The sequence below is a fragment of the Zingiber officinale genome, chromosome 2A (genome assembly GCF_018446385.1).
Source record: "Zingiber officinale cultivar Zhangliang chromosome 2A, Zo_v1.1, whole genome shotgun sequence".
Lineage (NCBI taxonomy): Eukaryota > Viridiplantae > Streptophyta > Magnoliopsida > Zingiberales > Zingiberaceae > Zingiber > Zingiber officinale.
Genome location: NC_055988.1, coordinates 154,228,594 through 154,289,541, shown reverse-complemented (window position 1 = coordinate 154,289,541; position 60,948 = coordinate 154,228,594). Strand labels below are relative to the sequence as shown.

General features: G+C 37.1%; 1 protein-coding gene across 1 annotated transcript; it reads right to left on the bottom strand.

The window, feature by feature from the left end:
• Positions 1-1,667: 1,667 nt before the first annotated feature.
• Positions 1,668-36,738, bottom strand: LOC122042831 (fimbrin-2-like). Its single transcript, XM_042603154.1, has 14 exons — positions 36,414-36,738; positions 36,136-36,318; positions 35,806-36,032; positions 35,548-35,719; positions 33,928-33,966; positions 33,727-33,795; positions 33,506-33,622; positions 32,505-32,719; positions 31,393-31,545; positions 31,089-31,288; positions 30,745-30,902; positions 29,908-30,004; positions 2,236-2,327; positions 1,668-2,134 (listed from the first exon to the last, which is right to left on the bottom strand). The coding sequence occupies exons 1-14, from the start codon at positions 36,498-36,500 to the stop codon at positions 1,949-1,951; spliced, it is 1,995 nt and encodes a 664-aa protein (XP_042459088.1). The 5' UTR covers positions 36,501-36,738; the 3' UTR covers positions 1,668-1,948.
• Positions 36,739-60,948: the final 24,210 nt, after the last annotated feature.

The following is a 60,948-nucleotide window of genomic DNA, read 5'->3' as shown; positions in this document are numbered from 1 at the left end:
AGTGTTCTGCCAGATCAACTCATTTGTTCTTCTATCCGTTGTTTGGTCCTTCTGATCCACTAAGACTCCCTTACCTAGTATTCAGTCCTCCTGACCCATTAAGACTTTCGATGTCTAATGTTTGGACTTCCTAACCTATTAGGACTTTTCACATTAAATGATATGCACACTTAACTCTCATATTGACACATAATGTCTAAACCCTTTGTCAGACATCAAAATATAAGTTTGATTATTAATGTTGTCTACACTAATAATTATGATCTTTTTAGTCATATATAAATGAAGTTAATGGGATCAGATTGTTTATAGAGGATTGTATACTCATAAAGTTCAGCATTGTTGTTAACGTCAACTCAGGTTTAATCGTATATCATATATAAATCACATATAGTCCAAGTGAAAAATTGTTAAAATCCCGTTTGGTGGGCGCACGTGCGATTTGTGACATGCGGATCTATGTCTTATAGAACCAAACCCATTATATGATCTAACTTATATTTATTAAGGGTTTGAGTTATTTGATATGAGCTTTATATGTGTAGAACCCATAACTTGTACCGTTATAATCTATGAGTTGATAACGGATGCGGGTCCACCGTATATATAGCGTTTGGTCCATGTTTGATTAGGTATTTTTGATAGATCCCTTCACTCTCCATGTGTAAAGAGACTACGATATCGTCAACCTAACTCTTTTGAAGACCAGATCCTCGTTCTTCTTCCTCTATAAGATTTCTAGATTTGGGGGTGACGCTTTCTGAGACGATGTCGACTCCCCTGCATTCAGGTTCTTTGTCTCAGTTTTAGTTATTTAATTTATGTTGTGCCATGATTTTCGATGTTACTATATCCTTGTTTTATTTTATTTTCATATAGACGGGTCCTTGGGATGCATCTTCTCTCAGACTTATGATTTTGATCACTCCTGCATTGAATATTTCAATTCAAACTACTCCCTAAGCACTGACGATGAATAAGAATAAAAACCTTTCATCTTCTAAGACTAGAGGCTGAAATGCTCTCTTACCTTCTAGGTAAGGGCAAAGGTTCACTTTCAAGGATACAGGCCACAGAAATCCTCCTACCCTTTTGAGGTAAGGACAACCACAAACCTGGACAATTGGGTAGTCCCCGACGCCAAGGATAATAGTTCAAAAATTTACTAGTTCTTTTCTGAGTCATTAAGCATTCCTTTCTTCTACTGCTTCAGCATTTGAGTGTCCGTGTTGGGATTCTTTGGTGTTAATTTTGCGGTCAAGGAGCCTTTCAGATTCGATGCTGAAACCGCTATCTCCACAGGAGAAAGCGCAATTCATCTGTTCCCGCTTCTCCATCGTGCCACTGAGGCGACTTGATTAAATTAGAACGCTCTCTTAAACATGAACATTAACAATTTCTAAATGTTGGATATGCCAAAATGCTGTTTTTATTTCTTTTCATTCATTTATATCATGCATTGAAAAATGTAGACCAGAAGTGATCTGGAAAATGAGAAAGTTGTGCTCTTGAATACGGTTAATTCGATCCTATCTGTACAGGCACTGTCCCAACCTCTCACATTGGGATGGTAGGACCCACACTTAAGTAGTGGGTTCCACCATCTCATTGTGAGAGGTTAGGGCAGTGCCTGTACAGGCAGGGTGAAATTTACCCTTGAATACCTGTTATAACAACTCCATTCATATCAGATACCGATAAAATACACATCTTACAACATAAGAAAAAAAAATCACCATCTCACAGGATAACTGATGCTTTAGGTTAGCCTATAATGCAATTTTATCATCTAAACTTCTCAATTGACATGAGAAATGAAACCAAGAAGAAAAAAAAAACCCAACTCTTCAAGCAAAACTACAAAACTCCCAATATCTGATGAATAAATTGAGGTAAAAATCAAAAACAAAAAAAACAATTATCACCATTATCAGATTTTGGCCACAAGTTATCCACAACTAGTGTCATCCATTGAAGATTCTGATGCTGAGTCATCTGAAGATGAGCTGGATGTACTGTCTGATGAAATCCCATTTTCACCATCCAAAGAGACAGAAGTATCTTTGATGATTGGTCTCTTCAAATACCAGTGCATGATACTAGCTGTGAGAGTAAGCATCATCTTTTGATTCACCTGATGGAAGCAAAACATTAAGGTTTAAAAGCAAAACATTAATGTTGAGCAATGATGTTTTCTTTGAGATTAGTTTTGGTATTCATCCTTATCAAAGTTACCTCTAGTATGTCTTCTGGAAGTAAAAACACTGAGCAACCAAGCTTCCTTGCCACTGAGATAATGTATGATGCATTCATTTTCTTTTCTTCATCTGCATTTGTTCCATAAATTAGAAAATCAAGGATGGCAAAAATATGTTTGCTTAATGTGATGTACATATACTCTTTTTTAAGATCCACCTGGTGAAAATATATAATTGAACAAAAAAAACGGATAAATAATGTGTCAATGCACTGTAAAGACCATGCTATCCCATTGGTTTCTTGTTTCCCTTTAGTCTCACATCTAAAAATAAAAAAGAAATAACCACTTACATATCCCTAGTAGATAATTTACATGATATATGCATGCATAGATTTACATGACACAGCGTGAGCACAAATAATCAAGCTAGTTACTCAATTCAAAAACAAACAAGATTTTTGTTTGCAAAATAGAACAAGCCTTTATCCTCTAAGTGGGTCAACTATATGGACTCTTATACATTATTGGGCTCAATCCCCTACTATATCATTATCCATTGCCAAATAAATTTTATCCTGTCATATCATTGCTAATCAAATTTTTTTGATCTCCCTCTTCCTCGATTAATGTGTCAATCTTATATCACCTAACTAGAGAATTTATTGAATTTGTCCATGCCATCTTAAACACGTCATTAAGAGTCTTCCCTCAATAAATGCAAATTAACTTTCTCTAATGTTTTCATTTCTTATCTATCCTCATATACCCGGACATCTACCTTAACATCCTCATCTTTGTGACTCTCATCTTCCACTCGTGTGCTTGATTCATAACCCAAGATTTAGCTCCATATAACATAATATATCTAATTGTCATTTTATAAAACTTCCTTTTAAGCTTTACATGCACCTTATAGTCACAGAGAACGTCTGATGCTCTCCTCTATTTTAACCATCCAACTTGTATCTCCATCCTTTTACCAAAATAACCTATATTCTTATAACTATCAATTACAAGTAATTTGTCATCCTCTCTATCTTTATAATTGTCTTGCTACGTCTATTACTACTAAACTTAAATATCATATATTTTATCTTTACTTTATTAAATCTAAAAACTTTTGTTTTCATTTCTTGTTTTTTTTTTTTTGCCAAGATTAGAACTTAGCATTTAATCTATCATGTGTCTCATTGACCAAAACAATGTTATTCATAAACAACATGCACCATGGTAATATGTCTTGGATGCGTTCAATGAATTCATTTATGACTAGTGTAAAAAGATATGCCCTAAAAATTGATTCTTGATGCAACAGTATTTTTATAGGAAACACTTTAGTTAATCCACCTATAGTCTTCACTTTTGTCATGACATCCTTATACATATCCCTAAATATTTATGTGCTACACTAACACTTTCCTTTTGTAGATTTCTCCACATAATTTCCCTCGAGACTCTATCAGAAGCATTTTAGAAGTCAATAGATATCGTATGTAAGTCTTACTAAGTCTCACTATTTTTCAATCAAATATCTAAGATGTAGAACTTCTATCACCAACTTTCATATATGAATCCAAATTGATTTTCAATCACCTTAGTCTCTTTCTTAATCTTTTTTCTATTACTTTTTCTTAAAATTTCATAGTATGACTCATTAGCTTAACACTCCTATAATTCGCATAATTTTATATCTCCTTTATTTTTATACAATAAGATTAGAGTACTTTCCTTTTATTAATGAGACATTTTCTTCATTTTCAATATCAGATTGAATAAATTCGTAAGTGATTCAATACCATACTTCACCTTAGTCTCTTCCATTTTACATCCCATTTATAAATATTTTACTTTTAAAATTTGAATTCTCCAATAAAAATTTAAATTTTTTACTCATTTGACTTGATTTTCTTAAGCTAAGTGGATCACCTAAAGAAAGAGAGCCTTGGCGCAATAGTAATGTTGTTGTCATGTGACCTAGAGGTCACATATTCGAGTCTCGAAAATAATCTCTTGCAAAGCAGAGTAAGGTTGCGTATAATAGACCCTTCCTCAAGACCCCGCATTTGCGGGAGTTTCGTGCATCAAACTACCCTTTTAAGTTGATCACCTAAACTTTTATTAAAAAACTAATGAAAATGTGTCTTCCTTCACTCCTTTATTTCCTCATCATTCATGAATATCTTATTGGATTTATTAAATTTAATGTATCTTATTTGAGTAAGAACCCTTATTTTTCTATATCTCGCTTTAGCTATTTTATAAATGTCTCTTTCTTCTTCTTTTGTATCGAGCAATTAATACAAACATTCGAAACTTTTATTCTTAGCTTCAACTATGTTTTCTTATCCTCTCTTTTTTACTATTTCATTTTTTTTCTTCATTCTTACAAATGTACAATAACTTATAGGTTCTTTATTTTTATATTACTTTCTCCTATATTTTCTCATTCCACCACTAAGATTCTTTATTTGGTAGTGTCCATCCTCTTGACTCACTGATTAGGCTCTTGACCATTGTTTTCAAATTTAATATCACCTTATGCCATATTGTATTTGATTCACAGTATATTTCTCCTAATAATTGTGCTCCTACCCTCTCCTTTAAGATACTTTGTTTCTCATCCTTTAACTTCTATTACTTTCTTCTGTATTTTTTCATTCCACCACTAATATTCTTTGTTTGGCAGTATCCATCCTCTTAACTCACTGAATAGGCTCTTGACCACCATTTTCAAATTTCATGTCACCTTCTCCCGTATTGTATTTAATTCACCATATATTTCTCCTAATGCTCCTACCCTCTCTTTTAAGATACTTTGTTTCTCATCTTTTAACTTCTATTACTTTGTATTTTCTCATTCCACCACTAATATTCTTTATTTGGTAGTGTCCATCCTCTTAACTCACTGAATAGGCTCATTGCCACCGTTTTCAAATTTAATGTCACCTTACCATTTGATCCTAGGAGTAATGCATGTTTTCCTTCTACTAATATTATGTTTGAAGTGTGTATCTAACACTACTAATCTGTGTCAGGTGGTTATATTTTCTTCAAGAAAACTTACAATATTTACACATTTTTCTATCCCTCTTCCTTACTACAAAAAATCAATTTGCGGCTTATTATTTTAACTTTTGAACATAACCAAGTATTCTCTCTTCTTGAAAAACATATTAGCTACTGTAAGTTCATATGCTATTGCGAAATCCAATATAATTTTTTCTTTATTTCTTGTTCCAAAACCATAGCCCCTTGCAATCAATCAAATTCTTAATTTCTTACTCGACATGTCCATTTAAATTGTCTCCTACTAAAATCATCTCATTTGTTCAGGATTTTTTGAACTACTTCATTTAGGTCTTTCCAAAACTTATGTTTGGTATCTTCATTTAATTCTTCTTGAGGTGTATATATACTAATTATAATAATAGTCTCTTTTGCTACTATAATCTTGAGAGTTATAATTGTATCTCCCTTCCTAGATATTCCTACTAGTATTTCTCGTTTTACTTTTTACTGTATACCAAAACCTAAAATAATTTATTATTCATCTAAAATGATTTTTAATTATCTTTATTTGAAAAAGTTAATAACTTATGGAAATGGTCTTTTTTTAAAGAAAAAACTTTTTTATTAGACCTATTTTTACATGAATTGATTTATGAACAAGTGCAACCCTAATATTTGAGGTTTTCTAAAGGGTCTTTTAAGTTTTTGACAAATAATCCCTTTTGCGCTAATAAAAGTTTTCAAAAAAAAGTTTTTTTCCTCGTCATCAAAAGTTCATTTTATTTTATGTGTTGAAGTTTGCCCATGCAAAATGAGTTGGTTGTCACATCTTGAAGAGGGTTTATAGAATGCGGTTAGTGGGTAGCATTATTTTCTCTAAAGAGAATCATTTGGAGCCTTGGCGCAACGGTAAAGTTGTTGCTTTATGACCAAAAGGTCACGGATTCAAATCTTGGAAACAACCTCTTGTAAAAAACAAGGTGAGGCTGCTGCATACAATGGATCCTTCCTCGGGACCCCGTATAGCGGGAGCTTCATGTACCGGACTGCTTATTTTTTTTTAAAGAATCATTTGGAGACACTTCAACCAAATAACAAATTTTAACTCTCTTTCTTTCCTATGTTTGCACTTTTCAAGTTTAAGTTCATTATTTCTTTCTATTTATATTTTAGGTCATTTGGTTATAAATAACTCCTAGTCAATTTTTTTAAACTCCATGATTTTATCTATTTTAGAGAGAGTATTTGAGTATTTTGAGTTTAACAACGTTGTTCATAGTATTTAAAGTGTCAAGTCGTGCCGCCTGAAACCGACGGAATTTACCATTTCGGTATGGAACAAAATCAGCACCACACGCGAATAAATTTCGCGTGCGTCATCTGCACACGATCGATAATCGCAGGACGCCTCCGCGCTGCCAGAAGCGTCGCGGGACACTTCTGGGCGTAGCCGGAAGCGTTGCGGGATGCCTCCACCAACACCGGAAGCGTCGCGCGACACCTCCGCGAGCGCTGAAAACATCGTGTGACGCCTCCGCCGTCGCCGGAAGCATTGTGGGACACTTCTAGCGCCGCCTCGCACTAGTCACGCAATGGTGCACCGAAATAAAAAAAAAAATTAATTAATTTAAACAATTCCCAACTGAGGTGTGATATTTTGAAAAAGCTTTCATAAACCCTAATTAAATTTTATCCCTATAAAATAAATAAAAATATATATTTAATATTAAAAAAATACTAATTGATATTATAAAAATTCTTTTTTTAGTGTTTTAAATTTTATTTAAAAATTCTAAAAAAATCTAATAAATCATATTTATATTCTAATAATTTGTTATTATTATTTTGTATTTTTTACTATTTTAAATATCTATTATTTAAACTAATAATTAATTAAATGAATAAATAATTAATTTATATAATTATGATGTATCAATTTTAATTCGAGTTATTAATACATCTTTAAATAAAATTATATTTAATTATTTTTTCTAACCATATTAAGTTATTCAAATAACTTATATAAAATCAATATACGACATATTTTTAAATTATATACAATAAATATATTTATCTAATAATTACTATATATAAATAAAAAAAATATCGAAATTGTATCGGTATAGCAGATACAATACCGAAATTGTATCGTTCTAATCTAAGACCGAAACCTCAGCACGGGTCGAGATTTTAAACCTTAGTTGTTCGCCCAAATTATGTCCATTAAGAGGCTAATGTCATACCCAAAAGATTTTTGGGCCAGAGTTTCAAATGTTAGCAACAACAGATGAAATCTTGGTTGACAACTTAATGTTATTTTCAATTATTGAAACTATTGTCCAATTTCTCTATTTAATTAGAAACCTACAGTCTTAAAGAATCCATCTAATAAGGATAAGTCTAAACAAAACAATGGCAAATCTAAGTTTAAATCAAAACCCAAACTCTAAAAGAAAAGACAAATGGTACTATGCATGTGGAAAGATGAAAGGCTCCATGAAATTCTTCCTCAAGAGGCAAGATGCAGAGTGTGAATAAAGTGACCAATTCAAATGCACAATCCAATATCCTAATCCAAATGCACAACTCAATATGGTAAGTCTTGTTGTTGGCCAAGATGATATCTTGTTTAAATCTGAACTTCTTTTGATTTATAAATATAATGAATGATTGTAAATAAGAGTGGCAATATTCAATTCTGTATTAATCATTTCGATTTACTTACCTATTAGATTGCATAACCACATATCATCACAGCTGAGAAGTTTATTTTAAATGTTATGGATGGAATAAGTAGACTAAAATTTCCTTTAAGGTTATATCACTGCACAAGGAGCATCATGTTCCTTCAGAGTAGAAGAATTCAATTATATTATCTCCTATTAGTGAAATTGGGTTACAGTGGTATTTTAAAATTAATTAAAAGTTATAGTTTTACATTTATTCTGTTTTTTTTGGAAAGGATTGTGGTCTTCTATATTGCACATAGAAATTATTTTTTTTAGTAATGTAAATGAAACTTTTGGTGTTTATTTTAGAACATGGTTGTGGAATCTCATGACATTTGACATGATGTAAATTTCAATGTAATTAAAAGCATAATGAATCTCGAATTAAAAATTGACAAATTTGTATTGTGTAAAGAACCTAGAAAATATTTAAATTTAATTTTTTTATCTGGGAGGGAGATAAATCATGGGGGCTTCGCCCAATAACAACACATGCAAGAAGGGGTTGAGGCAGCAAGAGGAGTATTCCGCACCCGAGAATCAATATCAGGCCTATTGGCAATAACACTATGAACCAACTGAGCCAACTCGTGGGGGCTAATACTAATTGTTGTGAATTTACTGAGTATAATTATAGTAAATCTTTTGTTACTTTTATGAATGATACATCTCAAATCTCAATGTTATAATGTTTATATGTTAAAAACTAGGGATGCGACTTTTTAATAAATTTGCTTAAAAACAAACAAATAAAATAATTAAAAAATTAAGGTATGATAGGGGAAGAAAATTTTCTTTGAATATTTTTTAAAAAATTATTTAGAGCTTTAGAATAATGAATGCTCCTTGTAGTACTCAATCGATAAGATTGTATAATGTAAGATACACTTCGACATGGTCAATTTGACATTAGGAAGTTCACAGTTTCCTAACTTTTGTATGGGAGAAACTTCATATAAAACATGTTAAATACTGAACAAGTTCCAAAAAAAAAGGATAAAGACTCGTACAAATTTAGAAAAGGAAGAGACACTAGTTTGAAAGCGTTTAAGTGTGAGGATGTCTTGCAAATGTCTAGCATGAGAACGAAAAAAATATCTTAAGATCATTACAAGTTATGCATACTTAAGACATGCAAATACTATTTTTGAGTTAAATGATGCAAAATTCTTTGCTCTCTCGTCTAAACACCATAAGGGTCGCTATTTCCACAATTTACTCTACAGCATTATAGTATGAAGAATGTATAGGAGAGAAAAGATCAACAGACTAAGAGTATCAAAATACTTTTAAACCAGAATTTATCTCTCACATTAAGGGTGATCTTATCCGCTATAGAGGTGCTATAGCTTCCCTTGAAACAAAGAAGATGAAAAACCAGTAAAAGTAAAATGCATTTCATTATCTCTAATGGCACTTGAGAGTTGGCAGGCCTACTGCCTGGATGAACCACTCACTATGGGTTGAAAATGTGGGTTTTCAGAATAAAGTTTAAATTTGATGGATTGATAGATAAATTTAAAGCAAAGATAGTGATGCAGGAAGATAAAGGAGAACAACCAGTTCGTGGCCTCTTAGCACGGGCATGCTTCATTCAAAGTCTTGGCGAGGCGAAATCAAATCTTCCAGCAGCAAACACGGCCAACCCGTGCTCCCCGGCACGGGCATGCTTCATTCGGCGCCTTGGCGAGGCGAAAACATAATCTTCCAGCAACAAACACAGCCAACCTGTGCTCCCCAGCATGGGCGTGCTTCATTCGGTGCCTTGGCGAGGCGAAACAGAATCTTTCAGCGACCAACACGACTAGGCTTTGTCCCGACACAGTTGTGTTAGCTTCTATCTCTTAACACCGCGAATGCCATGATCCAACAAGGAACATGACCCAACTGTGTTCCCTGGCATGATCGTGCTCTAGGGCACGACCAAACTGTGTCAGCTAGCACGACCGTGTGGCGCTACCGCAGTTCAAGCGAACCAGGTCGCAAACGACCTAGACTTTATCTTTTAGAGTTTGTTTTGTTAGTTTCTTTTTTTAGATTGTTTTAGGCTATTTAAACATTGGTTGAGTTTGATGCAAGGTCATCTTGTTTTGGTTTTATAAAGTTTGTTTTGTTTAAACCTAGAGGCGGCTCCTCTTCATTTATTGAATTTGCTTCCTTCTATTTCTTTCTCTACAGACCCTTTGAGCAAACTTCAGACGAAGGATAATCGTTACCCCGCTCTACATCAGGTGGTATCAGAGCCCTTAGATCTCATGGACGGTCATCGTGGTCGTGGTTGTGAGAGGCAGATGCCCGCTAAGAAAGCTCCCCACTGTGATAGTAGCACACAAGACGAGACTTGAAAATCTACAGACACAAGCCGCGAAATTGACTCAGTGTCTAGCGGCGCGAGATTGTGAAGATCATAAGTCCTGATCTTGATTCTAATTCTGTCTTCAAAAACCCAAATCACCATCGCGAACATTGGTCGCAAGGAGTGATACAAAGACCTCAATTTTCAAGTTAAATTATTCGAATTTTCTAGTACATTACAAGCAGAAGGATTCGTTGATTGGCTCAACAAAGTGGAGAGAATTTTTGACAATAAAGAGGTGTCAATCGTGTGAAAGTGAAGTTGGTTGCCATCAAATTCAAGGGTTGAGCATCCGTGTGGTGGGAACAATTGCGACGCTCACAAGAGAAACAGAGCAAGGCCAAAATCACTTATTGGGAGAAGATGAAGACGATGAAAGGTCACTTTCATCCCTTTGGATATACTCAATCTCTATTTTAGTGACTTCATACATTAAGACAAGGTGCAAGATCAGTCAACGAATATACCGAGGAATTTTACCAATTGATTGCCCGAAATGATATGGACGAAACAAGAACAGTTGATGGCACGATATTTGGGAGGTTTGCGCCAATCTTTTCAAGATATTTTCGACCTTCATTCATTGCGAACTGTTTCAGAGGCTTATCAGCAGGTGTTGCCAGTTTAAAAATAGCAAAATCGAAAACCAACGATTCGAGGCGACCAAAATAGTCGACCAACTCGCCCCCAAGATTCACATCCTATCTAATAGACATTATAGTTTACTCCTAAAACTCCCATCAACTATTTTAGTTGTGGTGAATCTAGGCATAAGGCCACCGAGTGCAAGAAATTCACTAGCCAAAGGGCAAGAATTTATTGATTAAGGGTGATGCGGATGACAAGGCCAAAGTGGTCGACGATCAAGTTTATGACGGTGAAGAGATTGACGAGGTACTCTATGGTGATGACCGCAAGACATTAGCCATTCACAAGAGCCTACTAACTCCTAAGGACGATGCAAGGGATGATTGGTTTAGGATTAATATTTTTCACACGACCTGCATAGTAGCGAATAAAGTTTGCAAGATAATCATTGGCAATGGCTGTGAGAATGTAGTGTCTGAGGAAGCTGTCCAGAAATTATTGAAGACAAATTGTTATCCTAAACTGTACAAGTTATCATGGTTGAATAAAGGAAGTGAGATAACAATAGATAGGAGATGCCTCATGTCTTTTTCTATTGACAACAAATACCAAGATGATGCTTGGTGTGATATCGTGGAGATGGATACATGTCACATATTATTGGGACAACCTTGGCAGTATGATCGTAGTGTCATTCTGATAGGTGGAAAAACAAATACACTGTTTACAGCAAGGGAAAGAAGATCGTGCTAGCAACCCGACGAGAGGGCACCACTTCTATCCTGGTAACCTCTAACATAAACCTCCTTTCTACATCCAGACTTTTAGTTGAGATGATACAAGGAGACATTGTCTATGCCTAACTACCTGGCAAGAACAGTGTGATAGCTATGGGTCCTGATTTACAAGCAGAGGTGCAATTTCTAGAATTTGCAAAATTGATGCCAGAATATCTTCCTCTTAGACTACCGCCTATGAGAGATATCCGACACCAGATTGATCTTGCACCATGATCGAGTTTGCCTAATTGACGAGTATATCAACTCAGTCCTAAGGAGGCCGAAGAATTGCAGCGACAGGTAGTGGAGTTGTTAGGCAAGATTTATATTCGTGAGAGCATGAGCTCATGTGCAACCCAAGCTTGACTTGTTCTGAAGAAGGATGGTTCGTGGCATATTTGTGTTGACAGTCAAGCTATCAACAAGATCACTATAAAGTACTAGTTTTTGATTCCCCGTTTGGATGACATGTTGGATCAACTATCCAGTTCTAGGGTTTTCTCCAAAATTGACCTTAGAAGTGAAATACCACGGGATCAGAATAACGCCTGGCTATAAATGGAAAACGGCATTCAAAACGCAACACAACTTATATGAATGGATGGTCATGTTTTTTTGGCTCTCAAATGCGCCCAACACCACTAGATTTATGAATAAGATATTACGGCCTTTCATAGGGAAGTTCATTGTGGTCCACTTTGATGATATCCTTGTATATAGTCCGACGTGGACTTTGCACTTTGATCAACTCCATGTAGTTTTTGAAAGACTAAGATAGAGTGTTTGTTTGTCAATTGGAAAAATTGTTCTTTCCCCACCACATCCATAAGCTTTCTTGGTTTCATTGTGTCCACGGGGGTGTTCATTCAGACCAATGAAAGATTGACGCTATCTTGGAGTGGTCAAAGCCAAAGACCTTACATGATATCATGAGTTTCCATGGGTTGGTTTCTTTTTATTCGGAATTTCAGCACTTTGGTTGCTCCTATCAGCGAGTGTCTCAAAGGGTGTGACTTCAAAAGGTTAAAAGAAGTAGAGGCTAGTTTTCAGTTTGTTAAGCAAAAGATGATCGAGGCATCGGTTCTAGCACTCCCTGATTTTGACAAGGCATTTGAGGTCAATTGTAATGCATCTAGCATTAGTATTAGTGGAGTTTTCATTTAGTCTGGATGTCCCGTTACCTTTTTCAGTGAGAAGCTATAGGATTCCAAGAAGAACAACTCTACCTATGATTTAAAGTTCTGTCAAAATTCAGTCCTTGAAACATTAGCGACATTACTTTATACAAAGGAAGTTCATTCTATTTACTGATCACGAGACCCTAAAATACATCATGTAATATACTTAAAAATATAGATAAAGATCAAAATAATTAAAAGGTGGCATAATTAAATTTTATTAAGAAATATAAATATGTTTTAGTGGATAATTTATCAGGAAATAAGTTTATATGAATTTATGAAATTTACTGAAATTTTTTCGGATTTTAAAGAAACCATTTTAGGTTTTAAGGGATATAAATGGGTAAGAAAAAACCTATTTAGGAATACTCATTTAAATTGGGAGTTGCTAATATCAATTACCCTAAACTTAGATTACAAAATCTAAGTTCGCATCGTGAACATTAGCAGCAGCTATTGTTCATCTCTTCACTCGACACCCCGACGCGCGATGAGAATGCGCTGCTTGCTTCTTGCGCATCGATCGTCAGTGTCGTTCCCCTCCACATCGCTCCTGCACCCACCCGCTCATGGTGGTGTTCCGCCACAAGCGCAACGCGGACAGCCGGCGCCATCCTTCGCCCGAAGTTGTCGCCACTCCTTCGCCAATGCGATCAACCGACGTTGGCATCGCGTCCATGTCCCTTCCCGACCACCGGTGTCAATCCTTTGCCCATGCAACTAGCCGACGCGATGCAACGGCATTCGTCTCTTCTCCGCATTGTGCACACGGTGTGTTTCCGGCGAGGACAATTACGCAGCCCGGCGTCTCTCCGCCCTGTCGACGTCGATTGTAGCCGATGGTCACCCAGTCGAAGCCAACTGAACATCGGGATAGCTCTACCCACGCGCACGCAGTGTTTCTGCTACCAGAAAGATCAGCGCCACCCAACTGCTGCCACTGTCCCGCCTAAATCATCGCCACCTCTGCCGGTGAAACCACGCGTATGCCAACCATCTATTGCTGTCGTCGTTTCATACCACAGCAACAACAATCCATCGCCGGGAGTCGCCGTCGGCGACGAAGACGCTTTACATGGTTTAATTAGATTAATCATTAGTTAATTAATCAAAATTGGTTGATTAATTAAATGATATTCAATTAATTGATGTCCACGTAGGGATGATTAGGTTTTGGATTATTGATAATACTATAATTAATAAGTTAATTAATTATAACTATGAGTTAATTAATTAACAGATTTATTAGTTAATTAAACACCAATGAAATATAATCACACTATTTGATTTATGAATAACTGGATGAATAAGATCACTATTAGATTGATAAATGAATTGGAGATCAATTAGTATTCATAATTAATTTAGGTAAATTAATTAGATGATCAAGAGTTAGGTAGTAATGGATTAATTCAATAAATCAGTTGATTAAATGATTTATAGATCCTTAGATCGGCTTTGTATCATATACTTATAGGACTTGAGCTCGAGACAGACTTTGGACTTGAAGACGATTTGGACACTCTACATTAAAGGTGGGTAGATTTTGCTTGTCTTTTGTAAACTTTGATTATAGTGCATGATTATTTACTGTCATGTTTTGATGAGGTCGTAGATGGTCCTGGCTGCTAGTCCCGCTCGAGTTAGGTTTTCGTTGAGTTGTTTTATATTATTGTTCCTGTTGTTTATGGTTGCAGTTTCTTTCTGTATCGGATTTTGAGTATGTTCACATGCGCATGCATACATACACGCATTATCATCATTGCTATTGTGACTTGGTGTTATTATATTTCATTGGTGTTTTATGTTTTCCATGAATTGGTTTGATATCGTATTTCCTATATTGTCACTAGAGGGTACCATCCAGTTTGGCAGACAAGTATACCCTCGGGGCATGACATATCAACGACCAACAAAAGTTGAGCAGACGACATACCAAATGGGTAGCCTACTTGCAAGAGTCCACCTTTACAATGAGGCACCGAGCGGGGAATTTAAATCGTGTCGCGGATGCCCTAAGTAGACGTTCTTCCATACTACCAGGAACACCAAGGTTACAGGCTTCAAGGTTTTTACCAACAGGTATGCATCCAACCCTTCCTTTGGAAGGATATTTCAGAGGTAACAAAAGATCATCACCATGATTTTGTTCTGCATAACGATTTTCTTTTTCGTGGATTACGGTTGTGTATTTCGGATTGTTCATTACGGCATCAGATTGTGAGAGAGCTTGATAATAAAGGCCACTTTGGCCGAGACAAGACATTGACCTTCATCTCTTCTAATTTTTATTGGCCCGAGTTATCTAGTGATACAGCTCATTTTGTGAATCAATGTCACGTGTGCAAGCGATCTAGGGGACCCCTCACCAATGCAAGCTTATACACTCCTTTACCTGTTCCTAAAGCTCCGTGGGTTGATATCAACATGGATTTTGTATTGGGTTTACCCCGCACCCAACGATCCTCTGATTCCATCCTAGTCGTGGTTGACAGATTTTTAAAGCTTACCGGAAGACTATGGATGTCGTACAAATCACCCGCCTTTATTTCAAGGAAATTGTATGTTTACACGGTGTTCCTCAATCCATCACTTTAAATCGTGATATCAAATTCATCAGTCAATTTTGGAAGAGCCTATGGGAAAAATTGGGGACACGAATGAATTTTAGTAGCGCCTACCACCCTTAGACAAATGGTCAGACCGAGGTGGTAAATCGGAGTTTGGGTAACCTATTGAGATGTTTGCCAAGGTCTAAGCCGAAGTAGTGAGATTTAGCATTGCCTCAAACAAAAGTTTCCTATAATCGATCAAATAACAGAACCACATGTTTAAGCCCTTTTGATGTTGTCTATGAACGGAACCCATCCATGGTATTAAGACACTTTAATCCTAAAGCAGATGAGATAGCATAGCATCTTCAGGGTATTCATGAACAAGTGAAATAGGTTATCCATGAGAACAACACAAATACAAGGAGCGAGTTGACGATCATCGTCGTCAGGTACTTTTTGATGTTGGTGATTTTGTTTGGGATGTATTAACCCAATATCGCTCCCCTATTAGTGAGTATAATAACAAGCTCAAGGAACGGAAGATTAGACCATGTGAGATTTTGTAGAAAATCAATGATAATGCCTATAGGTTGCGCCTCCCTAATCCCTTAAAGACTTCTAACGGATTTAATGTGAAGTACTTAAGTCCTTAGGCTACGATTGTTGATGACCCTATCCTAGACTCGAGTACGAGTTCTCTTCAACCCAGAGCGATTAATGCAGGAAGATCAAGGAGAACAACCAGTTTGTGGCCCCTTAGCACGGGCATGCTTCATTCTAAGTCTTGGCAAAGCAAAATCAAATCTCCCAGCAACAAACATGGCCAGCCCGTGCTCCCCAACACGGGTGTGCTTCATTCGGTGACTTGACGAGGAGAAATTGAATCTTCCAACAACAAACACGGCCAACCCGTCCTCCCTGCATGGGTGTGCTTCATTCGGCGCCTTGGCGAGGCGAAATTGAATCTTCCAGTGGTCAACACTGCCAGGCAGTGTCCCCTGACACAACTAGGCTATGGCCCCTGACACGACCAAGCCGATTTAGCTTCTATCCCTTTACGCTGTGAAATGTTGCGATAGTGAACACGGCTCAACAGTGTTTTAGGGTTTGTTTTGCTAGTTTCTTTTTTAGGTTGTTTTAGGCTATTTAAACATTGGTTTAGGTTAATGCAAGGGCATCTTGTTTTGGTTTAATAAAGTTTCTTTTTGTTTAAACCTGAAAGCGGCTCCTCTTCGTTTATCAAATTTGCTTCCTTCTACTTCTTTCTCTGCAAATCCTCTAAGCAAACTTCGCACGCAAGATAATCGCTATCCCACTTTGCGTCAGCTAGTTATTGAGAGGTTGGCATAAAAGAAGGAATAGATTATTTTGATACTTCTTCCTGAATTACTAAGACAATCTCTATCCATTTTCTTGCAGCACTACTAACTATTAAAAATCACAAGATTCGCTAAATAGATGTCAAGATTGCTTCACTAAATGGCAATCTGGATGAGAAAATATAATAGATCATATGTTTGTCAATGTTATGAGAAAAAGGATTGTAAACTTGTTAAGTCCTGCTAGGGACTGAAGCAAGCTTAAATGCAATGACATGATTAGTATGATAAAGTCAATCTCTCATTTGGCTTCAAAATTATTGTCTTAGAAAAAGGTATTTATAACAAGGGTAAAGGTGATAATATTTCTTATTTATATATAGATGACAATTTTGCTATTTTGTACATCGATATGTCTATAGTTGAATGAAAAGTTTGGGATGAAGGATTTATCACTGATTAGAACTGAAGTAGATCGCTTTTGTAATTACAATAACTCATAAAATAAGAATTGTCTTTACATCATTTCCAACCAGATCACCAAATGAAATAAAGTAGAATATGAAGTCATGTACACTAAAGAAATAATTAAAATAGAATTCCTAGACTTCTCTAGGGAGATAGAATAAAAATCACTAAAGATAAATAATAAAAATGAACAAACATATTTCAAAAAATCCCAAATTTTTTCTTTTCAAGGAAATCCACTTTTCTAGATTCCAAGTCTTTTCAAGCAATGAAACCATATGAGCTTGTGTAACAATTGAAATATACAATCCAAGTATGTATATTGTTTTCTAAGATGAGTGATTCTAGTTTTGAGGATGGATTCTGATGCATTATTCTTAAACAGTCTCATTATTAAGAAAGGGTCGCAAGATAAAATACATGTTCATGTTATAGCAACAGTAATTAAACATTGGTGTTGGTGGTGTAATCGTGTCTCAAGTGGTCGGTTCAACCAGCGTGTTTTAACGTTGACAAAGGGTTTAAGTGCAATTTGCCAACATTACAAATCTATGTGCATTAAATTTGCAGGAACCGGCAAGTTGCACACTAGCCTTGGATGATAACATGAAAGATGGTATAGGACATCAAATAAATATGAAGTCTTTTGCAAGGCTTTTAAGTAAACAAAGGAAGTTCTAAAGGCAGAACATTTAGGCATGTAGAAGACATAGGACCACAACTTTTGAGAAGGAAGACATGGATGGAGTCTTGGGCCAACTAATGGTTGAGTGTTGGAAGTCAAAATTTAAATTCTGTGCCTATTTAAATTTTTAAATACCCTCTTCATGCTTTAATGTTTTTAGAATCATACCACATCATACCTAGACAAATTTCCATTGTTTAATGGCATACTAAAATTTTGATATATTGTAACACCTAGAATTATTCAACTCTATGTACATAGCTATGGTTTCACAATGCTTATCATGCATTATAATATATATTCTCATTTTTTGATTAACTATTTAGATGATTTTCATGTTTAACATTAAAAATGGAAATTTAGATAATTATTGTTTGAAATGCAAGATCTATGCTTATGCCAACCTATCTTGATCACTATGCCTATTTCATATTCCTTTTTATCATATTGCATCTAATTACCTATTCACCTTAATGCCTAATTGATGTGTGGCCAAGGGTGACCACTTGGGGCTGGAATCCAAGATAAAAGGGAGCTAATATTGAGGGTTTCTTATGTTAAGGGAAAGTTGAGTTTCTAATTACATGTTTATCAAAAAAATTTATTCTTGGGCAAAAATCAAAAGGGCACCCCTTTTTACCGAATCATCAAGAAACGTCCTATGTTATTTTTTATCAAAAGGATGTCCCACCTTCGGTAGAACGACATAATTGCCCTTCACTAGATAGTAACAGTTTATTCTCATTATTATCTCTCTCCTATTTTTTTCCATCTAAATCAGCGCATTGTAGCAGCTACGAACCCATAGCTACTACACAGTTGTAGTAGCTATTGTTTCGTAGCTACTACAACTGAGTTATCACATAATTGTAATAACTACAATTCTATTGTTGTTACAACATGGAATTTTTTTTTTTAACTAAAATTGTTCGAATCCTCCGAAAAAGATTTGAACGATGTTTTTTGAGCAGTCGTTAGTAGTTCCGCCTCATAACAAGTTATAGAATTCTGAACGAGCTTTGATTTGATATATTATATGTCCCATGGTTCAACCCGAGATAAAAGCTATGACCTTTTAAAGTTTAAGATTTAGCATTCACGTATAGCTACGGTTTTGTAGCTGCTACAACTGTGTAGTAGCTACAGTTTCGTAGCTGCTACAATTATATAGTAGCTACGGTTTCATAACTGCTACAACTGACCTACTATGCAGTTGTAGCTGCTACATAATTGTAGCAGTTATTATTTCATAGCTGCTACAACGTTTATGTTAAATCCTAAACTTTGATAGACCATAACTTTTGACTCGGGTTGAACCATGAAACATAAAATAAATCAAATCAAAGCTCGTTTAGAGATCTGAACCTGTTATGGTGGGGAACCCGTAACGGGCAAGTTTTAGCTCAAAAAACATCATTTAAATTTTTTTGCAGGATCTGATAAATTTTATTCTTAAAGTTTTCTTTCCATGTTGTAGCAGTTACAGAACTATAGCTGTTGCAACTGTATGGTAGCTCAGTTGTACCAACTACGAAACCGTAGCTGCTACAACTGTGTAGTATCTGTAGCTGCTACACTGTGTAGCATCCATAGCTGCTGCAACTGTTTGGTAGCTCAGTTGTAGAAACTACAAAACCGTTGCTCCTACAACGTGCCAATTTAGGGGAAAAAAATAAGAGAGATAATAATAAAAATAAGTTTCTACTGTGTAGTGGAGGATAGCTGGGTAATTGTATGTAGGGGTGGGGCCCCCTTTTGATAAAAAAAAAATCAAAATAGGGCGTCACCTTGATGATTCCAAAAAAAAAAGGTACCCTTTTGACTTTTGCCCAACTTAAATAGATTGGCAAAATAAAAAAAAAAACATTGTTGGTGCAACAATGTTCGTATGTGGTTAACTTCAACCAATTGGGCTTGATGTGGAGGTCATGTTAAAATTAACCTATGTGCATCTAGTGTTCTTAGGGACATAGAATAGTGTAAAGAGCTTGTTGATTCAACATGGTTGAGTTGCTTGGTTGCAAATGGTTTAGCGACTCAATAGCCAAATGGGAGATGAACTCAATACCCAAGCAAAGAATAATTAAATGGAGCAATCTTAGAGAGCTTAGTGTATCTGAGAAACCAAGGGGTTAGCACAGTATTGTCTAGGATGACTAAAGTGAGGTGGGCTCATAGGTGAGGGGTAAAGGATGGCATAATGCATCTAAGGAACTGAGGGCCTAACACAAAATGGCTTCAATGGCAACAAAGAGTATAGTTGAAAACTTAGAGGTGAGAGACCTGGGAGAAATTATGTGAGTGAAATCTAATATTAGGCTTAAGTGGGTTCGATGTGGAGGTCATGTTAAAATTTGACCTATGTGCATCTAGTGTGCTTAGGGACATGGAATAGTGTAAAAAGCTTGTTGAGTTGAATTGCTTGGTTAAAAATGGTTTGGTGACTCAATAGCTAGATGGGAGGTGAACTCAATACCCAAGCAAAAATAATTAAATGGAGCAATCTTAGAGAGCTTTGTGTGTCTGAGAGACCAAGGGGTTAGCAAAGTATAGTCTAGGATGACTAAAGTGAGGTGGACTCATAGGCGAGGGGTAAAGGATGACATAATGCATCTAAGGGATTGAGGGCCTATCGCAAAATGGCTTTAATGGCAACAAAGAGTATAGTTGAAGACTTAGAGGTAAGAGACCTAGGAGAAATTATGTGAGTGAAATCTAATATTAGGTTTGTGTCTTTAGGCAACATTACGAGAGATGATATGTGTAGCTAGGTAGGGATTTAGACTACCTAGTGGCTCATAGAAGTATTTTGACCAAGGGGCAACATGTTATAGTCGGTGGTTTAACTTGACCTCAGACTTCAGTAGGCTATAAAGGCATAAGCAAAGTGAAGGAGGGATCTTCGAGAAGTATTAATTGACTCGAATGGAAATTTCAATCGATTGGGGAGCTTAGTCTCAAGAATCACCTGAACACAAGGGTTCGGGAAATAAAATATTTTTGATTGAACAATAGTTGACATAAGATTTTATCAAGTCAACTCGAAAAGATTTATAATTGTTCGCCCAAAGATCCCCATAGAGTCATTGGTTGCTCAATTATTATATTTGCTTGAAAGTCGACTTGAGCCTTTTTCTAGTTGACTAGAGGCGAGCAAAATAATCATTGAAGCTTTGCTTATATATGCCTAGGAGGTTTTTAAGTTGTTAACAATGCATAAAATTATTTATAATTTTGTTGTAACCACATGCTCAACTACAGGGTCGGTTCAAGGCATAAGCCACTAAGGTCTATGCCTAGGGCCCCTATTTCATTGGGCCCTTTAATTTATTAAATAAAATATAATTACTAACTTATTTTGGAAACATATGAGTTTGATATGTAAATATTTAAAATTATTTGTTAAAATAAGTTTTAGTTGAGATTTATTTTAGCTGATAATTTTAATTGTTTTATTGGTTGAAGTTAAATTTGATCAATAATTTTTAATTTTTTATACGTCAAAATTAAATTTGGTTGATAATTTAATGTTTTACTAGCTGAAAATTTTTAATTTTTGACTAACCATAGTTAGATTTGATTAGTAATTTTTATTTTTTTAATGACCAAAATTAGATTTGATTAGTAATTTTTAATTTTTTACTAGTCAAAATTAGATTTGATCGATAATTTTAATTTTTTTAGTTTCAAAGTTAGATTTTATTGATAATTTATAATTTTTTCTAGCCAAAATTTGATCAATAATTTTTAATTTTTTATAGACAAAGTTAGGTTTGTTTAGTAAACTAAAAAAAATTATTAGTTATATTTATTAATAATTGATATTTTCTATAAAAAAATTAAAAGTTCAAAAACACATTCAATATTATTTCTTTTTAAATTTTAATTTTTTTTCTCCATCTTTCTTCTCCTTCGGTATCATTTTTATACTATTATTATTATGTCCTTTCTTCACCACAAGTTATTGTCCACATACTCTCTCTCTTTTATAATTCTCTATTAATGTCAAAAAAAAAGACTACTAACTAATATTTTTGGCTAGATAAATTTGATCGATAATTTATTGAAGTTAAAATTAATCAATAAAAAATTAAAAAATAGAAATTAAAATGTTTATTAACTAGTAGTATAATATTTATCATTCATTATCAAATTTAATTAGTATTTTTAACATTGTATTAACCAAATTTAACTTTATTTAATTGATTAAAAATATTTATTAGGCAAATATATTATTTTTTAAACAAATTATATTTAAAAGTTCAGGAGAAATTTTTTTAATTTTTTTTAAATTTTTACTAATAAAAAAGTGGAATTTGACGCAGTGATGAAATTGTTACCATGTGACTAGTGATAATAACTTTTAGTCGCGAAAATAACCTTTTATAATGCACTGAGCTGTTCTTTTAAAATTAACTGATAAAATTAAATATCTTTAATCATAGTTTATATAAAACTATTTTTAAATTTTAATATTTAATTCTTAAAAAAATATTAAGGCCTAAATATTTTTCTATCTAGCATCTTAAAAAATATTGAGACTGCTCGCTCAAGTGAAATAACTTTTAGGCTTGACATCTTAAAGCAAAAGCTTTATTCTACAAGCTCTTGGTGAATCCTATCCTTCGCTATTTATTTCATTTCTTATTGAGAGGAGACCTACTTGTCATCATCCCAAGGGTTGGGAGCATATGAGGCTTACTCCATTGGCTCTTAAAAGGAGTGTTGTAGTGGATTTACAAGAGTTTCTTACTAGATCAGTCCTAAATCATAGAAGAGTGAAGACCACAAACCATGTAAATATAGTGTTAGCATTGTATTCCTTTATTCATATTGTTTCTGTTAACAATACATCTCGATACATAAAAATCTACTCATACACAAGCATATTGTGTATTAACAATTGATTGTCTTTGCAAGCAAAATTTTAATTTCTTAAGTCACAGCTATTCACCCCTCCCTTTTAGGGAGGTGCATGCCTAATGTCAACGATCCTACAAATATCTCACAGAGTGATGTTCGTAGACTTTATAGTTCAAAGGGCAATATAACAAATTCACAAATGAAAGGACTTAATCATGAGGCTATTAAAAAAAGGTTTGATGCATGAATAGGGTACAGGCCTATTTTGGTTTCATATACAAAGAATCAACTCAAACAAACTAATTGAGTTACAAAAATATAGGCTAACCATGATACTAACAAATTGCAAAATGAATCCATAAGAACTAAGATTGAGATTTACTTGAAAAGTATTTGAACTACTAGAAAGGTTGAGATAGAAGCTCCTAATCAGTTTGAGGTCATTATAATAAGATGTCAGGTATTCATCATTGTAGATTTCATCTTAGTAAGTGTAACTGTGGGGGCATAGTGTAGAGTTATGGGCAACCTTCCTAAATACTTATGAATAAAAATTCAGTTGACTATAATGTATCAATCCAATTAACATGTCATACCATGTCATATGTTGTTGCCCTTTAACCTGTGTGACAAATGATGAACTCAGGTAAAGGTTCTTATTGCAAGAAGCCTTAAAAGACTTTTTGTCTGTTCTTAAATTGACTCAATTTAAATTGAAGGACAATTTTACATTTGAAGGAAAGATTCAACTCAAAATGAAATTCTCTCATGGATTCCTTTTTTTTTTTTTTTTTGTACTCTGTATCTACAATGACAGAAAAAGCAGTTAATAAACTACCCCTAACATGCCCATTTTGCATATAGAGAGAATAGATGTGGATTGGCTTACTCATACAGAAGTGTGCAGATAACAAGTGAGTGCATCTATGTAGAATAAGTAGATTCGTGAATCTTAAGGGAGATTAACTAGATCACGTGCATCAGTGGAAGAAGATACTCTCTATAGAGAATTGACTTGTTGATGCTCTAATCAAAGAATGGATTTCTAGCTCTCTTCATTATAGAAATGTTTACAATTTTTTACTTCTATATTATTTCCTACTTTTGGGGTTTCAGGTTTTCCAATTAAGATTTTCTCCTATTTGTTTTTACCTAAACTATGTCTAACAATTTTCTCCTTATTTGTTGATCTCCTCGGCTCCTTGCCCAATCATCTATCAATTCTTTGCTTTTGTTATAGTTATATATCCCTTGATTACCTCTCTAAGATTTCCATTATTATTGTATATATCCCTTGTATTTCTTCCTATCTTAGACCCTAGGATTAAGGGATTTGATAAGTTGTAATTATGGTTGTATCTCTTCCAATATTAGATCCTAGGATTAAGGAATTTGATAATTCTTGATGTCTATATAATGTAATCCTCTCTTACTGAAATGAGATAGAAAGCATTTCCAGATATTCTCGTTTATTTCTTTATCATGGTATCAGAGGCAAAACTTTAAGATCATTTCATTTTGTGTTTGGTTCCTTGTCTAGCTCCAAGATATTAGTGTTTTGTTCTTTTTTGTGTTCTTCTAATCTGTTTTCTTAGACCTGATCTCTTAGTACTTGTTTCTGGTTGAATCATGTCTTTGGAACTATCTGAACATTTTCTTGTTTGATTTAATGGCAAGAACTATTCTATCTAGGCATTCCAATTTCAGATCTTTGTTAAGGGAAAGGAACTATGAGATCATATTGATAGAATGAATCATGCACCTAACAACGAGAAGGAGAAGGGGAAATATGCGAAATGGGAGGTGAAGGGTACTCAGATTATATCTTGAATCCTTGGAAGTGTGGAACCCTCCATACTTCTCAATCTCAAGCCTTATAAGACTTCTAGAGAAATGTGGGATTACTTGAAGAAAATTTACAACCAAAGCAATATAGCGTGAAGGTTTCAATTGGAACTTGAGTTGGGTCAACGTAGTGAAAGGGAGTATGCCAATCCAAGAGTTTTATTCTTCCTTTGGAAACCTTTTGGCTGAGTACACCAAAATTGTGTATGTAAGTGTCTTACATACCTCCTAAAGGACACATTGTTACCCAAAGTGTGCATAAGACTAGCAAGCGTGATCAGTTTTTAATGAAGTTAACAAAGGAGTTTGAAGCAATCAAGTCCAACCTGATGAAAAGAGAATCAATTCCTTTATTGGATATTGATGTAGGAGAGCTTCTCAGGGAAGAAGAACGACTCATTACACAAGCTGTCTTGGAACAGAAAGCTCAACATTCTACTCCAATTCCTATTGCCTATGCTGCTCAAGAAAGGTTTAAAGGAGATATCCAGTGCTATAGTTGCAAAGGATTCAAGCACATTGCTACTAATTGTACCAATTATTGTAAGAAACCAAGGCATATCATCAAAGATTGTTCCATTCAACCTCCAAAGAAATCTGAAACTACCTAAATGTCTGGATCGGTTCCTCAAATGCCTCTAGTCTTAGTCAGTCTTTTATTACTCCTGAAACGGTCCAACAAATGATAATTTCGGTCCTTTCTACTTTAGGCCTTTAACAAAATTCTAATCCTAAGCCTTGATATTTTGATTTTGGTACTTCGAATAACATGACCAACATTGTCTTACCTTTAAATAATGTTAAAAAATATAAAGGAGATCATCATATATGGTAATTCCTTACCTATCACAGCTATTAGTGATATTTCAGCCTTTAAATATTGTTTTTGTGTCTCTTAAGTTGTCCACTAATCTTATATTTGTTGGTTGATTAGTTGATAACAATTGTAATGTTCAATTTGCAAATTATGGTTGTCTTGTGCACGATTAAGTGTCCAGGAAGATGATCACACAAGGGCCTAAAGTGGAACATCCCTTTCCTTTGTTTCTATCTCCCTCTCCGACGTCAAACTATGTTGCTTGTAATGTTGTTTAATGTGATAATCAAGTGTGGCATAGACGTTTAGGACACCTTAATTATCATATACTCCAAGTCTTGCTTATATCTGATTTACTTGGAAATAAAATTTCGACTTCTAATAATGATTTTGTTGATTGTGCATCTTGCAAACTTGGTAAAGCAAAACACTTCCTTTTCCATTGCATAAAAATTGCACCACTAAATCTTTTGAACTCGTACATACTAATGTATGGCATATTGCCCCTGTAATCTCTCATGAACATTACAAATGCTTTTGTTACATTTATCGATGATTTCCCTCGCTTTACTTGGGTATATTTTCTTCGGTCTAAGAGTGAAGTTTTCTTTGTGTTTAAAATCCTTCATATTTTAGTCAAAACATAATTTTCTGCCAAAATCAAAACCTTGCATCAGATTCAGATGGCGAATATATGTCGAATGAATTTCAATTTTTTCTTCAAAGTCATGGGATCATATCACAATGTTCTTGTCCTTTTACTTCACAACAAAACTGTGTGGCTGAAAAAAAGAATCGTCGTCTTCTTGATGTTGTTCGCACTCTTCTAATTGAGTCTTATGTTCCTTCTCATTCTTGGTGTGAAGCTGTCTGCTGTTGTTTATTTGATTAATAGATTACCATCTCCCAACTTGAACAATAATTCTCCCTACTATCGTTTGCTTGGGCATGCACCAAATTATTCAAATCTTCATATTTTTAGATATGTTTGTTTTGTTCACCTTCTTGCACATGAAAGAAATAAACTTCCTCTGTCAAAAGTGCTTTCTTAGGATATGTTGTAACCCAAAAAGGATTTCTTTGCTATGATCCTCATGTCCATCAAATTCATGTCTCTAGAATTGTTTTTTTTTTAATTAGTCCTTTAGCATATAACAGACCTCAGAATTCCTTTCTCTATCTGCTTTACCACATTTCCCAAGTCACCAACACCACATTTCCCAAGTCACCAACACCAGTTACAAGATTTAAACCTGGTTAAGTTTATCATAGACGCACTCCTGCATTTGATCCTCCTGCGAGTCTCACTGAGGTTCCTCCACATCTTCCTGCAGCATCTGATCTTGTTTCCAATGACCCACCTCCTCTTCGAAGAAGCTCTAGACCTCACAAACCTCCTAAAAGGTATGATTTTTCAACCCCCATTGCGATGTCTCCTACTTTGTCTTCTATTTTCGTTCCTACTTGTTATAAATAAGCTATGGAACATAAGTGTTGGTAATAAGCAATGGAAGTAGAACTTCGAGCACTTGAGAAAAACCATACTTTCCGATCCTCCAAATGTTAAGCTCATTGGTAGTAAGTGGATCTATCTTGTGAAGCTCAAGTCTGCTGGGCCTATAGATAGATACAAAGCTCGATTGGTTGCTCTTGACAATAAATAAGAATATGGCCTCGACTATGAAGAAATATTTGCATCAGTTGCTAAGATGACCACAATGAGAATCATTCTTGCTATTGAATCCTCTAAATATTAGCCTTTACATCATATCGATGTAAAAAATGTCTTCTTAAATAGGGATCTTAAGGACAAGGTTTACATGAAATTTCCACAATGTGTAGTGACAGCTTCTCATGTAGTTTACAAGCTAAGACACTCCTTCTATGGGTTGAAGCAGGCACCTAGAGCTTGGTTTGAGAAGCTTTGTAGTACTCTTCTCACCTTCTCTTTCACACAAAGTCAATATGATTCATCACTTTTCTTTCCCAAGACAACCATGAGTATGGTCTCTCTTAGTCTATGTTGATGATGGTAAAGACAATGGGATAATCAATAAGCTTCGAAATATGTTGTATAGTACATTTAAAATGAAAGATCGAGCATCTCATGTATTTTTTGGGTTGAAAGTTCACTCTCAAGATCGTGGTTTGTTCATGAATTAACATAAATATATCCAAGATCTCATTGAGCTAGCTAGTTTAAAGGATACTACTGTTGTTGATACACCAATGGAGATGAATGCGAAATACCGAAAAGATGAAGCTAAGCTTTTGCCTAATACTTTTTTATATAGGCAACTTGTTGGTAGTCTTATCTATCTAACAATCACAAGACCCAATATCTCATATATTATCCATATAATTAGCAAATTTATGCAATCACCTTGACATCTTCATCTTGCTGCAGTTGCATTATTCGATATTTAATTGGGTTATCTACTCATGGGTTGTTTTTTCCTACAAAATATGTTCTTCATTTGACTGTGTATAGTGATGCAGATTAGGTTGGTTACCCGGATACTAGGAAGTTACTAATGCATTTTTCTTGGAGTTATGTTAATTTCTTAGAAGTGTAAGAAGCAAGATTGGGTCTCTAAATCTTCCATAGAGACTGAGTACAGAGTCATTTGTTCTAAAATTGTATGGTTATGTCATCTTTTTGAACTTTGATTCCCTCTACCTAATCCTACTCCACTTTATGATGATAATACTAGTGTCATTCAAATAGATGCAAATCCAGTATATCATGAACGCACAAATCACATAGAGGTGGATTGTCATTACATTAGGAAGGTCTTTATTTAAGGTGTTATCACTCTTCCTCATCTTAGATCTTCAATAGCTGATGTCTGTACAAAAGCTTTGAAAATGCAACAACGCAAGTTTCTCAGTAGTAAATTGATGCAAAGAGACTTACCTGCATCAATTATTTCTTCCTATATTAGACCTTAGGATTAAGGGATTTGATAAGTTGTAATTATGGTTGTATCTCTTCCTATATTAGACCCTAGGATTAAGGGATTTGATAATTCTTGATGTCTATATATTGTAATCCTATTATTGAAATGAGATAGAAAACATTTTCAAAAATTCTCGTTTATTTCTTTCTCATCATCCTCACATGTCGAGTACACATTTTTTTCTTTCTCTTAGATGATATCAAACAAAATGGGGTTGATATTGTCCAATACTCCTTTGGTGTTATCCTAGATAGGCAATACAATGATAAATTACTTCTTTTGGTCTCAATGGTATATTAGAAAGGAAATTTCAGTTGCACGATACATAAAATTTCTATCTTCGCACTCAAAAGTAGAGGTGTAAATGAACCAAATCGAGCCGAATATATAGAAAAATCTAAGGCTCGAATTTGGCTCGAAATAGGTACATTCAAGTTCAAGCTCAATTCGAAGCTCAAAAAATTTAAAATTTTTTGTTCGAGTTTGGTTCGAATTAGGGCTCGAGGTCGGCTCGAAAGATTCGAACATGTTCGCGAACTATTCAAATTATTGCTCGAAAATAGATACTCGAAAGACTCAAATTTTATTTATTTAATATATTAATAAAGTACTAAGGCTCGTGAGCAGCTCGTGAACTATCAAACAATATAATTTGGGCTCGAGTTCGGCTCGAAAAAAGTTCAAACATGTTCGAGTTCGGCTCGAATTCGATAAATTCGAATACGAATCAAATATTTTTTGAGTCGGCTGAAAAAGCTCATAAGCCGGCTCGATTCGTTTGCACCCCTACTCAAAAGTATGCAGATTGTATGCAATCGACCTAGTGCAAAATATTATATAAAGTATGTGGGAGCATATTCTAATGTATATACAATTAGCAAAATATTAAACAATATATTGATATTCAATGTATTCATTACTTGTAAAAATATTTAACACTTAAGTTACAAACTACTAAATAGGTAGCTTGGTATCTTATCTCAATTTTGTTTAATTTAAATCTATTTCAATGAGCTATATAAGGTTTTTTAACTGCATGTGTAGATCAAATGTGTAGGTGGTCATCTGCGAGTGTTATGTATCTTCAATTGTTTATGTGACCCAAGCAACAACCTTTTAAAATCATATGCACTAAGTTTTAGTCTCATTTTTGGTGCCCTTCCATTTTTATAAGAATCAATTTTGTTCACATTCTAATATTTGAATGCATGAGAAATTTATGTTTGATTGATGTCCAAAGACGACAAAACTATTGATAAAAAAAAAGGGCGGCCCAGTGCACGAAGCTCCCGCCATACGGGGTCCCGGGGAAGGATCCATTGTACACAGCCTTACCTTGCTTTTTGCAAGAGGTTGTTTCTAGGATTCGAACCCGTGACCTTTTGGTCACATGACAACAACTTTACCGTTGCGCCAAGGCTCCCCTTCACGACAAAACTATTGATAAAAAAATAAATTAGATTTATATTAAGTAATAAAAATAATTCAACATGCATATAGATAAATCAACAAGGAAAATGAGACAACTTCACCTTATAAATAAAATGGCTTACCATTTCCTCCCTTAGTCACAAGGTTCCAATTTACAACTCTAGAATCCACTGCGCTTAGCAAGTCAAGGAAAAATATCCCACATGAAAGACTTCTGTCCTGAAAATTAGAGGAAATAGAATTGATTTGATATGAGATCATTCACCAAAAAAAGTTTTAACATGTTATGAGAACCTGTTGATACAAAACAAGTAATCAAACTGGAATAAGAACAATTAAACAAATATTTCATTTACATTGGCTTGTGATTATTGTAGAATACAAATTAAGAGACATATTTTGCCTGATAATTAGAGTGTGAGCTATACTAAACTCCCAAAAAAGAGCAGCTCGGTGTTGCACGAAACTCCACCCAATGCAGGGTTTCAAGGAATGGTCAAACCACATTGAATCTATAATATGCAATCTTATTCTATATTGCAAGAGGTTATTTCTATAACTTAAACCTATGACCATAAAATCATATGGCGACAACTTTATCATTGCGACAAGGCTCCCTTCACTAACTACAAATTCACTAAATAAGATTGGTCGGTCATAGTTGACAAACGTCTATAAAGATTAAAGATTTGCTTAAACATACAGCACAAATATAAAACCAAAATTTACGTTACAATAGCTTTAGACGTTACAATTATATGGAGAATTTCTCAAAAAAAAACCCAGCTAAAAATGAGATTTAGTTCACAACAACAAAGAATTCCTAGCAAACAGCAACAACAACAACAAAAAAAAGATTTAATTATACCAATGAAGTGTAATATCTCCTCTTCTTCCAATGACATTTTTAATTGTATGTCTTCAGAGTTTTATACTTGAGAAAAAAGGAAAATATTTACCTTAAAGCTGTCCATCCGTGAGTATCTTCCTGAACTCTTTACCGTATTATTAGCCCAGTTCAGGATATCAACATCTTTTATCTCCTTTTCACTAGTGTGGAATCTCAGGTTCCTCAAAAGTTGGAGAATGTTGTATCTCATGAGTTGCCATAGAAAAGCTGGAACATATGTATTTGGATATTCAGTAGTAAATCGATAATAATGATTTAGCAAAACTGGTACTAAACTACTAAAAGAAAGAGTTCAAATCTCTATTGTTTCCAGATTAAACTCTACATCAAACAATTAGTTGATTTAGGTAGTTAATCAAGATGGCTGCCACACTTCAAAGTAATGATATTTACCCAATATTAGTTTTTTGTTCCCTTGCACTATGTCATGTCCAGCAACATTCACCAGAGAAAATTTCAGTTGTCTCCCAATTTTAATAACTTGATTACAGTTCTCTACTTTCTTGAATGGCATTTTTATTGGAGGTTTGTTCGCAGATTTCCAACAAACTATTCCTGGTGCTACCTTATCAATGGCCTCAAGGAGGACCCATCTGCATGTTAAATTTAGCAATATATTAGTAAAAATGCTTGCTGTATGTCTCCTAATAAACAAACAAGTAGTAATCAGACTACACGAGAGTTAGATATTCTTTACCCAGTTCGGAGATCTTCAAACACATTGTTTATATATGAAATTCCGAGACTATTAATCCATAACCTAAATACTCTCTCCTCCCTTGAAACTTGTGGGCTGTCAGCATTTGCTTCAAGAAAGGTGATCTGTTTCATCTGGGACGACAACCCATTCCTGCAGGTTAAAAATACTTAGATATAGCTGTCATGGAGACAGATAGTTATTTGTATATGTGGAGGTCTCACTGGTCAAAGGCCTATTAAACACTGAATTGTCATTAATAATACAGCATTTATTCATACATCAGAAATACACAGGACAAAGAATTACAAAATAAACATGTGGCCTGAAAATAACAGATGGTTGGAGACATTAAGATTTCTGAAAGCATTAACACTAATAATGATTGAAATTGTTGGCTTGTATAGAACAAAATTAGCAAAATGCTTCAAATCAAGTTGATTTAGATCCACAAAGATATATGTTTCTGATTGTTTTAGTATCTAGAACAGGAATGTAAACTCTGAGTCATATAATATTTAAAAAGATATATTTATTGCCATGTATTATGTTTGGATGTGCATAACGTTTAAAAATTACATTATCACCATCGTCCATCTGTCGATGAATTAACAATTTAACACCAAAGTCATCTTCTATGGAAGGTCAACCTTCACGCTATTTAGATGCAGGATCTTTTGCTAGGTTTGCTGAATCAGCCACATGGCTCAGTCGCACAGGCATGGATCAAAACACCAATCAACCTATTTTCTTTTTTTCTGAAGTTTTTCCTGCATGACAACTTATAGACTCTGCAGTTTTTCCTGCAGTTTAACACCCAAGTCATCTGTAGATGAATTATATTCATTGGTCAATTCCAATGGCTATATGAGTACCTATTGGTGGCCCACCATTTCTCTTACCCCCAAAAAGATAAAATTACAACGAGATAAAAGGTAAAAGGGGTGTGCACCTAGGGGATTAATCTTGATTTCTCGTTAATGTAAGGTATAAGCATGTAAAAGATGTCAAAAAGATATTAAGTAAAAGTTTGGGTAAATTCTCTAAATTAGAATATATATATTTCAGAAACTCCAAATATCTAATAGAATATAATAGACAAAGTACCTTACCTTTTCTGGAAAATATGGGCAACAAAGGCAAGATTAAGATTTGGTGAACCATCCACAATATCTTTTGGGGTGAGATACCTTTTGCAACCAATCCTATCTGCATGTTCAAGCACTAATTTTGCTCTGTCAAGAAGATCTTTCACAGTTTTCGGGTATGGCTTCCTACTATGCTCAGGAGCCAAAACATTTAGTAAACATGCATAAGCCTCACTGTCCTGCAACAGAAAAGACCATAATAATAACACTAGTAATCTTTAACATTTTTGTTGATGAAAAGTGGTAATGATTACCTGTTTGACAAATGATACCAATAAGAAAAATAAGATTAAATGAATTTTAACTTTTCATTCACCAACTATATCCACCCAAACTTGGAAAAACATTGACAGTTTTGGTCAAAAATGCTCCATGGTGGAGCAGCTTTGGCCTGGTGGAGCCACTTTGGCCAAAGTTGCTCCATGTTAGAGGTACACTATCCTAAGAGCATGAGCAGAGAGCAGTTTTGATCAAAGCTTCACCGCCTTGAAGCTTTAGTCAAAGTTATTTCAAAGTGGTGCAGTTTTGGTGAAAGTTGCTCAAAGGAGGAGCACAAAGGGCCATTTTGAGTATCAAGTTATGGGAAATATGGATGGGCATTGTTTTGATAAATTTTGAAAGAGGAGCGTTCTTTTGATAATATAAATAAAATGGGTGCCTTTAGATTTTTTGCCAAGCAAATTTTGGAGAAAAAAAAGATCAATAATTGATGTTGTGGCTCCTAATGATAGGAGGGAACACAAAAACAATTTCTTTCTTTGCACTATCTAAAAAATTGATGCTAGGGCATTTTAGGAAATGAAATTAATTAAGACCATTTTCCTATGATTATGTTTTAAAGGCTCTATTAAGACAAAAAAGGAAAAGGAAAATGAATGGGAGAGGATGGCACATGGATACAAAGGGATACAGGAAGAAGAATTTTACATACTGAACTTGAATGAACCTTCAAACTGTCACTATACCTTCACATCTGAGGAAAAGTTGGTTATCAATCTCCTGAAGCCACCTTTCTTGAGCTGAAAATTCATCCACCGCAATAAGATCTTCTCCGGTGGCAAACTCATTAGCTCTTCAACATCCTGTAACATCCAAATGAAACAACGATAATTTACATAGAAAATTTTCAACCCACAAAGTTCTCAAATATATGATGGCTAGACAAAAGAGAGAAAATATCAAAAACCTTTCCGTCGTCGACCAACTCTACAAGTTCAGGAGTTTTCTTCAGGTTAACATCAGCTAGAAGTTGAATCTAACAGTGGAATAATCAGAAACATAGGTCAGCATCCATTCTTTAAAATAATTGCTGGGAAGAAATTAAAATTTATAACAGTATGTTGTGCTCCAATAACATATTGAAACTATTCTCAATAATAGGGCATACCTTGATGATCTGAGATATTAATCCAAGCACAAGGTGAGGCTGAAAACATAATGAACAAAAAGCAAATTAATAGCTGAAGCATATCAAAACAACAAAACTAGCAGAATCCTTGCGAATAATTCATGTCTTTGTCAGAAAAGTTACTGTGATTCTTTGCCCTTTCTTGTCATTATGTCCGTTTATTTGTGAATTTTAATCTTTTCTAAACAGAATAGTCAATAAAAGGAAAAGGAACATCCTGAGCTTTGTAGCAATCTTGTTTGAAGGATCTACCATGTACAATTACAGAATCCAGTTCAGTTACACATTTTGAATTTGAAGAACTATGACAGAGTGTTATTGGCAAGATAATCACATATGATCAAAATACAAATTAGTAGTGAGGTCAAATATTGTTATCCAATTACAAATTGCATGCCCATGAAATTTTGGAAAAAAAAAATAAAAAGAAGGATGAGAAATATTTTTGAGAATCAATTTGGTTTCACAGGAGAGTGATCAACTAATTTGTTTGATAGGACAATTAGCAGAAGATATAGATGTGTTTATCAAGGTCTTGATAATATATGTAGTTGACCTTGATAAACACAAATCACAAATATAGAGAAGTAAAAGTGGCATACCAAGTTTGGCGAGGGACAACATAGTTAGGGTGTGTTTGGTTCAAGTTATCATGCCATAACATTGGTTATATGATTAGCAGATAATCACATAACCAAGGTTATGGAGAATAAAACATAACCTAATGTTATTTGGCTCAACCTTTGGAATACTCATTTTGGGAAAAAAAAAAATCTTTTTTTTTGTTAATGCTGAAATCACGTAAAACCTCACACTTCCAAGATAATCACATTTCGGGTTATATCCCTCATTTGCTGATATGGCGGGCATGCTCCATTACCTGGGAATCACTCATTACTTGAACCAAACAAGATTAAATAACATAACCTTAGGTAGATAACCAGGTTATCAACAATAATCTTCAACCAAACATGCCCTTAAAGTGTAGGTGCTTTCAAGACATAGAGTACATATCTCTAAGCCATGGATATTCCTTTTCCAGTAAGCTATCTAAGGTGAAATATAAATATATTCAATTTTTCAAGATATTTAACATGACTTCTCATACTTCCAGTATACAAGTTGTGTTGATATTATGAGAAAATGCATAGAGATCACAAAGAGGTATTGATTTTTTTTAGAGAGAGAAGATAATAAGAATATGATTAATTGAAACCTTCAAAATCAACCATGATATTTTCGAACCAGATGAATAACAACTAATATACAAATAGCCAAGACTAGAAGAATAAGGGTGGTCCAGTGCACAAAGCTCTCTTTAAAGCAGGATCACGAAGAATGATCGAACCACATTAGATCTATGATACACAGTCTTATCCTGCATTACAAGAGAGTGTTTACGTGACACGAACACGTGAGCACAAGGGCAATAATTTTACCATTGTGCCAAAGCTCCCGTTCAACCAAGACTAAAGAAGAATACCAAAAGAAAATTCATGACAGTTGTGGACTCTTTTACTTTACTAGGAAAAACCCAAAGATCTGCAGAACATTAGAAGTTGAATGTTTTAAGATATCAATAAATAAAAAAATACTCACCCTCCCTTCAGCTAGATCCTGTGTTCCAATATTAACCACTGTGCAACCTATGGCTTTGGCGGAGTTAAGGAACAACATAAGGTTTTCATTCTTCTCCCACAGATTCAACACTCTTTTTGTGTTGATCACCCGCTCATCGATGGTCCCAGGAACAGCCACATTGATAAGTTTACTGCACATGCCAAACAATTGATTTACTAACAAACAATGTCTAAGAACAATCAACGGAAATACAACAAGAACTCGGTAATGGATCACCATAGGAGGACGCCATCCTTGGCGATCTCGAATAGATCATTGGTCATCGGATCAATGGGCAGGTACTTTTTGAGGAAAGGATCATCTCCGAGGTAGTTATTGATATGGGAGACGTAGGAAGCCTTCTCGGATTCACTGATGGTGTGGAGGAGAGTGGTGGTTGCGGCCTTGAGGAAGGCTGAGGACGAGCTTTTAGCACCAACCTTCCCTTGCATCTCCAGGTACACCTTCAAGAAGAGACAGATCCAATCTTAGAGCCAACTAAAGCTACTAGAACACAGATTCGTGACAGGTAAGAAGAGAAGAAACAGACAAAGCAGCAGAACAGACCCGAAGGAAGAGCTCGAAATCGACATGACGATCGAGGTCGGGGTAGGACTCTCTCAGGAAGACAGCCCTCTCATCCTCAGTGATTCCGCCACCGCCGATCTTAAGCTTGGACATCGAGGACGAGAGATCGCGAAGAGTGAGAGACCCTGGGCTGCCTGCGCCATCGTTCCTCACGGAAAGGAACTAATATTTGGAGTAAAAACGAAGTCTTTCATCAACAAAATTAAATGTTTAGAAACAAAATGAAAGAGGAAGTATCGTGGTGTCGGTGGTGGTACCTGGTTTTTGAGAGATCGGAGCTCGACTTGGGTAAACTGGTTGTGGAGCCAGGGATCAGAGACGACCACACCCTCAAAGCCGGCCATTGAGGGAACTTCCTGCTGTGGTTTCCCTCAGAGAGAATCGGGTGGTGGCGGTGGCGTGGTGACGATGGGAGGGTGGTGGAAGGCGAAATGGAGTGCGAGGTGGGTGCAGGTGAGATTGAGATGGGGGATGGAGAGAGAAAGCGACTGGGCAATCGGCAGCTCAGAGCTCGGTTGCAGAGAGCGTGAAAAGCAGCAGAGTTTTGTAACGGAAAAGGGAGCAGTATATTTTCGAGCTCAAATAAGAATTCGCCTGGCTCTTTTTCGTATTCTCGACCAGCGCATTAATGGACGGGTTTAATTTTCTGTATGAAGATTCGACGGTAGATGTAGGAGCACCGATCAAATCGGACGTCTCATTTTGAGCAACGCCCACACATTAATTTAATAAAAATATTATTAAATTAATTTTAAAATGACTGGTAAAATCATTGTAGATATAATTCGGCAATATTAAAAAAAGATGTCACGAGTCTCTTATTTTTAAAAATACTCTATTTTTAAAAATAATATATCATAAAGAACATTATTCATTATATTTTTTAAATAAAAAATATTATTACTTTATTACTATTGCTTTGGTAGCTATATTTATAATTATTATAGCGTGTTAAAGTAAATTATTTTAATTTTTTTTAAATTTAATTTGATTAAAAATACTATATAAGGCATTATTATATTGAAATATTTTTTATTAACTTGTTAAAAATAGATTTAATTAAAGTTACTCCATTTTAATTAAAATTACTTTGACACGACCATAAAAGTTATGATCATAATTTATGACAGTTATAATCATAATAAAATCATTTTAACTTTATTAAAATTATATAAGCATCATCATATTAAAATATTTTACAAATTTATTTAAAAATTATTTAAACTTAATTAAAATTATTCTAACTTATTAAAATTATTTTAACATTATTTGCAACACTTATTATATCCGTAATTTCTACAAGCTAATTAGGACAATTTATAGAAACTATAACATATTTTTACAATTATAATAATTATAATTATAGCTACTAAATAAGTGTTCAAGCGATTTTAATTAAAATTAAATAATTTTAACTGTATTTTAATACAACAGTTGTAGTCAACTGCTATATAATGCTATATTTGAACATATTTTTTACAATAATTAAAATAAAAGTTTCTTTTTATTTTTAACCAATAGTAAAGACGGGACGTAGAAAAGGAGGGACGAAACACCAAGATTCTAGGATTTTGATGTGGGTCTCATTTTGATTGGTGCTAATACATCTAATAATAGAAGCAGGAGAAAGGACCCGGACTGGGTCCGGTTATCTGGCGAGACAATGAATCAAGTACTCTTACTTTACATTGCTTTCCTACTCGTGACAGCGACGGCCATTAAATTACTCTTCTCTTGACCACTGATTTGAATCTAATCTCTCCCGCGCTCTCCCCTTAAATTTCTTCTCGTGACTTTAGCATTCGGTAGTTCATTATTTCAAACATAAAGATTTTTCTCTAAATTAGGTTTCAATCTTAATTGGACAACTTTGTTATTGGAGATAGAGGGAATTATATGAATTTAAAATTACAGAATCAAATTCAGTTTTATTATAATTTTGTTGTCGGAGATAGAGGAGATTATCTAAATTTGAAATTATAGAATCAAAATCAATCTTATCTGTTAAGTGATCTAAGTGGATAATCTTAAGTTATCAAGTAAGCTTCTAATTCGATCGGCAGAGCTACACTGAGTGATTTCAAAATTCATCCGAGTGGAAGTTGTTGTGTTGCTTTCCCATTTCTTGAGTGTTACAAGGTCTACTACTCCTATGCTTTCCGAGTCCGACTGGAAAAACGAGTACAGTAGAAGTTACATCACTCGACATTAAATTGGTCGAGTACTCCGAGTGTCAAGTTGCCCGAGTACTAAGCTCTCTAAACTACAAAGTCACCCAAGCGCTAACTACAGAGTGCTCGGGGAGTCGATGTCGAGTCAAGAACGAAAGCTGAGTACTCGACAAGTATTCCCAAGTAGATGTCGCAGCTGAGCCGAGAGTGGAATCACCCGACTATCCAAATTAGGAAGAGGCGTCCTCGACTGCCGAGTATTTATCAAGCACAAGTAGGTTATTGTACCCCCATCGGAAATAGGCATCCTTAAAATAGATTCACCCCGTCTCCGGCGATGATTAGAGGTTGTCATGGGTCATCTATTTTCTATAATCCAATGACAAATCGTGATCACCACCAAACATTGATAGTCATGGTGAACTGAATGTATACTTGATTGCTATCACGAGTGGATCTGTCGAGCAAATGCATGACATAAAGGAAAACCAGTGTGAGAACGAAGGTGGACAAAAATCACTTTTCTTGCACACATCTTGTTGAAGATCGTGGCCTCGTCTTTTATAGGAGCTCCGACTTTAGACAATATTAAATGGCCAGTTAATTGTCATTTACTGTCTTTACTCATCCGGATCAAAACGCCAACCGTAGTCGATCATAGGAGGTTATAGAAAGATAGCACCAGCGTCAACTCTTCTCTTTCAAATTTGGCTATGAAAAGGAATACACCAAATGAGCCTATACTAAATAAGCCCACGGAGTGGTAATGTCTAGGGATGTAAATGAACCAAATTGTTCGCAAGCTATTCGAAGCTCGATTCGGTAAAAAAAACTCGTTCGAGTTCGTTCGTTTATCTTATCGAGCCGAGCTCGAGCTCGATTTCGAGCTCGACAGTTTTATCGAGCCGAGCTTGAGCTTAAGGATATTCGGCTCGTGAGCTCGCGAACATGTTCGTTTATAGGCTCGCGAGCCAAAAAAATGAGTCTTAAAACGAGCCTTAAACCGAGCCAAAAAAACGAGCTCTAAAACGAGTCTTAAAATGAGCTTTAAAACGAGCCAAAAAACGAGCAAAAAACGAGCTCTAAACGAGCCCGAAAACAAACCCAAGCTCGCTTAACAAGTTAGGCTCGTTAACTTTGATAATCGAGCTAATAACGAGCCGAGTTCGAGCTGTTCGCGAGCTTGATAATTCTAAAACGAGCCGAACTCGAGCCTTGTGATAAAAGCTCGATTCAAGCTCGAGCCGAGCTCGAACCTGAATATAACTTAAATGAGTCGAGTTTGAGCCTAATACTGTTCAGCTCGGTTCGGCTCGTTTACACCCCTAACAATGTCATAGGAATTCTCTCTAGAGTTTCCTTAAGAAAAGAAGACTTTCGGCGAATTTATAATCAAGAAATCCTATCCGTCTATTAGGTCAAGCATATTCTCTAAAAGTGAATTCTTGCTAACAGAAAGAGAACTGTCTATCCTATTGGTGTCTACCTTTTTGTATGTCACGAGGCGCATCAAATTAATAAAGATTAGAAACTCACTAAAATTAAGACACGTGTCGTAGTAAGGAGTCCCAAGTCGTATTTTTCTCAAAGGATAACTAGTGAGTGTGTGTTATTTCTAGAATTGGTTTTAATTATACTCGTATATCATCAAGATGAATTCAATATCAATTTAATTGAAATTAAATTCGAATTCAATGCATCAGTAAAACAAGGAAAACAATCAACAAAATCTTCAATGAACAACTAAAATTCAACTTGACAATTAAACTCATAAGATCAAACAAAATTATATTGAACAGAGGTATCAATCAATATATCAAATTAAGCAGTCCAAATGTAAGCATGATCCCAGTTATAATATCACTGAACAGAACAAAAACCTCGCTAACTACAAAACTGAAACTAACAAGATTGTGTCAATCTTAACTTCTAATCCTAAACAAAAACTACATTACAAACTAATCTAGCAATTAAAAATAAAGATTTAATTACAGAAGTTAACAGAATCCAGGTTGCTAAGCTAAGTAATCCAAACAGATTTGTAAGCATCTAAAGTAGCTGATTATGGGTTTGAATTGCCGAAATTCAACAAAATCATAACTACAGGTAAGAAATCAGAACAGAATTATAGAAGAAGAAGAACTTAAACAGAACCAAATTGCAAAGAAAAGATTCAAATCATCAGATCATCAGATTTGAGCCAGTTCAAAAACAATTCGAAGATAAAACAAAGAAAACTAAAACCCTATCATTCCACAAACCAAAACCTTGCCACAAGCTTCTTCACCCTGCTGTCACTACAGAACCACCGCAGAGAACGCCCTTCTGGTAATCGGTGTTGAATCCTGAGCTTCCAACTAATCCAGCCAGATGTTCATCGCCTCAGAGAACGCCCTTCTAGCTCACACCCGAATGGAATCTACATCGCACAAGAAAACAGCGCTGAGTTCTGGAATTTGCGACACCAATCGATTGATCAGATCGATTCTGGAGTTGCTGATGGAATGAGGAAACGGGAGTGTCGTCGGAGCCTCAGAGAACACCCATACAGCTCCGGTGATGATGGAAATCGTGGATCGGAGAACGACCCTGCATCCGGACTGTGAAATGGACAGAGACCAACTGCGCGGACTGGAGAACGCCCCTGCCGCTTCTGTGCCCTTGGACGATGATCGCCGGAGCTCAGGGAATCGCCGCCGATGAAGAAAACTCACTCTCAGATCTGGAATGGTGAACAGGAGCTGCGACCGTCGCGCAAAGAAGAAGAGAAACAGTGCCAAAATCACGAAGCCGAGCCCATACACTGTAGCTTCTCACGCGGCCTTTTAAATCTCCTCAGATTTGATCGGACGGCTGGGATGCTTCAGAGCTAAATCAACGGTGAAAGATGACCTAAAATCCGATCCAAGTGTACCGATCTTCATCTACGGTCCAGATCTGCTCCTCATTAGGTCGGATGGACCAGATACTTGACGGATGGCTCAGATCTCTCCAATCTTCAATGGACTGTCCAAATCAATCCAAAGCTTGATCACCTCGTTTAGCCCTAGATTTGAGCCCAAATGTGGTCTGATCTGATCGGGTCCATGACCCTTTTGATGCCTACAAAATAATAAACAAATATTAGCATCAAATACCATGAAAATAGGCTAATTTACAATTAGGCCCAAAATCAAATGAAATTATGAAATGTAATGCAAATATGAGTTTAAGCTATGAATAGACCAATAAAAATATGCATTATGATTCAAAATAATATAGCTAAATCATGATTATCACCTATCAAGCAATCGATTCAATAACAAATGATTCGGTGCGCATTTCATTTCATACTACTCCATGATGGCTAGCTAGCTTTCCTGCTGTTGTGCTTGCTATTAATTCCTAGATGCGCTCATCTTATGAGGAGAGATCTAATATTTATTCTTTGCCAATCATACTGCCTGTGGGGTGGTAATAGAAGATGCAGCTTAGATTGCATCTATTATACACTTGAATAAGTAGTAAAAATGGATTCAAATAGTAAAATATTGTTTCATTCACTTAGATAAATTTTATCTTGACAGATTCGGTATTCGACACGTATAAATTATGCTCACATATGAATAACTTAGTTCAGTGTAATTCATCTATCTTACAGCTTATACCGTGCACAAAAAAAGATACCTCTTAAAAAAAACATGAAAGTTATAGTTAGGAAAGAAAAAAATGGAGGAAAAATAAGAGGAAGAAGAAGGGAAGAGAAGCGTACTTAAGGGCCATAGACGTCAAAGTATTGGGCGGTAGAGCCACTACCATTGTCGTCCTATCACTTAGGGCATTCAGAGCATTTGGAAGAGGAAGAGGCTAAATCTATTAGTTCGTGAGAAGAGGGTTTGATTGTTTATGAGGAGAAGCCAAGCGCTTGTGCAGGGAGGGAATGCACTTACAAAATTGTAAGATTCAAAACAAGTAACGACATAAAAGAAGATTTATGTTTATCAAAATGCTTTTTGGTAGCATAATATTACGGTAATTTACCAAATCACACACATAAACATCTTAATTGACCAAAAGGCGTATGTTACTTTGATATTTACCAAAGGACGCACTTTTTCAAGTGCACTTCCCTTTTTATCCTTCTGACAAATCAAAATTTTTTTGTCATTTTTCTTTTCTCCCTCTTCTCTTTCCTATCTCTTCTTTCATCAACGACATTTAAGATTTAGTTAATTTTTTAATAATATTTTAATACATTTAGAGAAACTAAAATAAACTATGAATAGAAATTTGAACTCCTTGTAATCTCAGAAATCTACAGGAATTGAAATAAGTACAATCAGAACTCTCTAGGTCCATCAGTGGGTTTCGGTCAAAACCCACTGATGGACCTAGAGAGCTTCGATTGCACCCATTTCAGTTTCTATGGATTTCTGGTGTTACAAGGAGTTCAAATATGTTATCCATTGTTTATTTTGACTTTTAGAATGTGTTAAAATATAAGAAGAAAGAATCAGCAAAAAAATTTCATATCACACCCACGTTGGGCCTGATATGAATCATATCATGCCCAACGTGGGCCTAATATGATTCATATCAGGCCTAACGTGGAGTTTTTTTACTGATTCTTTTTTCTTATATTTTAACACCTTCTAAAAGTCAAAATAAATAATGGATAGCATATTTGAACTCCTTGCAACATCAGGAATCCACATAAACTGAAATGGGTGTAATCAGAGCTCTCTAGGTCCACCAGTGGATTTTGACCGAAACTCACTGATGGACCTAGAGACCTCAGATTACACCCATTTCAATTCCTGTGGATTCCTGATGTTACAAGGAGTTCAAATATACTATCCATTATTTATTTTGACTTTTAGAGGTGTTAAAATATAAGAATAAAGAATCAGTAAAAAGGCTCCACGTTAAGCCTGATATGAATCATATCAGGCCCACGTTGGGTCTGATATGATTCCATATCAGGCCTAATATGGGTCTCACTCTATTAGGAATGCTCAACTATTTTAGGAACTCTTCAAAATAAAATGCTTTAGGAAGGTCTCACTCTATTAGGACATACATCATGAACTGAGATTTAAGTCAAAATAAAATGCTACATTAGAAATGAAGAGTTCCTAAAATGGTTGAGCATTCCTAATAGAGTGAGATTCACATTGGGCCTGATATGAAAGACATAGACTAGCTGATGTGATTTTAGGAATCAAAATTCTTAGAACAACAGAATGACTTATTCTTAGTCAGTCCCATTACGTGGACAAAATTCTTGAGAAATTCACCAAGGGTGATACTACGTTGGCACGAATGTCGATAGATACGAGTCAACATCTATCGAAAAATCAAGGTGAAAGTATCTCTCAGATAGAGTACTCTCGAGTAATTAAAAGTCTGATGTACTTGATGAGTTGTACACGGTCAGACTTGGCCTATGCAATAAGCAAACTAAGTAGATACACGAGTAATCTCGGTGTTGAGCACTGGAAAGGAATAACAAGAGTACTGAGGTACTTGAGGTATGTTGGGACAATTTCCCTTGGTCAAGTTTGACAAGTTGACTAAGCTTGAGTTGAGTCAAGCTTGAGTCGGGATTTGAGTTTTGATGTTTGATAATATAAGGAGATTGTTGGAGCAATCGTCCGATTATGGAGATGGTCAAAGGGTTGACCAGGTTAATGAGAATACTGTTGGAGTGTATACTGAAAGCCTAAGCTTTGTAAACATTCATTATGAATAAAGAATCACATTTGGTCAAATTGTCTACATTTAGTTGTAGTTGTTCAATTAATTTATACTGTAGATAACATAGTATGTGGTGTCACATGCAGAAGATGATGTTATCAGTACCTTATAAATTATAAACAGTAGCTCACGACCAAAATGGAAATGAACAAACCATTAGAAGGTTGTAGTGTAATTAGGTATCAGTTTATCTTGACTGTATAATTACACTAGTACACTTAGAGTGTATTGAGTAGAACCATTTGAGGTCGTTTCTTTTATACTGATTTTATAAAGAAACAAAGACCTCGGTTATTATGGAAGTGTGTGCTCTTAATCCTGATATAATAACAAGCACATATATTTGATATTTATTTCTTTAATTTATCAATGGGTGAGATTTAGTTCGATAAATCAATAAGCCCGATAAGTTGGGAAATGGTATCACTTATAGTGTGTGTTGTTGATTATAGAAGGAAACTGTGTCCTAGAGATACTAGGTTGATAATGTCCTCAAGAGGAGCTCATAAGGATTGTCATGTTAAACCCTGCAGGTGGACTTAGTCCGACATGATAATAAGGTTGAGTGGTACTACTCTTGGACTAAGATATTAATTAAATGAGTTGTCAGTAACTCACTTAATTAGTGGACATTCGATATCTTAAACATAGGGAGACTAACACACTCATAATAAGAAGGAGCCCAAAAATGTAATTTGGGATTGGTGCGGTAGTTCAATAATAGTTCTCTAGTGGAATGAATTATTATTGATAAAATTAAGTTGTGTGTTCTGGGCGAACACGGGATGCTTAATTTTATCGGGAGACCAAAACCAATTCCTCCTCTCGGTCCCTATCGTAGCCTCTTATTTATAGAGTACTATATCCACCTATACTCACCTTCTATACCCATCAATAGGGGGCCGACCAAGCTAGCTTGGGAACCAAGCTAGGGCCGGCCTAGGTATAAGATTGGGTGGCCGGCCCTAGCTTGAACCCAAGCTAGTGGGGGCCGACCAAATTAAATTAAAAAAGAAATTTAATTTTAATTTTTATTATGTGGAAGATATAATTTATTAAAGAGAATTAAAATTAAAATATCTCTCTTGTAAAAGATTTACAATAGATTAAAGAAAGAGATTAGATCTCTTTCCTTATTTGTAGATTGGTGAGATATTTTATTTTCTCTTTAAAAATTATTCACATGTTGTAAAATTAAAATTATGGAAAATTTTTTTTATCAACCATGAAGAGATTTTTGAAGAGAAATTTTAATTTTAAAATTTCCGGAAACAAATTAGGAAGTTTTAATTGTTGATTGAAACTTGTCCAATTTGTTCTTCATGATGTGGCCGGCCACTTGAATTTAATTGGGGAAATTTTATTTTATTTTTCTCAATTAAATCATGTCAAGGAAATTAAGGAAATTTTATTGTAATTAAATTTCCTAATTTGCCTAGGCCAAGGAATATAAAAGAAGGGGTGAGGGTGCCTTCAAGAGATACAACCTCTATTATTTCTCTCCCTCTTTTGTTCCTTGGTGTGGCCGGCCATCCTTTCCCTCTCTTCCTCTTGTGGTGGCCGAACCCCTCTCTTTCCTTGGAGCTCTTGTGGTGGCCGGATACTACTTGGAGAAGAAGAAGAAGAAGGAGAGGAAGCGAGCATCTCTTAGAGCTTGGTTAGTGTTTTGATTTTCTTCCTTGGTGAAGCTTCTTTCTTTGTGGCCGAACCTAGCTAGGAGGAGAAGAAGGTGGTTGGTGGTTTCTCATCTCGGAAGATCGTTGCCCACACAACGTCCGAGGTTAAAAGAGGAATACGATAGAAGATCAAGAGGTCTTTCTAGAAGGTATAACTAGTAGTTTTTCCTTTTCCGCATCATACTAGTTATTTTTGGAAATAATACCAAATACAAGAGGCTTACGTTCTAGTATTTTGAATATGTTTTTCGATGTTGTGTTTTTTTTTTGTTTTATTTATCCTTGTGATTTGATTGTTCTTTTCGGTTAACCTAAAGTTATTTTAGGAAATTAAATATTAGCTTTCTATAAAAGGTTTTGTCTAGTCGGTGGTGGTTGCTCCCATATCCAAGAAGGTCATGTGCCTCGCCACGTCAGTACTGGGAACCAATTATGGAAATTAATATTTAATGGAATTAATAACTTAAGGTGATTTGGGTTGAACGTGTTTAGTTCCGCAGGAGACCCAAGTCAAAACCTAAAAGAACGAATAGATTAAGTTTTGGATCAAACGTGTTAAGTTCCGCAGGCGATCCAAAATTTAATTTAAAAGAACACATGGTAGCTAGGAAAAGGTTCAGAGCTTTGTACAAAATTTTTGTACAGTGGAACCTCTAGGTTTTCCGAGTAGCAACCAACAAATACAAGTCAAGTAGGTCAAGGTTGACAGGAGACTTGACCGGGAAAGTCCTAACTGGAGGATAGGCGTATAGAAAGTGCTAACTAGAGGTTAGGCGTATGGTAGTCCTAACTGGAGGTTAGGCATATGGAAGTCATAATTGGAGTTTAGGCAGTGGTGGAAGTCCTAACTGGAGGTTAGGCAAATTGGAAGTCCTAACTGGAGTTTAGGCAGTGGTGGAAGTCCTAACTGGAGGTTAGGTAAATTGGAAAGTCCAAGTGTGATCTTGGCAAAGGAGGAAGTCCTGGTGAGGAGCCAGACATTTGGGAAGTCTTGGTGAGGAGTCAGGCAACTAAAAGTCCAAGTGTGATCTTTGCAAAGGAGGAAGTCCTGGTGAGGAGCCATGCAACTGGAAGTCCAAGTGTGATCTTGGCAAAGGAGGAAGTCATGGTGAGGAGCCAGGCAATTGGGAAGTCCTGGTGAGGAACCAGACAACGAAAAGTCCAAGTGTGATCTTGGTAAAGATTGTAAGTCCAAGCATGTGGTCTTGGCAAGATAAGTCCTAGTGTGTCTTGGCAAGGAGAACTCGATAACTAGGATAAGGCCGAAGGAAGCTCTTGAAGACAAGGCGTGAAGGATGGGAGATATCCGAGAGATGCAAGGCTGATGGAGGAGGCTAGAAGGCTAGTTCGAGGTTGGTCGAGTATGGCCAAATGCTAGGCACGGAGGCCAAACAGGTCACGATTGACCAGGAGTTGGGTTGGAGATTTTGGACTTGAGTTTGAGTCAAGTCCAGGCTAGTTAATCGATCGGGCGATCGATTGAACCAGGGTCCAATCGATCAGTCGATCGATTGGAGTGTGCTATGATTATGGGAAGGCCCAATCGATCGGTCGATCGATTAGGATGTGAAATCGCGAGCACAGAAGCGTTCCCAATCGATCGGACGATCGATTGGGAGATGCCAATCGATCGGTCGATCGATTGGGCAGCAGAAGCTCTCGCGCGCTCGCGAGAGCACAGAAAGGCTCTGAATCGATCGAGCGATCGATTCAGGTAGTCCCAATCGATCGGTCGATCGATTGGGAAGTGGTCGTTGGGCAGGAAACGAGCGATAGACGGCTGCGATGGAGCGGTACTGACGTGGCAATCGATTGTGGATGGATTGGATCGATTGGGAGCACTGTTTAAAGCCTTGGCGGAGCGTTTTCTCCGCAGTTCTTTGCGAACTTTCTTCCTGTAATTTTGCTGCGATCTTGAGCGACTTTCTCCAATCTTCACCGCCAATTCTTAAAGGCTCTTGAGAGTGTTCTCTCAAGGTTCAAGAGGCAGCAACAAACACAAGTAAGCAAGAAGAGAGTGTATTCATTTGTATTTATATTTCTCTTTCTTGTGTGAGTGTTGTGTTGTAGTGTGAGTTTGTACGAGGCTTCTCCGCCTCCAGCTGCGACCAAGAAGGAGGTTTTCATAGTGGAGATAGCGTGTCGTGTGTGGATCCTTGGATTAGTCACCTCTTTTTGAGGTAGATACCAAGTAAATCTACTTGTTAGCATTGTGTGAGTCTTGTACATTATTTCCGCTGCATATCATCATCAAGATGAAGCAAACCGACGCAAGCACGACGAACCGCTATTCACCCCTCCTCTAGCGGGCACAAAGGTCCCTACAAGATATACTCGTGAATATGGACTGCACTATACAAGATATCCTGCTGTGATCGAAGGATACAGCGATGCAAGTTGGATATCTGATATAAAAGACTTTAAGTCTACGAGTGGATATATCTTCACTCTAGAAGGTGCATCCATTTCCTGGAAATCTTCTAAGTAAACTGTAATAACTAGATCCACAATGGAATCTGAGTTTGTAGCTCTTGACAAATGTTATGAAGAGGACGAACGACTACGACAATTCTTAGAAGATATTCCACGATGGCTGAAACTTGTGCCGACGATTTGCATACATTGTGATAGTCAATCAGCAATCGATCGGGCACAGAGTCATCTGTATAATGGTAAGTCTAGACATATACGTCGTAGACATAATACTATTAGACAATTATTCTCAACGGGAGTTATCACTGTTGATTATGTGAAGTCAAAGGATAACCTAGCGGATTCGCTAACCAAAGGGTTAAATCGAGAGTTAGTTGCAAACTTCTCACAAGGAATGAGCTTGATGTCGTTGTCAGTGATCAGTGCAGAGGACACCCAACCTATGCTGACTGGAGATCCCAAGAAGTAGGTTCAAAAGGGCAACTAATCTGCACTGACTAGACACACTGTGGGGGATAATCCAATGAAACAGTGACTAGACGAGGCTAAGCCGATGGGCTTTTAATGATCAAGAAGAGTAGATGACAACTCTTGAGGGATCACCTATGTGAGAAAGAAGTGGGGCCGCTTCGAAAAGAATTGGAGGCACAATTCTTAGAGATTTTCACAGAACCAGGCGTGTTCATGGCTAAGAACGAACACACTCATAAGAACTGAGTTGTATCAAGGTGAGTCTTGAGTGAGATTTGTCGTTGCTTACATAGACGACAGTATAGTTTAAGGACATCGTGTCTACTATCTGCCAATAAGTAACCAAATCTTCACAAGGGAAGGTTCAAAGGGTAAAACCTACCTATCCTATACTTGACTTAACTGTTAAATGCTATCACTTACCCTATCTCCATTCATGTGGGGGATTGTTGAATAAGTGAATGGAGAAGAAATGAAAGAGAAAAGATGCTCCATTGTGAATGCGACTTTAGTCCCACATTGGAAGTTTCAAGGTATTTTTGTTTGTTTATATTGATTCACATACATTTAGCATGTGAACAAATGCATTGGGAGAGACTCTCTCTCACGCGTGGGTGTGCAGGGGGGTGCAAATCTAGGGCTCGGATTGCACTGAACCAAGTTGACTACACGAATGCCAGACCGGTCGGGACAAAATTTGCTCAAGTGGAACAACCAACATTTTGCCACGTAGATCTTTTGCTGTTGTGAAACGGATGCATTAAATTCGAGATTAATGCAGAATAAAACCGACCGAGTAATAATGAGTGAAACGGTAGTCGTTTCGCTACTCGGCTAATAATGACCATTAAGATCATTAACTCTGGCCATTGATCCGAGCTCCTATATAAGGAGGCTCCGATCATAAGCAGAGTAGACACAACACAACAAAGGCTCTCTATTTTTCTTCCTCCTCCTCTATCGTGCATCTCCTGCTTGGCGGAGTGCCCGTGTTAGCATTCGGGTATTACTCAACTCGTCGTGACCACCAGTGATTGGTCGGATTCACAGTCAGTCGTTGTATCCTAGGAAACAAACAACCCTTATAAGCCTCGAAGCATAGCTGGAGGTGGGCAAATTTGTTTCCAGGAAACTGCGACTCGCAGGCCTCGGTCAGCTCGCCCGATCGGTCTCTTTATCCGACCGACAGACTTCTCTGCCCGCTCGGGATCTTCGCCCGGCCTGTCAGCTCGCCAGGTCGGCCAATCTCTTTGACAGCCCGACCTGTCTACTCGACCCAGCCAACCTCTTTGACAACCCAACCTGTCTGCCGCTCGGTCTGTCTGCTCGACCCGGTCGGCCTCTCGACAACCCGACTTGTCTGCATCACTCAGTCAGTCTGCTCGACTACTCGGCTTTAAATCCCAATCAGCCGCTCTACCCACTCGGCTGATCTTCCTGCACAAACTGTCTACTCAGCTGACCTGCCCGCCCGGCCACTCAGCCCGCTCTGTCAACACGGCGCAGCTTGCCTTCATCACTTGACAGAAACCAGCCCCTGTTGGCAGCCTGAGATTATCAGCTCAGGTCATCTCAGCTGTAAGTTGAATTTAATTTGAGTATTTAAATTCGACTAATACCATGTATATCTCCAGCAACAGATTGTTTGTGTCTAATAATCTTGAAACAAATCCGCTTCTGTTGAGATGATCACGGAACGAAATGTTGAGGTGCAACAGACTCAATACGTGCAGGCCCCCTCCGCCCTGATTGGAACTATGCCAATCAGTCATGGGGGAAAGTCAGAGAAGTTCAGTAGACTGAACTTAAAGAGATGGCAGCAGAAGATGCTCTTCTACCTGACCACGCTCAATCTGGCTCAGTTCTTGACTGAGGACCCTCCCAAGCGTGCTGAGGATGCTGATGCGCAAACCATCAGTACAGTGGAAGTATGGACTCATTTTGAGTTTCTTTGCCGAAACTATATCCTCAACTGCCTTGCCGACTAGTTGTATACTGTGTATAGCATGAAGAGAACGACTAAGGAGCTGTAGGAGTCCCTGGATAAGAAATACAAGACGGAGGATGCAAGGGTAAAGAAGTGGTCTCTGAGTTGAACCTGATCGGTTTAAACCCGCGACAATGGTGGATCGATACTGGAGCCACCAGACATGTGTGTTGTAACAAGGAGCTGTTCCACAACTTCGAAGAAGTCACTGGAGACAAACTATTCTTGGGGAACTCAGCAACCTCATACATCATGTGTAACACCCCGGCCCGGGCGGGCCCCACCCAGATCGAGCCGGGAATGCCAACAGAATTACCCATCGGGTTGACGACTAGCTCCACAGACCACCAGAGGTCCTTTCAGATTGCTTTGTTCTCACTCGCACACACCCTGGAAAACTTCCCAAGACGTCACTCATCCTCAGATTTCTCCAAGCCAAGCACGCTTAACTTTGGAGTTCTTAAGGTTGGGCTTCCGAAAAGGAAGGTGCACCTTGGTGATATTGATAGTACTATCTAACCTTTTAAGCCATACTTAACCAGAATCTCAGAACCGGGGTATTACAATCACTCCCACTTAAAGACACAATGTCCTCGTTGTATAACCACGAATCACACCACAGACAAATCCCAGAATCTCCCTCGCTAGGTGGTGCCCTGGGTGCTCCGGCCACAGGCGCACTTACGGTCGCAAAGTTGCTCTGATACCATCTGTAACGCCCCGGCTCGGGCGGGCCCCACCCAGACCGAACCGGGAACACTGCCAAAATTACCCATCGAGTTGACGACTAACTCCATAGACCACCGGAGGTCCTTTCAGCGTGCTTTGTCCTCACTCGCACGCACCCTGGAAAAATTCCCAGGAGGTCACCCATCCTTAGATTTCTCCAAGCCTAACATGCTTAACTTTGGAGTTCTTAAGTTTGGACTTCCGAAAAGGAAGGTGCACCTTGGTGATATGGATAATACCATCTAACCTTTTAAGCCATACTTAACCAGAATCTCAGAACCGGGGTATTACAATCACCCCCACTTAAAGACACAACGTCCTCGTTGTATAACCATGAATCACACCACAGATAAATCCCAAAATCTCCCTCACTAGGTGATGCCCTGGGTGCTCTTGCCACAGGCGCACTCACGGTCGTAAGGTCGCTCTAATACCATTTGTAACGCCTTGGCCCGGGCGGGCCCCACCCGGACCGAACCGAGAACGCCACCAGAATTGTCCATCGGGTTAACGACTAGTTCCACAGACCACCGGAGGTCCTTTCAGCATGCTTTGTCCTCACTCGCACGCACCCTAGAAAACTTCTCAAGAGGTCACTCATCCTCAGATTTCTCCAAGTCAAGCACGCTTAATTTTGGAGTTCTTAAGTTTGGGCTTCCGAAAAGGAAGGTGCACCTTGGTGATATGGATAATACCATCTAACCTTTTAAGTCATACTTAACCAGAATCTCAGAACCGGGGTATTACAATCACCTCCACTTAAAGACACAACGTCCTCGTTGTGTAACCATGAATCACACCACAGATAAATCCCAAAATCTCCCTCGCTAGGTGGTGCTCTAGGTGCTCCGGCCACTTGCGCACTCACGGTCGCAAGATTGCTCTTATACCATCTGTAACGCCCCGGCCCGGGCGGGCTCCACCTAGACCGAACTGGGAACGCCACCAAAATTGTCCATCAGGTTGACGACTAGCTCCACAGACCACCAGAGGTCCTTTCAGCGTGTTTTATCCTCACTCGCATGCACCTTGGAAAACTTCCCAGGAGGTCACCCATCCTTAGATTTCTCCAAGCCAAGCACGCTTAAGTTTGGAGTTCTTAAGTTTAGGCTTCCGAAAAGGAAGATACACCTTGGTGATATGGATAGTATCATCTAACCTTTTAAGTCATACTTAACCAGAATCTTAAAACCAGGGTATTACATCATGGGCCAAGGAAAAGTGGTACTGAAGATGATCTTGGGTAAGGATCTCACTCTGAATAATATGCTGTATGGTCTAGAGATTCGAAAGAATCTAGTATCCAGATCACTGTTAAGCAAGCATGACTTTCACATTGTCTTTGAGTCGGACAGAATTGTATTGTTCAAGAATAGAGTGTTTGTAGGAAGGGGCTATGTATCTGATGGAATGTTTAAGCTCAATATAATGGCGATCATGCCTAAGATAAATAAAACTGAAAGTTCTTCCACTTATATGCTTGAGTCTTAATGTTTGTGGCATAGTAGACTAGGACATGTTAACTACGATGTATTGCGTAGATTAATTAATATGCAAAGCATACCTACATTCCACCTTGACCCAAAACACAAGTGTGAGATTTGTGTTGAAGCGAAAATGACAAGGTCATCCTTTCAACATATTGAAAGAAGTAATGAACTACTTGACCTAATCCACACTGATGTGAGCGACCTAAAAGACACGCCAACTCGTGGTAGTAATAAATACTTTATCACTTTTGTAGATGATAACACAAAATATTGTTATGTGTATCTTCTCAAAAGTAAGGATGAAGCTATAGAGAAATTTGCTTTTTATAAGAATGAGGTTGAAAATCAGCTTAATAGAAAGATTAAGGCAGTTCGAAGTGACCGAGGCGGTGAATATGTATCATCGTTTGCTGAGTTGTGTGTTGAACATGTGATCGGACACGAAACAACAGTTCCTTATACTCCTCGGCAAAATGGAGTTGCTGAGCGAAAGAATTGAACTCTAAAAGAGATGATGAATATTTTTCTATTGAGCTCTGAATTGCCAGAGTCCATGTGGGGGGAAGCTGTGTTAACAGCTAATTATCTTTTAAATAAGGTGCCCCGGAAGAAAATAGATAAGAGCTCTTATGAGTTGTGGAGTGGAAGACATCTGCCCTACAAATATTTACGAATGTGGGGGTGTTTTGCCAAAGTGTTGGTGTCTGATCTGAAAAGGATTAAGATAGGACCAAAGACTGTTGATTGCATATTTATTGGATATGCACAAAACAACACTGCGTACAGATTTTGTGTGTATGAGTCACACATACCGGAGATATACAAGAACTCGATAATCAAATCGAGAAATGTCTCGTTCTTCGAGCATGTATTTCCGTATAAGACCCGAGAGGATGCTAGCTCCTCAAAACGGGTAAATAAAACACAAGACGAAGAAGATGATGATGATGTTGAACCAGTTGAGGTTAAGCTTAGACGGAGTAAAAGAGCTCGGGTAGAAAAATCCTACGGATCGGATTTTATCACTTTCATGTTGGAGAGTGAGCCCCGAAGTTACTCAGAAGCTGTAGGCTCTTATGATAGACCTCATTGGATAGAGACAATTGCATCTGAGATAGAATCTATCTTGCAAAATCACACTTGGGAACTTGTGGATCTTCCTTCGGAAAATAAACCACTAGGTTGTAAGTGGATTTTCAAGAAGAAAATAAAATCAGATGGCACGATCGATAAGTTATAAGGTCAGATTGGTAATCAAAGGATACCGACAATGACAAGGTCTCAATTACTTTGATACGTATTCTCCGGTGTCGAGAATAACTTCCATGAGAGTATTGTTGGCTATTGTCACTCTATGAAATCTCGAAATACATCAAATGGATGTAAAGACTGTCTTTCTAAACGGAGATTTAGAAGAGGAAATCTACATGGAGCAACCTGAGGGGTTTTCTGTGCTAGGATAGAAAAACAAGGTATGTAGATTGGTGAAGTCATTATATGGCTTGAAACAAGTTCCAAAGCAGTGACATGAAAAATTTGATAATGCCATGAAGGAATGTGAATTCAAGATCAATGAATGTGATAAATGTGTCAATATGAAAGCGACAGAGAGTGACTATATTATCTTGTGCCTCTATGTAGACGACATACTTATCATTGGAAGTAATGATAAGATAATAAAATTCACAAAAGGTATGCTGAGCTCAAGATTTGATATGAAAGACATGGACCTAGCTAATGTGATTCTAGGAATCAAAATTCATAGAACAACATAAGGATTTGTTCTTAGTCAGTCTCATTACGTGGACAAAATTCTTGATAAATTTACCAAGGGTGATACTGCGTTGGCACGAACGCCGATAGATATGAGTCAACATCTATCGAAAAATCGAGGTGAAAATATCTCTCAGATAGAGTACTCTCGAGTAATTGGAAGTCTGATGTACTTGATGAGTTGTACACGATCAAACTTGGCCTACGCAATAAGCAAACTGAGTAGATATACGAGTAATCCCGGTGTTGAGCACTAGAAAGGGATAACAAGAGTACTAAGGTACTTGAGGTATACTCGTGAATATGGACTGCACTATACAAGATATCCTGCTGTGATCGAGGATACAACGATGCAAGTTGGATATCTGATATAAAAGACTCTAAGTCTACGAGTGGATATATCTTCACTCTAGCAAGTGCAGTCATTTCCTGGAAATCTTCTAAGTAAACTATAATAACCAGATCCACGATGGAATCTGAGTTTGTAGCTCTTGACAAATGTTATGAAGAGGTCGAATGACTACGACAATTCTTAGAAGATATTCCACGATAGTCGAAACATGTGCCGACGATTTACATATATTGTGATAGTCAATCAGCAATCAGTTGGGCACAGAGCCATCTGTATAATGGTAAGTCTAGACATATATGTAGTAGACATAATACCATTAGACAATTACTCTCAACGGGAGTTATCACTGTTGACTATGTGAAGTCAAAGGATAACCTAGCGGATTCGGTAACCAAAGGGTTAAATCGAGAGTTAGTTACAAGCTCCTCACAAGGAATGGGTTTGATGTCGTTGTCAGCGATCAGTGCAGAGGACACCCAACCTATGCTGACTGGAGATCCCAAGAACTAGGTTCAAAGGGACAACTAATCTGCACTGACTAGACACACTGTGGGGGATAGCCCAATGAAACAGTGACTAGACGAGGGTAAGTCGATGGGCTTTTAATGGTCAAGAAGAGTAGATGGTAACTCTTGAGGGATCACCTATGTGAGAAAGAAGTGGAGCCTCTTTGAAAAGAATTGGAGGCACAATTCTTAGAGATTTTCACAGAACTAGGCTGTTCATGGCCAAGAACGAACACACTCATGAGAACTGAGTTGTATTAGGGAGAGTTTTGTGTGAGATTTGTCACTGCTTACACAGACGACAATATAGTTCGAGGACATCGTGTCTACTATCAGCTAGTAAGCAACCAAATCTTCACAAGGGAAGGTTCAAAGGGTAAAACCTACCTATCCTATACTTGACTCAATTGTTGAATGCTTTCACTTACCCTATCTCCATTCATGTGGGGGATTGTTGAATAAATGAATGGAGAAGAAATGGAAGAGGAAAGAGGCTCCATTGTGAATGCGACTTTAGCCCCACATTGAAAGTTTCAAGGCATTTTTGTTTGTTTACATACATTGAGGATGTGAACAAATGTATGGGGAGATGCTCTCTCTCACGTGTGGTGCGTAGGGGGGGGTGTAAATTCAAAGCCCGAATTGCACTGAACCAAGTTGACTCATGTGCGAGCGCGACCTGCGCATACGAATGCCAGATCGGTCGGGACAAAATTTGCCCAAGTGGAACAACCATCATTGTCAAGTAATAATGAGTGAAACAGTGGTCGTTTCGCTGCTCGACTAATAATGACCATTAAGATCATTAACTCTGGCCATTGATCCGAGCTCTTTTATAAGGAGCCTCCGATCATAGGCAGAGTAAACACAGCAAAGGCTCTCCATTTTTCTTTGTCCTCCTCTGTCGTGCATCTCCTGCTCGGCGGAGTGTCCGTGGTAGCATTCGGGTACCACTCAGCTAACCGTGACCATCAGTACTTAGTCGGATTCACAGTCAGTCGTTGTATCCTGGGAAACAGACGACCCTTGTAAGTCTCGAAGCACAGTCGGAGGTGGGTGAATCTGTTTCAAGGAAACTGCGACTCGTAGGCCTCGGTCAGCTCGCCCGGTCGGTCTCTTTGTCCAACCGACAGACTTCTCCGCCCGCTCGGGATCTTCGCCCGGCCCGTCAGCTCGCCCGGTCGGCCAGTCTCTTTGACAGCCCGACCTGTCTGCTCGACCCGACCGACCTCTCTAACAGCCCGACCTGTCTGCATCGCTCAGTCAGTCTACTCGACTGCTCGGCTTTAAATCCTGATCAGCCGCTCTACCCACTCGACTGATCTTCCTGCACAAACAGTTTGCTCGGCCGACCTGTCCGCCCGGCAGCTCAACCCTCTCTGTCAACACGGTGCAACCTACTTTCATCACTTAGCAGAAACCAGTCCCTGCTGGCAGCCTGAGATTATCAGCTCAGGTCATCTCAGCTGTAAGTTAAATTTAATTCGAGTATTTAAGTTTGTCTAATATCCGGTATATCTCCGACAATAGATTGGTTGTGTCCAACAATAATACTAAATAGCACATAGATGTCATTCAGTTGAATTTAATTTTATTTAGCTAAAATTGATGTCTTGTGTCTGTCGCACTAATTTTATTATTTGCGTAATTATTAAAATCATAATCTTGTAATATGATGAATAATGTTGTGAGTATAGCTACTATATGCTTATGACTTGATCATCATTTGAGAAGCACTCTTTTTTTTTTTGATTTTATAGACAAGATCGCGTCCTCATATTTGAGTGATGGTGGGTTATCATTTTGTACGTTAATAAGAGGAGTCTCTTATTAATATACTTTTTTAATGTTTGCCCATTGAATAGATTATTCTAGTAGCAGGCTTGAATTTATCATGGAATTTGATCTGCTGTCCCTTAACTATGGCTGGTTCCGTCTGATTGAATCATACAGTATCATTTATCATGACATTAAAGAATTTACTTCAGGGTGATATGAGTAAGATTGTTGTCAAATTTGATCCAAAGACACTTGTTTCTAGGGGTTGTTTTCTGATCATGCTTGTTCCAGTTGAAAATTGATTTACTAACAAAACTTTGACAATGTTTACAGCAAATTCATGACAATTCATAGACTAACTTAATAAACAATCGGATAATCTGTTATTTAAGGATGAATAGGCTGAAGAAAGTTTTTCCTAGAGATTGTATGAACATCTCATTATTGGTAACATACACAATCCTGTGGCGATGAACACTTATATCTTACCCTTTATTTCACATACAAACATTGACATTTCTTTTTAAGAGGCTTCGAATTGGATTATATTTGTAAAATATGTTAAGGAAAAAAGATCGTGGAATGCCATCAGTATCATTGTCAATATTTCAAACCTCTGCAGCATTGATCTCCTTAACCAGTAACTTTGGAGGATAACTTCAAGCATTATCAGGATTGTCATTGATCCTCTCCGAGTCATTGAATCAACGGACGCTGGGTACGTGGTGTTCTCCGATTGCTGATGTAGATCTCCGACCACTTGTACCAACTTCCGGTGAACCTACAAAGAAATCGAGCCGGGAAGGGGTTCCCGGCGACGACCCTCCGACGCTCAAGTCAGGCAAACGAAAAACAAGAAGGTGGCTTCCAGGATCAGAGATTTCATACCTCCGGTAAAGTCTAAGGGCTCTTATATAGAGCTATGGGAGCTTGGTGCACACAAACCGAGGTGTACACGTGTCCTATACTATACCGCAGCATGGGCTTGTCAGAAGAGCACGTCTGACGTCATCCTGCTACAGTCTGAGCGTCTCCTTGATGGGACAACAGAATCTTTTGTCGTACAATACTGAGTATGGTCTGGTCCTCGAACATGCCTGTTGTCAGCAACAGGGGTTACTAAGATGACGTACCCGCTGTCCCATACTTTTTGACTTCCTCTTCCCGGATCGACCATCAAGCCGCTCGGCCAAAATATTCGCCTTTGGTCTGGCGTAGGTATCCGTCCGGGAAGGTTCAGGGTCGTCGCCTACTCGGCTCTCATAGCCTGACAACCTAGCCGAACGGGCAACTGCTCGGCCTTTACTCTTGCTTTGCACTGCGGCCGAGCGGTCTAGCCGCTCGGCCATATGATCTTCTTTCCTTCATTGGAAATCTGGGCTCACGGCAAGATGGTTGTTCTCTCGGATGAAGGTCATTGTCTAGTGATCGGCATGTCCCGCCCGCTCGTCGAGCCCATGGGGTTGACCCCCCTTTGACTGTTGACCTCCGCGTGTAGTTGACCTTGCCCTCATGAGAATCCTCCGGCCTTATCACCGGATCAGTCATCAACTCTGGATTTGGCATACCTCAGTTTAAGAATGAAATTAAATTGTTGCCACTAAGTTTAATGTTGTGACTTGACTTTTTACATGGTGCTAGATTGTTAGGGTCATGTTGTCAAAGATTCTGATGTTGAAACAGTAGCTGTTCTAGTTGAGCTATTTTCTGGGAAAGCTATTGAATGGTCTCAGGTCTTCAATTTGCTAGAGCGTCAATTTCGTCATGTATGCCTATGAGTAGGCCTATCCTTTTAGTGAATGCATATTCATCAAATTTAGCCAAAGATAAGGACGAACCTACGTTAAAGGTTTATGGCATCCTTATCCTGTTTCAGATAATGGGAATGATCTGGTTCCTAATGAGATGCACCTTGGAAATTACTCTAAAATTTGTCACCCTTATGCATTGTTGTTGACTGGACGAAATATGGGCAGAAAATCAACATTGTTGTGAACGACATGCTTGTCAGTTATATTGTCCCGGGTTTTACTAGAGGAAATTCGCATGCACATATGTTATTGGAAGCATTAAAATGCACCTTGTGAAGAATGTGTGTTATCTTCTATTGATACCATCTTTACACGTTTTGGTGCAACTGATTGAATCATGTCCAGTGAAAGTAAGTGGGTCATATATTTTTATCCTTGTAAAATTTAGCACGCTACATAGAGAATGCTATATATATTAATCTTTTAAATTGGTCTTCTGTTAGGCACTTTGTATGTTGACTGCTCAAAAACAGCATCAGTTCTTCAGAATGCTACCAGAGAATGTTTTTGCATCTCTTAGAAAAAGTTTGCTGCAGGTTTCTGTTTGCTGTTCACTAAAGAAGTTGGTTCACACCCTCTTGTCTGCCTACAGCACATGGTCTTGCTTTAATGGCAGGCCTCCCTAAGCAAGCTGTGAAATTACCTCAAGTGCTGCCCCAAAGATAAAACAGCTGATCAGTCGAAATTTCAAGGCAAGCGAGCCAAGGTCTGAGTTCTCCGCCCTGCATGAGGAATGGTTGAAATCACTCCTGAGATAAGTCTGAGTGATGAAGTCCATCTGATACTTTGCTTTGTTTGTGGTGTCAAATTCCATCTAAATTTTCTATCGATGATCAGAATAGATCATCACAATAAATTAGAAAGTATTCAGGGAGGTTGTTAGCCATCTTAGATCTATTTTTCACGGTAAAAAAAATCCCCAATGAATATATGTATTGTTTATTCATATATTTTTGTATTTGTATTTTTCAAATTGAATTTAAAATATTTAAATTAATTATTTTAAAAATAATAATAATATATGTATTTTTAATATATTTTAAATATTTTGTTAGATTGTAAAAAATAACTCTAATTGAAAAGTAAAATAAAAAAATATATCAATTTTAATTCTAAGTAGGCGATGTTATTTGAGAGGATTTATTTTTTTCGCCTCAAAATGTCGGCCAGTAAAATCAATCCATCGTAGCAGGTTGAACTAAATATTTTTCTTACGGAAAATATTTTATTAACAAAAAGATTAGTACAACTTTGGCTTAGTATGGCTGCACATGCAACGATATTATTTCCTTTATCCCCATTCAGTATAATATAGAAGGAGATAGAATCTTTCCATTCTTTTTATATGGATGAAATATCTTCAAAAAGAATCGTGATTCTTCATAACAAAGTGGAAGTAGAGTGAGTTTGGTTCTTGATTTGTAAGATAATGACGTGGCATCAAAATAATTAAGGAAGAATTAATTCCAACAAAAATTAGATAAATTACCTGAGTCAAACTTGTTGCACTAAAATATACTTTTCAATTCATCAGAACTTTTTAAAGTTCATCTAATAGCTATATGTTATTTTCTCAATAACTGCTAGTTAATTACTAGTACTTGCTTGTAACTCGATAAATTGAGGAAGGATAATTTTATTTTGACTTTTATTTCTCATCTGATTTTTGCCGTTAGAGGTAGTCCAGCTGTCTATCATCCGGTAAACTGAGAAATGGAGGACGAACAGCGAGACGAAGAGCATCCGCCACGCGTCGCCGTTACACAAGCGTTGAAGCAGGGTCCATCCTTAAAAATCTTAAATGCTCTTTCCTTACAATCAAATCGGGCTGTTATTATCCGGTAGTGCCATAGTGGGGGTGGGCGGAGCGTCCGACAC

Excerpts from the sequence above, each read along its gene's own strand:
- LOC122042831 (XM_042603154.1), bottom strand. The coding sequence starts at position 36,500 with ATGGCCGGCTTTGAGGGTGTGGTCGTCTCTGATCCCTGGCTCCACAAC. Across the intron at positions 33,623-33,726 it reads AGTTGGTCGACGACGGAAAG|GATGTTGAAGAGCTAATGAG; the intron begins GTTTTTGATATT and ends TGGATGTTACAG. Across the intron at positions 2,135-2,235 it reads TTCCAGAAGACATACTAGAG|GTGAATCAAAAGATGATGCT; the intron begins GTAACTTTGATA and ends TGCTTCCATCAG.